Consider the following 72,089-nt stretch of genomic DNA (forward strand, 5'->3'; position numbering starts at 1 on the left):
GGAACGAAGGTGAGTGTTTGGGCATTCCAAACCAGTGTACTTAATGAACTCTGGTATCCTGAAATCTTTTGGTACCACGATGTTTGGTACCAGACATACTTCAGCTGCTCGCATAGGGTCAAACCAGTCATTACCCTCAACTGCCCTTAATCTTTCTTCCAAAGCAAACAACTTGTCTTGGTCCATCAGACTGGGAGACCTATTATCCGGGGTTCCTTCCGCTGTTAAGTCAACAGTGACTGGAGCATGAGTTGGTAGAATAGGAGTAATAGGCACAAACTGCTGCCCATTGGCCGAGTTTGCCCCCTGGTTTTGAGATGTTTGAGGAATGTGAACTGCTGGTGCTCCTTCAAGCTGTTGTGCTGATGTTCCCTCCCCATTCTTAGCTCGTAGAAGCTGCTTTAATAAGTCAGTTAGCCGAGAAACTTCATTCTTTACAGACTCCAACTCGGTCTGATAATGCGACTCTAAGTGAGCTCTCTCTTCGTTCTCCATTCTTGCTCGAGACCGGGTGTTGTGGATTTTGGATGTGGGACCTATGTTTCACGGTCTGGGATGCATGGAGAAATGTAAATGAATGTATGATAAAGAAACAATGTATGAATGCATATGTAAATATGCATATGTAAAATTTTATAAAAAAAAACGATCGATGGCCAACATTCCTCGTGTAATGGGCATGGACTCTTTTTGTCACGTTCCTTATCAGGAGTAGTTTCTGCTCAAGCTGCTGCTTTGGTAGGCTTATATATATTTTTTTCAAAAGATGGGTCAAAGCCCCTTTTCATTAATATTGGCTAATACATCTCTTAAAAAGATGGTACAAAATAATAAAAAGAAAAAAATACATCAATCTTCCTCTTCATTCATATCTCTAGCCACTGGTAGGGAAGCGAGACCTCGATTCTCAATTTTCTCTAAGAAGGCGTCCGTCTCAGCCAAGCTTCGTCGATAACGAAAGATGTCCCTTCCCACCCTTCGAGCATTGGCTCTAATAATCCGTGCGTGAATGGCAGCATCATCCATTTGCTCATCTACTTTGGCCATCTTCTCTATAAGCAACATGTTGTTACGATTCAAGGTATGGTTGTTGGTGTCGATCTGTTCTTTATGTTTTTCTGAAACTTCCAACTTTTTGGTCAACTGTTTCACCTTTTCTCGTTCTTTGTCAAACTTCACCTTCAACGTTCTAATTTCAATTTTCTTAGCTGCCAAATCTGCCTTCAAAACCTCCTCTTCATTCCCCTTTCTTCCGAACTCTTGTAATTCAGCTAGGTGACTTTCTCTCATCACGTATTTCTTGTTTAACTCATCATACTTCTCAATTCGGTCCAACAACTCCGCTTGAACATACAAGAATTTGTCCTCGACATTCTCTTGATATCCGTTGAAATCGGCTTTCAATGCTTCCAATTCAGAGCTGCTTTGCATCCAATCTAAAATCAGTTTTCCTTTTTCTTTCTCAGATTCTTCTATTACAGCCTCTCTTTTGCTCAATTGCAACTCCAACACCCCTATTTTCGCATCTTTGGATTCGAGCTGTTCGTTTAGAAACACTCTGCTTTTATCTCCTTCCATCATCATCCTTTCTAATGCTGCTTTATCTCCCTTGCTCTTTCCCAATTCTATTTGGAGCATTTCTAATTACTCCATAAGGTCTTCCTCATTACTGACCTTTTTTCTTTTCAATGACCCTTCTTCAATTCGTGAAGGCCCATCTTCTAGACATGGCTTTTTCGGAGCAGCAATCGGGGTCAAATTCCTCCACCTTTCATATCCTTCACTTGAGCTCGGGTCTCTCAAACTTTCTGACTCCTTTTGAATCATAGTCAAATGGCACCAATCTTGTTTGATGGTTTCAAGAACTTCTCTCGCGGATTGATCTTTGAAAAACCCGAAAAATTCAGCAAGTCCCACAGTTCTTGGGATGTGTTGTATGCCACCTAATTGTCTTATCACCAGAGCCGGAGCATAGCTGACATAACCTGTGATCCCAATTAAAGGTACCCAGCATTTTTGTCCACAACTTACTATGACATCAACTGATTTAACCTAGGGGGGCCTTCCAACTAAAGCTGCTACTAGGTAACTTTTGTAGTTTTTCCATCCAACCTTGATCACCCAGGATTCCCCATTCTTCTTCCTCCACCATCTTCAAGGGTTTTTGGTTAAACCACAAAAAATTATTAAAGATCGGCTTTTTGGTTTCAACATGGCTCACCATCCAAATGTATAATAACTGAGTACAACATCTTACTGCGCCTTTCCCCGTCTTTCTAAAATGGTTGAGGGTCAGCAAAGTCTCAGCTAATATGGCAGTTGTAGGGTTGACATGAGTATTTTCATATTCCACGAATGCAGCAGCAGCTTCTAGACTTATAACCCCTTTTAAGCTTGGAAACAACACAAGACCATAGATCCCCAGAGCGATTAACATGTCTCTTTCCAGCACTGAGTGGTATTGCTCTTTTTTCCTTTCTAATTCAACTTCCAAAAATTTCCACTTTAAACCGCTGCCATTCTTCTCTAAAAATCTGCTTAGATGTGGAATCTTCAATAATTTCGACAACTCAGGAATCACCTTGTCATTTCTTAAAGGAAAGTAAACCTGGTGTAGGTGTTTGGGAAACTCCATCAACATTCCATACTCCTCTATAGTGGGACACAAATCCACATTTCCAAAGGAAAAGCATCTGTAATCGGGATCCCAAAAATTAATCAAGGCTTTGATTGCTGGGTTCAATACTTCTATCCTTGCAATTTCTAACAATCGCCCATACTTCCCAAAAAATGCTGCCTCATCAATGTTCTGACTATGGCCTAATATTTTCTTCATCTCATATGCTACGCAATTCAGATCTTTGACTACTGGAAGCTTCCTTGCATCATATCTAGAGTAGTCTCCTTCTGATAGTTGTGACAATTCAGAATTCTGCCCATATTCCACAGTAGAAAATTTGGTAATGATGGCCATCTTATCGATTCAAAATACCTGAAAACCAAATGCTTTATGGTTTAGATTGTTTTATGCAAAATGTATTTTGTGGAGCATACACCCTATAGCCAGTTCTAAGTCTTTATGCTTGACAAGGGTAGGTTAGCTATTCAGTCTCTAAAAGGGTCTCTTGTTGTCCCAGTGATTGCCCTCGTGGAGGCAATATGGGGGCTTGTAGGCAATGAGATGGCACATGTACCAACTATTGCCAGTCTAAGTGCTCAGCGAAGAGTTGGGGTTTACACAAACTTAAACCTTGACTAAAAGTTGTAAGGTAAGTTGCCAGTCCCCCACTTAACTTAAAGTTTGTGTGCTCTCAAAAACAAAGTATGTGATGCATGTGACAGTTCTATAAGATGTATGAGACAGTTCTATACAAATGCATGAACAATATGTAAAAATATTTAAAGCATATAAGCAGATAACAAAAGGAAAGACATATTAACAATAAAAACATGAAAACAAAAACAAAACAGACAAATACAAAGCTTAGTCCACAAGGTCCCCAGTGGAGTCGCCATTCTGTCGCGGGGTGCGCGACGTCGCGGCGATCGTCCACCCTCAGGGTGTGTAGTGGGGTGTTGTAACCCATTTTTGGGTCCCCCACAAAATATGTATATAAAAATATATATATAGCCAAAGGAGGTTAAGAAAAATAACAGGAGGCAGAAGCGCTCAGAAAATTATCGGAAAATTGTTCAATGAGGTTAAAAATACAAAGATTGGATTTTTGACAGTATATTATTGAAGGAGGAGAGCCCTGTTGAGAAGGAAAATTTGGATTGGAGGAGAAAAGCCCAAATTTGGATGTTTTTGGATTTAATTGGATTTTTAAATGATTTTATAGGGGATTTGATTGCAAGAAAAATTGATTTTTAAGTCAATTTGGGCTTTAATTGGAAGAAATTTAAGTTCTGGGGCCAAAATATATTTTTTAGGAATTTATTAAGTCAAATCAGGGGCTTAATTGCATAAATATTGAAGTTTAAGGGCCAATTAGGGACTTAATTGAAGAAATCCGAAACCAGGGACCAAATTGGAGAAGGCGCGCAAGTAGGGGGGTTGGAATTAATTGATTCAGGGGTCTAATTGAAGAAATTGGAAGTTTATTGATCAATTAAGGGCTCAATTGCATAAATCAGAGGCCAAGGACTAAAGTGAAAAACGCGGCCAAATATAGGGACAGGGTTCGAATTCGGCAGGGATGCAATTGAAGGGACAAAAGATGATTGAGGGCTGATTTGGACTTTGGCGCGTTCTGGCGCCACATTTAAATGAAACGGCGCGTTTTCTCCAAAACGACGCCGTTTCATCCATTTAAAAAAAAAAAAAAGGAAGAGGGCAGAACAGTGTCGTTTTGAACGACACTGTTCATCTTTCTTCTTCCCCCCGAAACAGACAGCGGGAAAGAAGGAAAAGGATGCTTTTTTTTGAATTTTGCCGGCCACTCTCTCGCCTGGAGCCCACCGACCGGGCACAATGGCCGACCACCCACCGCGCACCACCCGCCGAACCTCGGCAGCCGCGCCCAATGGCCGACCGGCCGGCTGTTACCCATGAGAGCCGAAAAAAGAGCCACTCACTTGGCTCTATAAATAACACCAACACAGCTGCAACTGGGAAGACCGAGAGGGAAGAGACCCGAAAGAGTGAGAAAGAAAAAAAACAGAGGGGAAGAAGAACGGAAAAAAACAGAGGAAAGAAAAAACAGAGGAGAAGAAAAAAGGCAGAAAAAAAAGAAGCAGGAGAAGGAGAGACTGAAAGGGGAAGAGAAAAAAGGGAAGGGAAGAGAGAAGAAGAAAGAGAGAGAAGGAAGAGAGGGGCGAACCAGAAAAAAAAAAACAGAGGAGAGAAACCAAAGAGGAAGAAAAAAGGAGAGAAAACGAGAGGAAAAGGAAACGGAACAACCTCACTCTCTGCCACGGGAAACAGCCGCAGCACCGCTGTCCGTGAGCCACCGGCCTCCGCCACAGCCTTGCCAAGACGCCGCCACCAGCCTCCGCGCCAGGTAACCCTCCTTCTCCCTCATCCTTGCGTTTTTTTTTTCCTTCTCTGCATGCAGAACGAATAGCGTTCTGCATGCAGGGGTGGGGGGAAAATAATTCCCCCCGCCCGTTTTGGTCTGGGCCAGGTGGATCCTGGCCCAGTCTTGTCTTCTGGGCCGAGCCTGGCCCAGAATAGAATAATAGTTTTAGGCCGAGATCGGCCCAAACCATTTTGGGCCGACATCGGCCCAGCAACGCTTGGGGCTGAGACCGGCCCAGCCCAGTTGGTTGGGCCGGCCCAGCCCGATTTAATATTATATATATTATATTTTATATTATTTATATATATATATATATATATGAAAAAATTTGAGAAAATTCTGCAAAAATTATTAAAAAATATGTTTCTTTTTCTGTAATTTTATTATTGTATTTTGACCAACATTGTATTGTATTTCTATACTGTAAAGATACAAATCCGGTATTAAAATACCCGGTTTTCGTCAAAGCGTCAAAGATTTTCAAAAAAAAAATGTCTTTTACTTTCCAAAAATTTCCTAAATATCTTTAAAAATATTGTTGATTTTTCTACATATTTTTATCAAAAATGAATTAATATTTGGTTGTATTTTTATACCGTAAGAATATCAACCCAGTATTAAAATACCTGATTTACGTCAAAACATCAAAAAAAAAAATCTATACATAATTAAAAAATGTTTTGTTTTAAAATACGGCCTAGTCTCTCCAATATATATATATATATAAATATTACAACATCATATTTTTCATACAACAAGGAAAATTTCAAAACAATATATGTATTAGCATGCATTTTGGCTTTAATAACCAGTTTATTCAAGCCATGAGAACTAGGCCAATATTTCAAAAATTCTAAAAAATCCTTTTGTTTTATTTTATTATATGGGATTTATGAATTTATAAAGCGTATTCTCGATATTAAAAATGTTTTTTTTTTTAGACATTAGAACAGTTAGGTTTTTTGTTTACCCGATAAGATAAGGACCTCCTTATTGAGGAGGACTTTTCTTGAACCATAGATGGACCAACATACATACACGTTAGAACGGTTAGGTTTTATCCGATAAGATAAGGACCTCCTTATTGAGGAGGACTTTTCTTGAACCATAGACGGGCCAACAACTAGAAAACACAACGAGACCTTGAATTTTATCAGACAAAATAAACAATGCAGCTTACCTTAGGTAGGGCGTATTTGGGGTGCTAATACCTTCCCTTTACGCAACCAGTCCCCGTGCCCGAGCTCTGAGACCAGTTAGGGTTCCTAGTGACCAAAATACTAGGTGGCGACTCCCACACCTTTTTTCATTGATAAGAGACAACGAATTCCTTGTCTCCCTATATTTGCTTGATATATATATCCCCCATTACACACACCCCTGAGGGTGGACGATCGCCGCGACGTCGCGCACCCCGCGACAGAATGGCGACTCCACTGGGGACCTTGTGGACTAAGCTTTGTTTTTGTCTGATTTATTTTTGTTTTCGTGTGTTTATTGTTAATATGTCTTTCCTTTTGTTATCTGCTTATATGCTTTAAATATTTTTACATATTGTTCATGCATTTGTATAGAACTGTCTCATACATCTTATAGAACTGTCACATGCATCACATATTTTGATTATTGAGAGCACACACAAACTTTAAATTAAATGGGGGACTAGCAGCTTACCTTACGACTTTTAGTCAAGGTTTAAGTTTGTGTAAACCCCAACTCTTCGCTGAGTGCTTAGACTGGTAATGGTTGGTACATGTGCCATCTCATTGCCTACAAGCCCCCATATTGCCTCCACGAGGGCAATCACTGGGACAGCAAGAGACCCTTTTTAGAGACTGAATAGCCAACCTATCCTCGTCAAAGCACAAAAGATTTAGAACCGGCTATAGGGTGTATGCTCCACAAAATACATTTTGCATAAAACAATCTAAACCATAAAGCATTTGGTTTTCAAGTATTTTGAAACGATAAGATGGCCATCATTACCAAATTTTCTACTGTGGAATATGGGCAGAATTCTGAATTGTCACAACTATCAAAAGGAAACTGCTCTAGATATGATGCAAGGAAGCTTCCAGTAGTCAAAGATCTGAATTGCATAGCATATGAGATGAAGAAAATATTGGGCCATAGTCAGAACATTGATAAGGCAGCATTTTTTGGGAAGTATGGGCGATTGTTAGAAATTGCAAGGATAGAAGTATTGAACCCAGCAATCAAAGCCTTGATTAATTTTTGGGATCCCGATTACAGATGCTTTTCCTTTGGAAATGTGGATTTGTGTCCCACTATAGAGGAGTATGGAATGTTGATGGAGTTTCCCAAACACCTACACCGGGTTTACTTTCCTTTGAGAAATGACAAGGTGATTCCTGAGTTGTCGAAATTATTGAAGATTCCATATCTGAGCAGATTTTTAGAGAAGAATGGCAGCGGTTTAAAGTGGAAATTTTTGGAAGTTGAATTAGAAAGGAAAAAAGAACAATACGACTCAGTGCTGGAAAGAGACAGGTTAATCGCTCTGGGGATCTATGGTCTTGTGTTGTTTCCAAGCTTAAAGGGGGTTATAAGTCTAGAAGCTGCTGCTGCATTCGTGGAATATGAAAATACTCATGTCAACCCTACAACTGCCATATTAGCTGAGACCTTGCTGACCCTCAACCATTTTAGAAAGACGGGGAAAGGCGCAGTGAGATGTTGTACTCAGTTATTATACATCTGGATGGTAAGCCATGTTGAAACCAAGAAGCCGATCTTTAATAATTTTTGGTGGTTTAACCAAAAACCCTTGAAGATAGTGGAGGAAGAAGAATGGGGAATCCTGGGTGATCAAGGTTGGATGGAAAAGCTGCAAAAGTTACCTAGTAGCAGCTTTAGTTGGAAGGCCCCCTGGGTTAAATCAGTTGATGTCATAGTAAGTTGTGGACAAAAATGCTGGGTACCCTTAATTGGGATTACAGGTTATGTCAGCTATGCTCCGGCTCTGGTGATAAGACAGTTAGGTGGCATACAACACATCCCAAGAACTGGGGGACTTGCTGAATTTTTCGGGTTTTTCAAGGATCAATCCGCGAGAGAAGTTCTTGAAACCATCAAACAAGATTGGTGCCATTTGACTATGATTCAAAAGGAGTCAGAAAGTTTGAGAGACCCGAGCTCAAGTGAAGGATATGAAAGGTGGAGGAATTTGACCCCGATTACCGCTCCGAAAAAGCCATGTCCAGAAGATGGGCCTTCACGAATTGAAGAAGGGTCATTGAAAAGAAAAAAGGTCAGTAATGAGGAAGACCTTATGGAGCAATTAGAAAGGCTCCAAATAGAATTGGGAAAGAGCAAGGGAGATAAAGCAGCATTAGAAAGGATGATGATGGAAGGAGATAAAAGCAGAGTGTTTCTAAACGAACAGCTTGAATCCAGAGATGCGAAAATAGGGGTGTTGGAGCTGCAATTGAGCAAAGGAAAGGCTGTAATAGAAGAATCTGAGAAAGAAAGAGGAAGACTGATTTTAGATTGGATGCAAAGCAGCTCTGAATTGGAAGCATTGAAAGCCGATTTCAATGGATATCAAGAGAATGTCGAGGACAAATTCTTGCATGTTCAAGCGGAGTTATTGGACCGAATTGAGAAGTATGATGAGTTAAACAAGAAATACGTGATGAGAGAAAGTCGCCTAGCTGAATTACAAGAGTTCGAAAGAAAGGGGAATGAAGAGGAGGTTTTGAAGGCAGATTTGGCAGCTAAGAAAATTGAAATTAGAACGTTGAAGGTGAAGTTTGACAAAGAACGAGAAAAGGTGAAACAGTTGACCAAAAGGTTGGAAGTTTCAGAAAAACATAAAGAACAGATCGACACCAACAACCATACCTTGAATCGTAACAACATGTTGCTTATAGAGAAGATGGCCAAAGTAGATGAGCAAATGGATGAAGCTGCCATTCACGCACGGATTATTAGAGCCAATGCTCAAAGGGTAGGAAGGGACATTTTTCGTTATCGACGAAGTTTGGCTGAGACGGACGCCTTCTTAGAGAAAATTGAGAATCGAGGTCTCGCTTTTCTACCAGTGGCTAGAGATATGAATGAAGAGGAAGATTGATGTATTTTTCTTTTTTATTTTGTACCATCTTTTTACGAGATGTATTAGCCAATATTAGTGAAAAGGGGCTTTGACCCATCTTTTGTAAAAAAATATAAGCCTACCAAAGCAGCAGCTTGAGCAGAAACTACTCCTGATAAGGAATGCGACAAAAAGAGTCCATGCCCATTACACAAGAGGAATGTTGGCCATCGATCGTTTTTTTTTTTTGAAAAAAAAAACTCATATGCATTCATACATTGTTTCTTTATCATACATTCATTTACATTTCTTCATGCATCCCAGACCGTGAAACATAGGTCCCACATCCAAAATCCACAACACCCGGTCTCAAGCAAGAATGGAGAACGAAGAGAGAGCTCACTTAGAATCACATTATCAGACCGAGTTGGAGTCCGTAAAGAATGAAGTTTCTCGGCTAACCAACTTACTGGAGCAGCTTCTAAGAGCTAAGAATGGGGAGGGAACATCAGCACAGCAGCTTGAAGGAGCACCAGCAGTTCACATTCCTCAAACATCTCAAAACCAGGGGGCAAACTCGGCCAGTGGGCAGCAGTTTGTGCCTATTACTCCTATTCTACCAACTCATGCTCCAGTCACTGTTGACTTAACAGCAAAAGGAACCCCGGATAATAGGTCTCCCAGTCTGATGGACCAGAACAAGTTGTTTGCTTTGGAAGAAAGATTAAGGGCAGTTGAGGGTAATGATTGGTTTGACCCTATGCGAGCAGCTGAAGTGTGTCTGGTACCAAACATCGTGGTACCAAAAGATTTCAGGATACCAGAGTTCATTAAGTACACTGGTTTGGAATGTCCAAACACTCACCTTCGTTCCTACTGCAATAAAATGGCAGAAGTGATCCGCGATGATAAGCTGCTAATCTATTTCTTTCAGGATAGCCTCTTAGGGTCCGCATTGAGTTGGTACATGAGGTTAGATAGTGTCAAGATCAGAAGCTGGAGAGACTTGGTGGAGGCTTTCCTCAAACAGTACAAGTTCAACATGGAAATCGCTCCTGATCGAACAAGTCTAATGGCAATGGAGAAAAGGAGCCAGGAGTCGGTAAGGGCTTATGCGCAAAGATGGAGGGATGAGGCCATGCATGTCCAACCCCCTTTGATAGAAACAAAAATGGTGAGCTTGTTTGCCAATACCTTCAAGGCACCTTATTATGAGCACCTAATGGGTAGCTCCTCTCAACATTTCTATGATGCGGTACGCATAGCTGAGAGGATAGAACAAGGGATTAAAGCTGGGCGAATAGCAATGCCAGTAGAAAAGAAGGGTTTTATTGGAAGAAAGAGAGAAGGTGATATTAACCACTTGGAAGGCGGGTATAAGGGCAAGAAGGTAGATTCCCACAATCCACAAGTACCTACCTCTCAATTCTCACACATGAACTTTAACCAACCTTTTTCACCTAATCGAACAAATAACCAGTCAAACCACCAAAGCCAAAGACCCTATATAAGATACCTTTCAGAACAACTACCACCACTACCCATGCCTTTGAAGGACATGTACGCCAAACTATTGAGCATTGGGCACATCGCTCCTATCCCTACATTACCATTACAACCACCATTCCCAATTTGGTACAAGCCCGAGTTGACTTGTGAGTACCATGCGGGTAATCCCGGGCATGGGATTGAAACCTGTTATGCTTTCAAGAAAAGGTTGTTGGAGCTTATTAAGATAGGATGGGTATCCTTTGAAGACAAGCCCAACATTAATTCAAACCCGTTGCCTAAACATGCCTCAAGCAGTAGTGGAAGTGGAATAGGCATGATAGAGGTGGGAAATCAATGCAAGATGTTGAAGGTGTCTATGGAAAAGATGTACGACATGTTAGCACGATCAGGATTTCTGGAGGCGAATGTGGGAAGCCATCCGGCGGGAGGTGATTATTGTGAGTTCCATGGAAGAGATGGACACCATATTGAAGATTGCATCGAGTTCCGTGAAAAGATTGCAAAAATGTTAAAAATAGGGCAATTGAGAATCAAACCCATGGAAAGCAGGGGTGAGGTGAGCATGATGGAAGGTCAGGATGAGATGACAGGAGTATGCAGGATCCAACAAACGGCTAATGGGCCCCCAAGGCTAATCTTGGTCAAACCATCCTACACCAAAGGGAATCACAATGCCATGCCTTATAATTATGGTTATACCTCTAACGTTCGAGCTCCTATTCCTTTGTTCCAGACTGAGATAAGTGGTTTGACCAGGAGTGGTCGTTGCTTTACGCCTGAGGAATTGAGGAAGGCAAAGGGCAAGGAAGTGGTAGATCTGGACAAAGCACTAGAAGTTAATAAGCCGGTAACGGAAGAGGAGTCGAATGAATTCTTAAAGTTGATCAAGCATAGTGAATATTGCATAGTAGATCAACTAAAGAAGACTCCAACTAGGATCTCCCTTATGTCCTTGATACTCAGCTCTGAGCCGCATCGAAACGCCTTGCAGAAGGTACTGAATGAGGCATACGTACCCCAAGACATTGAACACAAAACCATGGAGCATCTAGTGGGGAGGATCCATGCAACTAATTACCTATACTTCACGGCTGATGAACTTGATGCTGAAGGTACCGGACATAACAAGCCCTTATACATTACGGTTAGGTGCAAGGACTGCCTCATAGGAAAAGTACTCATCGATAATGGCTCGGCCCTTAACGTGTTGCCAAAGCACATTCTGGAAGAAATGCCGGTCGATGAATCCCATATAAAGCCGAGTACTATGATGGCCAGAGCGTATGATGGCTCACCTAGGCCAATAATTGGGACTTTAGAAGTGGAGTTGTATGTGGGACCACAAATGTTCCTAGTAACACTTCAGGTTATGGATATCCACCCTTCCTATAGTATGTTGTTAGGAAGACCTTGGATTCATGCAGCAGGGGCAGTAGCTTCGTCATTGCACCAATGCCTGAAGTATATCATGAACGGGATGTTGGTAACTGTCAAGGCCGAGGAGACAGTGTCCATGATAAAGAATGTGGCTGTGACGTTTATCGAAGCAGGTGATTGCAAGGATAACAATATCCATGCCTTTGAGATTGTGAACACTGACTGGCTACCGGAGAACACAGTGTTAAGAAGGCCAAGGATCTCAGAAGCAGCAAGGATGGCAAGTCTATGCTTTTTGGACCACGGGATCCCATTTCAGTATAACCTCATTATCAGGATACCAGAAGGGGTTAGTCCGACAATGATGAAAAATACTGCTCAAAGATTTGGGTTAGGGTATCAACCCAGCCAAGAGGATTATCGGTGGGCTGCTGGTCGAAGAAGGGCAAGAAGGATGGCTAGAATTAAAGGACGAGAGCCTGAGGAAGAAAAGCTAGAAATCCCTCCCCTTAGCATGTCATTCCCAAAAGCTGCATACATAATGCAACATGATAAAGAAGCCGAAAGCTTTGATCAAGAGCTATCAAACATGAGCATAAATACCTTGGGAGAAAACAAGGTGGAAGAAGATGACATGAAGACGGTAGCAAGAAAGGGAGATGAAGCACTCCCACAACTGACGGTCTACACCATAGAAGAAGTCTCCTCCAAGACCTTTGTGCGCAAGTTGGCTCCGGACGAGAAGTTTCAGAACTGGGTTATCCAAGAAGCTCCAGTAGTTTTTAAAATGTAAACCCACTTTGGTTGTCTTAACATGCTTTTGTCATTGCTTTGTTTGGTTTTTATTTTCTCTCTAGTCGACAATCAAGGCTCAATTGTCAGCTAGATTTCGTGTTTGTCATGGAGCCCACCTTTTCTTTAAATAAATTGTGAGATCATGCACTTTTCACAAATTGCTTTCTTTGTTATGCATTTACACCAAACACTTCCCGCTTTCAGGAATCCTGAAAGCGGATCTCCTACAACATTACATACATTCAGCATCAAGAATAAATGGCCAAACTTGAACGAACATGTGATAGCTATGGAAGAAGAAGAGTTGGATGAAAGCAATATCAGTGAATTCACCAGGCTAGTAGAACAACAGGAACAGACTTGGAAACCTGCTGCAGAGGAACTCGAAACCATCAATGTAGGCAGTGATCAGGTCATGAAGGAGTTGAAAATAGGTACCCTAATTACTTCTGAACAAAGGATAAAAATGATCGCCCTATTACAAGAATATTCAGATGTCTTTGCTTGGTCCTATGAAGATATGCCTGGTTTGGATACAAATATTGTAGTACACAAGATACCGTTGGAGGAAGGTTGTAAACCAGTCAAGTAGAAGCTGAGGAGGGCCCACCCGGATGTCTGGATGAAGGTCAAGACAGAACTCGAGAAGCAATGGGATGCTGGCTTTCTAGAAGTAGTTAGGTATCCACAATGGGTATCTAACATTGTTGTGGTGCCTAAGAAAGAGGGGAAGATTAGAGTGTGCGTGGATTTTTGAAATTTGAATAAAGCTAGCCCCAAGGATGATTTTCCGCTACCACACATAGATGTTCTAGTGGACAACGCTGCCCGGAGTTCTACATATTCTTTTATGGATGGTTTTTCAGGATACAACCAGATAAAAATGGCTCCAGAGGATAAGGTGAAAACAACTTTTGTCACACCTTGGGGGACATTCTGCTACAAGGTCATGCCATTTGGATTGAAGAATGCAGGAGCGACCTATCAAAGAGCAATGGTGACTTTGTTCCACGACATGATGCACAAGGAAATTGAGGTGTATGTAGACGACATGATTGCCAAGTCTAAAAGGGGAGAAGATCATGTTGAGGTTTTGAGGAAGTTGTTTGAGAGGTTGAGGAAATATGAACTAAGGCTTAATCCTGCAAAATGTTCATTCGGAGTCAAATCGGGCAAGCTGTTAGGATTTGTGGTAAGTGATAGAGGTATAGAGATGGATCCAGATAAAGTAAGGGCCATCCAAGCCATGTCATCCCCCAAGACGGAGAAAGAAGTAAGAGGATTCTTGGGAAGGTTAAACTACATTGCTCGGTTCATAGCTCAGCTAACAACAACGTGTGAACCTATATTCCGACTACTAAGGAAAAAGAATCTCGGAACCTGGAATGAGGAGTGTGAGGAGGCATTCAATAAAATCAAGGATTATTTACAAAATCCACCTTTACTGGTTCCTCCGGTATCAGGAAAGCCTCTAGTATTATATCTCACAGTAACTGAAGCAGCCATGGGATGTGTATTAGGACAACATGACGAAACCGGAAGGAAGGAAAGAGCCATTTATTACTTAAGCAAGAAATTCACTGAATGTGAGTCTAGATACACGGAGATAGAAAGGCTTGGTTGTGCGTTGGTGTGGGCGGCAAAGAGGTTGCGACATTATATGCTATACTATACCACTTGGTTAATTTCAAAAGTGGATCCTCTGAGGTATATTTGTAACAAACCCTTTCTCTCAAGTCGAATTGCAAGGTGGCAAGTTTTATTGGCAGAATATGACATAGTATATATGACAAGGAAAGCCGTGAAAGGAAGTGCAATCGCGGACCATCTGGCCGATAATGCGGTTGAAGATTACGAACCGTTGGATTTTGACTTCCCTGATGAAGATATATTGTCAATAGAGAAAGATGAAGAGAAGACAGATTGGTGGACAATGTTTTTTGACGGTGCAGTGAATGTATATGGTAACGGGGCCGGTGCGGTAATAATCTCTCCCGATAAGAAACAGTATCCAGTTTCGGTAAAACTGCATTTCGAGTGCACCAACAATACAGCTGAGTATGAAGCTTGTATCCTCGGTTTAGAAGCGGCATTAGAGTTGAAGATAAAGAAGTTAGATGTATATGGAGATTCAATGTTGATTATTTGTCAGGTTAAAGGGGAATGGCAAACCAACGAGGAAAAGTTGAGGCCGTACCAGGAATACCTATCCATGTTAGCAAAGGAATTTGAAGAAATTAGATTCACCCATCTGGGAAGGGAAGGGAACCATTTTGCGGATGCTTTGGCCACGTTAGCTGCTATGACTACCATTGATCTCAAGTGCAAGGTACAACCGGTACATATCGACATTAGAAACGACCCAGCTCACTGTTGCTTAGTTGAAGGAGAGATGGACGGACAACCTTGGTATTATGATATCAAGAACCTTGTGCAAAATCATGAATATCCGGTGGGAGCTTCCAAAACAGATAAGAAAACCTTGAGAAGGTTGGCTATAGACTTCTATTTAGATGGAGAGATTTTGTACAAAAGATCATTTGATGGAACCCTACTAAGGTGTTTAAATGAGGCAGATGCTAGAAAGGCGTTACGGGAGGTCCATGAGGGGATTTGCTCAACCCATGCTAGCGGGCATATGATAGCGAGGAAAATCCAAAGGGCTGGTTATTTTTGGATGACACTAGAGAAAGACTGTATCGACTATGTCAGGAAATGTCATAAATGTCAAGTTTACAGTGACAAGGTCAACATGCCGCCAGCTCCGCTATTTAATCTGATATCTCCTTGGCCGTTTGCAATGTGGGGAATCGACGTGATCGGTCCTGTTAACCCAAAAGCTAGCAATGGTCATAGATTCATCCTCGTAGCTATTGACTACTTCACAAAGTGGGTGGAAGCCAGTTCATATGCCCACGTAACACAGAACGTAGTGAAGCGGTTTATAGAGAAGGATTTGATTTGTCGATATGGTCCTCCAGAAAAGATAGTGACAGATAATGCGCAGAATTTTAATGGCAAAATGATAGCAGAGTTGTGTACTAAATGGAAAATCAAGCATTCGAATTCTTCACCATACCGACCTAAGATGAATGGTGCAGTAGAAGCCGCCAACAAGAACATCAAGAAGATTATTCAGAAAATGGTAGTCACATATAGAGATTGGCATGAGATGTTGTCATTCGCCCTTCATGCATACCGCACTACAGTCAGGACCTCGACGGGGACTACCCCATATTCTCTGGTGTATGGTATGGAGGCAGTGATGCCTTTGGAAGTGGAGATCCCGTCGTTAAGAGTGTTGATAGATTCAGAATTAGAAGAGGCCGAGTGGGCCAAAGTGAGATATGAGCAACTGAACTTGATCAGCGAAAAGAGGATAGCTGCAATATGTCATCACCAACTTTACCAGAAACGAATGGCCAAGGCATATGATAAAAAGGTTAGACCGCGGTTGTTTCAAGAAGGGGATCTAGTATTGAAGAAAATATTGTCGTTACCTGGAGACGATCAAAGCAAATGGGCACCGAATTACGAGGGTCCTTACGTAGTAAAGAAGGCATTCTCCGGAGGAGCGCTGAAGTTGGCTAGAATGGATGGAGAAGACCTAGCTCGACCTGTGAATTCTGACTCTGTAAAAAGATATTATGCTTGATGTAGGCTCCTAAATCAATAAAGCAAAGTTTGGCCATTGACTTCTTTCTCTTTTGCATTGATCTCACAACAATCATTTTTGCATTAATCCCAATAGTGCATGTCTTGTTGTTATCACACCTAAAAAGTTTAGCATCGGCTGAACGAATTTCTTCTCCATACAAAAGCCTAGGCTATAATCACACCCCTACACTGGGGGCAATAAGAGATGTTTTCATGAAATTTTTCCGTGTTTAAAATGTACGGAAGCCTATAGATTTGAAAACCAAGCTAAAGCATTTGACAAAAGCATGACAAAGAGGCAATGACAAGTCATACGTTTTAAGAAAAGGACTACTTGAAGAAAGTCAGAGACAACACTAGAGATGAATCCAGCATACGACGTCAAAAGCAAGCGGCCAAGGAGAACAAGAAGAAGAGGATGGGGCCTATGTTTCAAAACCAGGTACGAATGCATGCATGACATCTAATCATAAATCATTGCATATATGCTTTCTGGATCATTACAGGAGGAGTTCTTAATACATTCCAGCAAGATTGGAGACGAAGAAAGAATCATAGTGGGCGATAGCAAAGAATCACGGTTTCGAACTATAGTGGATTCTGGGACAACAAGAAGAACAAGACAAAGAGAGAAAATGAAAAGTTTTGAACCCTGCCATCAGGAAGAACGACATCGACATCAGCTTTGGTAATAAGGAATCGCCAGACGGGATTCCAAGTTGTTTGAGATCGCCAGAAGGGATCTCGTATTTCGATATTTGTCAAAGAAGGTCGCCAGAAGGGACCTCGTATGTCAGCTTTGAATAAAAGGAATCGCCAGATGGGATTCCAAGATTGAAGGAGATCGCCAGAAGGGATCTTGTGTTTTGCTATTTGGAGGTCGCCAGATGGGACCTCGTATTTCGTTTGAATAAAAGGAATCGCCAGATGAGATTCCAAGTTAAAAGAGATCGCCAGAAGGGATCACGTGTTTCGCTATTCGGAGGTCGCCAGATAGGACCCCGTATTACATGTTGAATAAAAAGGAATCGCCAGATGGGATTCCAAGTTGAAGGAGATCGCCAGAAGGGATCTCGTGTTTCACTATTTGGAGGTCGCCAGATGGGACCTCGAAAAAAGAAAAAAAAAAGAAAGAAAAAGGGGAATCGCCATATGGGATTCCAAGTTAAGGGAGATCGCCAGAAGGGATCTCGTGTTTCACTATTTGGAGGTCGCCAGATGGGACCTCGATTTTTGAATAAAAGGAATCGCCAGATGGGATTCCAAGTTAAAAGAGATCGCCTGAAGGGATCTTGTGTTTCACTATTTTGAAGGTCGCCAGATGGGACCTCGTTTTTGAATAAAAGGAATCGCCAGATGGGATTCCAAGTTAAAGGAGATCGCCAGAAGGGATCTCGTGTTTCGCTATTTGAGGTCGCCAGATGGGACCTCGTATTACATGTTGGTTAAAAGGAATCGCCAGATGAGATTCCAAGTTGAATAAAGGAGATCGCCAGAAGGGATCTCGCATTTCACTATTTGGAGGTCGCCAGATGGGACCCCATTTTTCGTTTGAATAAAAAGGAATCGCCAGATGGGATTCCAAGTCGAAGGAGATCGCTAGAAGGGATCTCGTGTTTCATTATTTAAAGGTCGCCAGATGGGACCTCGTAAAAAGAAAAAAGAAAAAAAAAAGAGAAAAAAGGGAATCGCCAGATGGGATTCCAAGTTGATTAAAAGAGATCGCCAGAAGGGATCTCGTATTTCGATATTCATCACAGGAGGTCGCCAGATGGGACCTCATATTTCATGTTGGTTACAAGGAATCGCCAGATGGGATTCCAAGTTGATTAAAGGAGATCGCCAGAAGGGATCTCGTGTTTCGTTACTTGAGGTCGCCAGATGGGACCTCATATTACATGTTGAATAAAAGGAATCGCCAGATGGGATTCCAAGTTGATTAAAGAAGATCGCCAGAAGGGATCTCGTGTTTCACTATTTGGGGGTCGCCAGATGGGACCTCGTATTTTCATGTTGGTAAAAAAGAGAAGATAAATAAAGGAATCGTCAGATGGGATTCCAAGTTGAGATTGCTATAAAAGACAAGTATCAGATCATTCAAGCTTCGACCAGATCAGTTCCGGGAGTTCTGTTTTGGGGTTTTATCTTTATAAAACTTACTGCGCAAAATCCCTGCTCCGTAAGCATTATAAAGAGGGGGCATCTGTTGTAACCCATTTTTGGGTCCCCCACAAAATATGTATATAAAAATATATATATAGCCAAAGGAGGTTAAGAAAAATAACAGGAGGCAGAAGCGCTCAGGAAATTATCGGAAAATTGTTCAATGAGGTTAAAAATACAAAGATTGGATTTTTGACAGTATATTATTGAAGGAGGAGAGCCCTGTTGAGAAGGAAAATTTGGATTGGAGGAGAAAAGCCCAAATTTGGATGTTTTTTGATTTAATTGGATTTGTAAATGATTTTATAGGGGATTTGATTGCAAGAAAAATTGATTTTTAAGTCAATTTGGGCTTTAATTGGAAGAAATTTAAGTTCTGGGGCCAAAATATATTTTTTAGGAATTTATTAAGTCAAATCAGGGGCTTAATTGCATAAATATTGAAGTTTAAGGGCCAATTAGGGACTTAATTGAAGAAATCCGAAACCAGGGACCAAATTGGAGAAGGCGCGCAAGTAGGGGGGTTGGAATTAATTGATTAAGGGGTCTAATTGAAGAAATTGGAAGTTTATTGATCAATTAAGGGCTCAATTGCATAAATCAGAGGCCAAGGACTAAAGTGAAAAACGCGGCCAAATATAGGGACAGGGTTCGAATTCGGCAAGGATGCAATTGAAGGGACAAAAGATGATTGAGGGCTGATTTGGATTTTGGCGCGTTCTGGCGCCACATTTAAATGAAACGGCGCGTTTTCTCCAAAACGACGCCGTTTCATCCATTCATAAAAAAAAAAAAAAAGAAAGGAAAAGGGCAGAACGGTGTCGTTTTGAACGACACTGTTCATCTTTCTTCTACCCCCCGAAACAGACAGCGGGGAAGAAGGAAAAGGATGCTTTTTTTTGAATTTTGCCGGCCACTCTCTCGCCTGGAGCCCACCGACCGGGCACAATGGCCGACCACCCACCGCGCACCACCCGCCGAACCTCGGCAGCCGCGCCCAATGGCCGACCGGCCGGCTGTTACCCATGAGAGCTGAAAAAAGAGCCACTCACTTGGCTCTATAAATAACACCAACACAGCTGCAACTGGGAAGACCGAGAGGGAAGAGACCCGAAAGAGTGAGAAAGAAAAAAAACAGAGGGGAAGAAGAACGGAAAAAAACAGAGGAAAGAAAAAACAGAGGAGAAGAAAAAAGGCAGAAAAAAAAGAAGCAGGAGAAGGAGAGACCGAAAGGGGAAGAGAAAAAGGGGAAGGGAAGAGAGAAGAAGAAAGAGAGAGAAGGAAGAGAGGGGCGAACCAGAAAAAAAAAAACAGAGGAGAGAAACCAAAGAGGAAGAAAAAAGGAGAGAAAACGAGAGGAAAAGGAAACGGAACAACCTCACTCTCTGCCACGGGAAACAGCCGCAGCACCGCCGTCCGTGAGCCACCGGCCTCCGCCACAGCCTTGCCAAGACGCCGCCACCAGCCTCCGCGCCAGGTAACCCTCCTTCTCCCTCATCCTTGCGTTTTTTTTTTTCCTTCTCTGCATGCAGAACGAATAGCGTTCTGCATGCAGGGGTGGGGGGAAAATAATTCCCCCCGCCCGTTTTGGTCTGGGCCAGGTGGATCCTGGCCCAGTCTTGTCTCTGGTCCGGGCCTGGCCCAGAATAGAATAATAGTTTTGGGCCGAGATCGGCCCAAACCATTTTGGGCTGACATCGGCCCAGCAACGCTTGGGGCTGAGACCGGCCCAGCCCAGTTGGTTGGGCCGGCCCAGCCCGATTTAATATTATATATATTATATTTTATATTATTTATATATATATATATATGAAAAAATTTGAGAAAATTATGCAAAAATTATTAAAAAATATGTTTCTTTTTCTGTAATTTTATTATTGTATTTTGACCAACATTGTATTGTATTTTTATACTGTAAAGATACAAATCCGGTATTAAAATACCCGGTTTTCGTCAAAGCGTCAAAGATTTTCAAAAAAAAAATGTCTTTTACTTTCCAAAAATTTCCTAAATATCTTTAAAAATATTGTTGATTTTTCTACATATTTTTATCAAAAATGAATTAATATTTGGTTGTATTTTTATACCGTAAGAATATCAACCCAGTATTAAAATACCCGATTTACGTCAAAACATCAAAAAAAAAAATCTATACATAATTAAAAAATGTTTTGTTTTAAAATATGGCCTAGTCTCTCCAATATATATATATAAATATTACAACATCATATTTTTCATACAACAAGGAAAATTTCAAAACAATATATGTATTAGCATGCATTTTGGCTTTAATAACCAGTTTATTCAAGCCATGAGAACTAGGCCAATATTTCAAAAATTCTAAAAAATCTTTTTGTTTTATTTTATTATATAGGATTTATGAATTTATAAAGCGTATTCTCGATATTAAAAATGTTTTTTTTTTTAGACATTAGAACAGTTAGGTTTTTTGTTTACCCGATAAGATAAGGACCTCCTTATTGAGGAGGACTTTTCTTGAACCATAGATGGACCAACATACATACACGTTAGAACGGTTAGGTTTTATCCGATAAGATAAGGACCTCCTTATTGAGGAGGACTTTTCTTGAACCATAGACGGGCCAACAACTAGAAAACACAACGAGACCTTGAATTTTATCAGACAAAATAAACAATGCAGCTTACCTTAGGTAGGGCGTATTTGGGGTGCTAATACCTTCCCTTTACGCAACCAGTCCCCGTGCCCGAGCTCTGAGACCAGTTAGGGTTCCTAGTGACCAAAATACTAGGTGGCGACTCCCACACCTTTTTTCATTGATAAGAGACAACGAATTCCTTGTCTCCCTATATTTGCTTGATATATATATCCCCCATTACACACACCCCTGAGGGTGGACGATCGCCGCGACGTCGCGCACCCCGCGACAGAATGGCGACTCCACTGGGGACCTTGTGGACTAAGCTTTGTTTTTGTCTGATTTATTTTTGTTTTCGTGTGTTTATTGTTAATATGTCTTTCCTTTTGTTATCTGCTTATATGCTTTAAATATTTTTACATATTGTTCATGCATTTGTATAGAACTGTCTCATACATCTTATAGAACTGTCACATGCATCACATATTTTGATTATTGAGAGCACACACAAACTTTAAATTAAGTGGGGGACTAGCAGCTTACCTTACGACTTTTAGTCAAGGTTTAAGTTTGTGTAAACCCCAACTCTTCGCTGAGTGCTTAGACTGGTAATGGTTGGTACATGTGCCATCTCATTGCCTACAAGCCCCCATATTGCCTCCACGAGGGCAATCACTGGGACAGCAAGAGACCCTTTTTAGAGACTGAATAGCCAACCTATCCTCGTCAAAGCACAAAAGATTTAGAACCGGCTATAGGGTGTATGCTCCACAAAATACATTTTGCATAAAACAATCTAAACCATAAAGCATTTGGTTTTCAGGTATTTTGAAACGATAAGATGGCCATCATTACCAAATTTTCTACTGTGGAATATGGGCAGAATTCTGAATTGTCACAACTATCAGAAGGAAACTGCTCTAGATATGATGCAAGGAAGCTTCCAGTAGTCAAAGATCTGAATTGCATAGCATATGAGATGAAGAAAATATTGGGCCATAGTCAGAACATTGATAAGGCAGCATTTTTTGGGAAGTATGGGCGATTGTTAGAAATTGCAAGGATAGAAGTATTGAACCCAGCAATCAAAGCCTTGATTAATTTTTGGGATCCCGATTACAGATGCTTTTCCTTTGGAAATGTGGATTTGTGTCCCACTATAGAGGAGTATGGAATGTTGATGGAGTTTCCCAAACACCTACACCGGGTTTACTTTCCTTTGAGAAATGACAAGGTGATTCCTGAGTTGTCGAAATTATTGAAGATTCCATATCTGAGCAGATTTTTAGAGAAGAATGGCAGCGGTTTAAAGTGGAAATTTTTGGAAGTTGAATTAGAAAGGAAAAAAGAACAATACGACTCAGTGCTGGAAAGAGACAGGTTAATCGCTCTGGGGATCTATGGTCTTGTGTTGTTTCCAAGTTTAAAGGGGGTTATAAGTCTAGAAGCTGCTGCTGCATTCGTGGAATATGAAAATACTCATGTCAACCCTACAACTGCCATATTAGCTGAGACCTTGCTGACCCTCAACCATTTTAGAAAGACGGGGAAAGGCGCAGTGAGATGTTGTACTCAGTTATTATACATCTGGATGGTAAGCCATGTTGAAACCAAGAAGCCGATCTTTAATAATTTTTGGTGGTTTAACCAAAAACCCTTGAAGATAGTGGAGGAAAAAGAATGGGGAATCCTGGGTGATCAAGGTTGGATGGAAAAGCTGCAAAAGTTACCTAGTAGCAGCTTTAGTTGGAAGGCCCCCTGGGTTAAATCAGTTGATGTCATAGTAAGTTGTGGACAAAAATGCTGGGTACCCTTAATTGGGATTACAGGTTATGTCAGCTATGCTCCGGCTCTGGTGATAAGACAGTTAGGTGGCATACAACACATCCCAAGAACTGGGGGACTTGCTGAATTTTTCGGGTTTTTCAAGGATCAATCCGCGAGAGAAGTTCTTGAAACCATCAAACAAGATTGGTGCCATTTGACTATGATTCAAAAGGAGTCAGAAAGTTTGAGAGACCCGAGCTCAAGTGAAGGATATGAAAGGTGGAGGAATTTGACCCCGATTACCGCTCCGAAAAAGCCATGTCCAGAAGATGGGCCTTCACGAATTGAAGAAGGGTCATTGAAAAGAAAAAAGGTCAGTAATGAGGAAGACCTTATGGAGCAATTAGAAAGGCTCCAAATAGAATTGGGAAAGAGCAAGGGAGATAAAGCAGCATTAGAAAGGATGATGATGGAAGGAGATAAAAGCAGAGTGTTTCTAAACGAACATCTTGAATCCAGAGATGCGAAAATAGGGGTGTTGGAGCTGCAATTGAGCAAAGGAAAGGCTGTAATAGAAGAATCTGAGAAAGAAAGAGGAAGACTGATTTTAGATTGGATGCAAAGCAGCTCTGAATTGGAAGCATTGAAAGCCGATTTCAATGGATATCAAGAGAATGTCGAGGACAAATTCTTGCATGTTCAAGCGGAGTTATTGGACCGAATTGAGAAGTATGATGAGTTAAACAAGAAATACGTGATGAGAGAAAGTCGCCTAGCTGAATTACAAGAGTTCGAAAGAAAGGGGAATGAAGAGGAGGTTTTGAAGGCAGATTTGGCAGCTAAGAAAATTGAAATTAGAACGTTGAAGGTGAAGTTTGACAAAGAACGAGAAAAGGTGAAACAGTTGACCAAAAGGTTGGAAGTTTCAGAAAAACATAAAGAACAGATCGACACCAACAACCATACCTTGAATCGTAACAACATGTTGCTTATAGAGAAGATGGCCAAAGTAGATGAGCAAATGGATGAAGCTGCCATTCACGCACGGATTATTAGAGCCAATGCTCGAAGGGTAGGAAGGGACATTTTTCGTTATCGACGAAGTTTGGCTGAGACGGACGCCTTCTTAGAGAAAATTGAGAATCGAGGTCTCGCTTTTCTACCAGTGGCTAGAGATATGAATGAAGAGGAAGATTGATGTATTTTTCTTTTTTATTTTGTACCATCTTTTTACGAGATGTATTAGCCAATATTAGTGAAAAGGGGCTTTGACCCATCTTTTGTAAAAAAATATAAGCCTACCAAAGCAGCAGCTTGAGCAGAAACTACTCCTGATAAGGAATGCGACAAAAAGAGTCCATGCCCATTACACAAGAGGAATGTTGGCCATCGATCGTTTTTTTTTTTTGAAAAAAAAAACTCATATGCATTCATACATTGTTTCTTTATCATACATTCATTTACATTTCTTCATGCATCCCAGACCGTGAAACATAGGTCCCACATCCAAAATCCACAACACCCGGTCTCAAGCAAGAATGGAGAACGAAGAGAGAGCTCACTTAGAATCACATTATCAGACCGAGTTGGAGTCCGTAAAGAATGAAGTTTCTCGGCTAACCAACTTACTGGAGCAGCTTCTAAGAGCTAAGAATGGGGAGGGAACATCAGCACAGCAGCTTGAAGGAGCACCAGCAGTTCACATTCCTCAAACATCTCAAAACCAGGGGGCAAACTCGGCCAGTGGGCAGCAGTTTGTGCCTATTACTCCTATTCTACCAACTCATGCTCCAGTCACTGTTGACTTAACAGCAAAAGGAACCCCGGATAATAGGTCTCCCAGTCTGATGGACCAGAACAAGTTGTTTGCTTTGGAAGAAAGATTAAGGGCAGTTGAGGGTAATGATTGGTTTGACCCTATGCGAGCAGCTGAAGTGTGTCTGGTACCAAACATCGTGGTACCAAAAGATTTCAGGATACCAGAGTTCATTAAGTACACTGGTTTGGAATGTCCAAACACTCACCTTCGTTCCTACTGCAATAAAATGGCAGAAGTGATCCGCGATGATAAGCTGCTAATCTATTTCTTTCAGGATAGCCTCTTAGGGTCCGCATTGAGTTGGTACATGAGGTTAGATAGTGTCAAGATCAGAAGCTGGAGAGACTTGGTGGAGGCTTTCCTCAAACAGTACAAGTTCAACATGGAAATCGCTCCTGATCGAACAAGTCTAATGGCAATGGAGAAAAGGAGCCAGGAGTCGGTAAGGGCTTATGCGCAAAGATGGAGGGATGAGGCCATGCATGTCCAACCCCCTTTGATAGAAACAAAAATGGTGAGCTTGTTTGCCAATACCTTCAAGGCACCTTATTATGAGCACCTAATGGGTAGCTCCTCTCAACATTTCTATGATGCGGTACGCATAGCTGAGAGGATAGAACAAGGGATTAAAGCTGGGCGAATAGCAATGCCAGTAGAAAAGAAGGGTTTTATTGGAAGAAAGAGAGAAGGTGATATTAACCACTTGGAAGGCGGGTATAAGGGCAAGAAGGTAGATTCCCACAATCCACAAGTACCTACCTCTCAATTCTCACACATGAACTTTAACCAACCTTTTTCACCTAATCGAACAAATAACCAGTCAAACCACCAAAGCCAAAGACCCTATATAAGATACCTTTCAGAACAACTACCACCACTACCCATGCCTTTGAAGGACATGTACGCCAAACTATTGAGCATTGGGCACATCGCTCCTATCCCTACATTACCATTACAACCACCATTCCCAATTTGGTACAAGCCCGAGTTGACTTGTGAGTACCATGCGGGTAATCCCGGGCATGGGATTGAAACCTGTTATGCTTTCAAGAAAAGGTTGTTGGAGCTTATTAAGATAGGATGGGTATCCTTTGAAGACAAGCCCAACATTAATTCAAACCCGTTGCCTAAACATGCCTCAAGCAGTAGTGGAAGTGGAATAGGCATGATAGAGGTGGGAAATCAATGCAAGATGTTGAAGGTGTCTATGGAAAAGATGTACGACATGTTAGCACGATCAGGATTTCTGGAGGCGAATGTGGGAAGCCATCCGGCGGGAGGTGATTATTGTGAGTTCCATGGAAGAGATGGACACCATATTGAAGATTGCATTGAGTTCCGTGAAAAGATTGCAAAAATGTTAAAAATAGGGCAATTGAGAATCAAACCCATGGAAAGCAGGGGTGAGGTGAGCATGATGGAAGGTCAGGATGAGATGACAGGAGTATGCAGGATCCAACAAACGGCTAATGGGCCCCCAAGGCTAATCTTGGTCAAACCATCCTACACCAAAGGGAATCACAATGCCATGCCTTATAATTATGGTTATACCTCTAACGTTCGAGCTCCTATTCCTTTGTTCCAGACTGAGATAAGTGGTTTGACCAGGAGTGGTCGTTGCTTTACGCCTGAGGAATTGAGGAAGGCAAAGGGCAAGGAAGTGGTAGATCTGGACAAAGCACTAGAAGTTAATAAGCCGGTAACGGAAGAGGAGTCGAATGAATTCTTAAAGTTGATCAAGCATAGTGAATATTGCATAGTAGATCAACTAAAGAAGACTCCAACTAGGATCTCCCTTATGTCCTTGATACTCAGCTCTGAGCCGCATCGAAACGCCTTGCAGAAGGTACTGAATGAGGCATACGTACCCCAAGACATTGAACACAAAACCATGGAGCATCTAGTGGGGAGGATCCATGCAACTAATTACCTATACTTCACGGCTGATGAACTTGATGCTGAAGGTACCGGACATAACAAGCCCTTATACATTACGGTTAGGTGCAAGGACTGCCTCATAGGAAAAGTACTCATCGATAATGGCTCGGCCCTTAACGTGTTGCCAAAGCACATTCTGGAAGAAATGCCGGTCGATGAATCCCATATAAAGCCGAGTACTATGATGGCCAGAGCGTATGATGGCTCACCTAGGCCAATAATTGGGACTTTAGAAGTGGAGTTGTATGTGGGACCACAAATGTTCCTAGTAACACTTCAGGTTATGGATATCCACCCTTCCTATAGTATGTTGTTAGGAAGACCTTGGATTCATGCAGCAGGGGCAGTAGCTTCGTCATTGCACCAATGCCTGAAGTATATCATGAACGGGATGTTGGTAACTGTCAAGGCCGAGGAGACAGTGTCCATGATAAAGAATGTGGCTGTGACGTTTATCGAAGCAGGTGATTGCAAGGATAACAATATCCATGCCTTTGAGATTGTGAACACTGACTGGCTACCGGAGAACACAGTGTTAAGAAGGCCAAGGATCTCAGAAGCAGCAAGGATGGCAAGTCTATGCTTTTTGGACCACGGGATCCCATTTCAGTATAACCTCATTATCAGGATACCAGAAGGGGTTAGTCCGACAATGATGAAAAATACTGCTCAAAGATTTGGGTTAGGGTATCAACCCAGCCAAGAGGATTATCGGTGGGCTGCTGGTCGAAGAAGGGCAAGAAGGATGGCTAGAATTAAAGGACGAGAGCCTGAGGAAGAAAAGCTAGAAATCCCTCCCCTTAGCATGTCATTCCCAAAAGCTGCATACATAATGCAACATGATAAAGAAGCCGAAAGCCTTGATCAAGAGCTATCAAACATGAGCATAAATACCTTGGGAGAAAACAAGGTGGAAGAAGATGACATGAAGACGGTAGCAAGAAAGGGAGATGAAGCACTCCCACAACTGACGGTCTACACCATAGAAGAAGTCTCCTCCAAGACCTTTGTGCGCAAGTTGGCTCCGGACGAGAAGTTTCAGAACTGGGTTATCCAAGAAGCTCCAGTAGTTTTTAAAATGTAAACCCACTTTGGTTGTCTTAACATGCTTTTGTCATTGCTTTGTTTGGTTTTTATTTTCTCTCTAGTCGACAATCAAGGCTCAATTGTCAGCTAGATTTCGTGTTTGTCATGGAGCCCACCTTTTCTTTAAATAAATTGTGAGATCATGCACTTTTCACAAATTGCTTTCTTTGTTATGCATTTACACCAAACACTTCCCGCTTTCAGGAATCCTGAAAGCGGATCTCCTACAACATTACATACATTCAGCATCAAGAATAAATGGCCAAACTTGAACGAACATGTGATAGCTATGGAAGAAGAAGAGTTGGATGAAAGCAATATCAGTGAATTCACCAGGCTAGTAGAACAACAGGAACAGACTTGGAAACCTGCTGCAGAGGAACTCGAAACCATCAATGTAGGCAGTGATCAGGTCATGAAGGAGTTGAAAATAGGTACCCTAATTACTTCTGAACAAAGGATAAAAATGATCGCCCTATTACAAGAATATTCAGATGTCTTTGCTTGGTCCTATGAAGATATGCCTGGTTTGGATACAAATATTGTAGTACACAAGATACCGTTGGAGGAAGGTTGTAAACCAGTCAAGCAGAAGCTGAGGAGGGCCCACCCGGATGTCTGGATGAAGGTCAAGACAGAACTCGAGAAGCAATGGGATGCTGGCTTTCTAGAAGTAGTTAGGTATCCACAATGGGTATCTAACATTGTTGTGGTGCCTAAGAAAGAGGGGAAGATTAGAGTGTGCGTGGATTTTTGAAATTTGAATAAAGCTAGCCCCAAGGATGATTTTCCGCTACCACACATAGATGTTCTAGTGGACAACGCTGCCCGGAGTTCTACATATTCTTTTATGGATGGTTTTTCAGGATACAACCAGATAAAAATGGCTCCAGAGGATAAGGTGAAAACAACTTTTGTCACACCTTGGGGGACATTCTGCTACAAGGTCATGCCATTTGGATTGAAGAATGCAGGAGCGACCTATCAAAGAGCAATGGTGACTTTGTTCCACGACATGATGCACAAGGAAATTGAGGTGTATGTAGACGACATGATTGCCAAGTCTAAAAGGGGAGAAGATCATGTTGAGGTTTTGAGGAAGTTGTTTGAGAGGTTGAGGAAATATGAACTAAGGCTTAATCCTGCAAAATGTTCATTCGGAGTCAAATCGGGCAAGCTGTTAGGATTTGTGGTAAGTGATAGAGGTATAGAGATGGATCCAGATAAAGTAAGGGCCATCCAAGCCATGTCATCCCCCAAGACGGAGAAAGAAGTAAGAGGATTCTTGGGAAGGTTAAACTACATTGCTCGGTTCATAGCTCAGCTAACAACAACGTGTGAACCTATATTCCGACTACTAAGGAAAAAGAATCCCGGAACCTGGAATGAGGAGTGTGAGGAGGCATTCAATAAAATCAAGGATTATTTACAAAATCCACCTTTACTGGTTCCTCCGGTATCAGGAAAGCCTCTAGTATTATATCTCACAGTAACTGAAGCAGCCATGGGATGTGTATTAGGACAACATGACGAAACCGGAAGGAAGGAAAGAGCCATTTATTACTTAAGCAAGAAATTCACTGAATGTGAGTCTAGATACACGGAGATAGAAAGGCTTGGTTGTGCGTTGGTGTGGGCGGCAAAGAGGTTGCGACATTATATGCTATACTATACCACTTGGTTAATTTCAAAAGTGGATCCTCTGAGGTATATTTGTAACAAACCCTTTCTCTCAAGTCGAATTGCAAGGTGGCAAGTTTTATTGGCAGAATATGACATAGTATATATGACAAGGAAAGCCGTGAAAGGAAGTGCAATCGCGGACCATCTGGCCGATAATGCGGTTGAAGATTACGAACCGTTGGATTTTGACTTCCCTGATGAAGATATATTGTCAATAGAGAAAGATGAAGAGAAGACAGATTGGTGGACAATGTTTTTTGACGGTGCAGTGAATGTATATGGTAACGGGGCCGGTGCGGTAATAATCTCTCCCGATAAGAAACAGTATCCAGTTTCGGTAAAACTGCATTTCGAGTGCACCAACAATACAGCTGAGTATGAAGCTTGTATCCTCGGTTTAGAAGCGGCATTAGAGTTGAAGATAAAGAAGTTAGATGTATATGGAGATTCAATGTTGATTATTTGTCAGGTTAAAGGGGAATGGCAAACCAACGAGGAAAAGTTGAGGCCGTACCAGGAATACCTATCCATGTTAGCAAAGGAATTTGAAGAAATTAGATTCACCCATCTGGGAAGGGAAGGGAACCATTTTGCGGATGCTTTGGCCACGTTAGCTGCTATGACTACCATTGATCTCAAGTGCAAGGTACAACCGGTACATATCGACATTAGAAACGACCCAGCTCACTGTTGCTTAGTTGAAGGAGAGATGGACGGACAACCTTGGTATTATGATATCAAGAACCTTGTGCAAAATCATGAATATCCGGTGGGAGCTTCCAAAACAGATAAGAAAACCTTGAGAAGGTTGGCTATAGACTTCTATTTAGATGGAGAGATTTTGTACAAAAGATCATTTGATGGAACCCTACTAAGGTGTTTAAATGAGGCAGATGCTAGAAAGGCGTTACGGGAGGTCCATGAGGGGATTTGCTCAACCCATGCTAGCGGGCATATGATAGCGAGGAAAATCCAAAGGGCTGGTTATTTTTGGATGACACTAGAGAAAGACTGTATCGACTATGTCAGGAAATGTCATAAATGTCAAGTTTACAGTGACAAGGTCAACATGCCGCCAGCTCCGCTATTTAATATGATATCTCCTTGGCCGTTTGCAATGTGGGGAATCGACGTGATCGGTCCTGTTAACCCAAAAGCTAGCAATGGTCATAGATTCATCCTCGTAGCTATTGACTACTTCACAAAGTGGGTGGAAGCCAGTTCATATGCCCACGTAACACAGAACGTAGTGAAGCGGTTTATAAAGAAGGATTTGATTTGTCGATATGGTCCTCCAGAAAAGATAGTGACAGATAATGCGCAGAATTTTAATGGCAAAATGATAGCAGAGTTGTGTACTAAATGGAAAATCAAGCATTCGAATTCTTCACCATACCGACCTAAGATGAATGGTGCAGTAGAAGCCGCCAACAAGAACATCAAGAAGATTATTCAGAAAATGGTAGTCACATATAGAGATTGGCATGAGATGTTGTCATTCGCCCTTCATGCATACCGCACTACAGTCAGGACCTCGACGGGGACTACCCCATATTCTCTGGTGTATGGTATGGAGGCAGTGATGCCTTTGGAAGTGGAGATCCCGTCGTTAAGAGTGTTGATAGATTCAGAATTAGAAGAGGCCGAGTGGGCCAAAGTGAGATATGAGCAACTGAACTTGATCAGCGAAAAGAGGATAGCTGCAATATGTCATCACCAACTTTACCAGAAACGAATGGCCAAGGCATATGATAAAAAGGTTAGACCGCGGTTGTTTCAAGAAGGGGATCTAGTATTGAAGAAAATATTGTCGTTACCTGGAGACGATCAAAGCAAATGGGCACCGAATTACGAGGGTCCTTACGTAGTAAAGAAGGCATTCTCCGGAGGAGCGCTGAAGTTGGCTAGAATGGATGGAGAAGACCTAGCTCGACCTGTGAATTCTGACTCTGTAAAAAGATATTATGCTTGATGTAGGCTCCTAAATCAATAAAGCAAAGTTTGGCCATTGACTTCTTTCTCTTTTGCATTGATCTCACAACAATCATTTTTGCATTAATCCCAATAGTGCATGTCTTGTTGTTATCACACCTAAAAAGTTTAGCATCGGCTGAACGAATTTCTTCTCCATACAAAAGCCTAGGCTATAATCACACCCCTACACTGGGGGCAATAAGAGATGTTTTCATGAAATTTTTCCGTGTTTAAAATGTACGGAAGCCTATAGATTTGAAAACCAAGCTAAAGCATTTGACAAAAGCATGACAAAGAGGCAATGACAAGTCATACGTTTTAAGAAAAGGACTACTTGAAGAAAGTCAGAGACAACACTAGAGATGAATCCAGCATACGACGTCAAAAGCAAGCGGCCAAGGAGAACAAGAAGAAGAGGATGGGGCCTATGTTTCAAAACCAGGTACGAATGCATGCATGACATCTAATCATAAATCATTGCATATATGCTTTCTGGATCATTACAGGAGGAGTTCTTAATACATTCCAGCAAGATTGGAGACGAAGAAAGAATCATAGTGGGCGATAACAAAGAATCACGGTTTCGAACTATAGTGGATTCTGGGACAACAAGAAGAACAAGACAAAGAGAGAAAATGAAAAGTTTTGAACCCTGCCATCAGGAAGAACGACATCGACATCAGCTTTGGTAATAAGGAATCGCCAGACGGGATTCCAAGTTGTTTGAGATCGCCAGAAGGGATCTCGTATTTCGATATTTGTCAAAGGAGGTCGCCAGAAGGGACCTCGTATGTCAGCTTTGAATAAAAGGAATCGCCAGATGGGATTCCAAGATTGAAGGAGATCGCCAGAAGGGATCTTGTGTTTTGCTATTTGGAGGTCGCCAGATGGGACCTCGTATTTCGTTTGAATAAAAGGAATCGCCAGATGAGATTCCAAGTTAAAAGAGATCGCCAGAAGGGATCACATGTTTCGCTATTCGGAGGTCGCCAGATAGGACCCCGTATTACATGTTGAATAAAAAGGAATCGCCAGATGGGATTCCAAGTTGAAGGAGATCGCCAGAAGGGATCTCGTGTTTCACTATTTGGAGGTCGCCAGATGGGACCTCGAAAAAAGAAAAAAAAAGAAAGAAAAAGGGGAATCGCCATATGGGATTCCAAGTTAAGGGAGATCGCCAGAAGGGATCTCGTGTTTCACTATTTGGAGGTCGCCAGATGGGACCTCGATTTTTGAATAAAAGGAATCGCCAGATGGGATTCCAAGTTAAAAGAGATCGCCTGAAGGGATCTCGTGTTTCACTATTTTGAAGGTCGCCAGATGGGACCTCGTTTTTGAATAAAAGGAATCGCCAGATGGGATTCCAAGTTAAAGGAGATCGCCAGAAGGGATCTCGTGTTTCGCTATTTGAGGTCGCCAGATGGGACCTCGTATTACATGTTGGTTAAAAGGAATCGCCAGATGGGATTCCAAGTTGAATAAAGGAGATCGCCAGAAGGGATCTCGCATTTCACTATTTGGAGGTCGCCAGATGGGACCCCATTTTTCGTTTGAATAAAAAGGAATCGCCAGATGGGATTCCAAGTCGAAGGAGATCGCCAGAAGGGATCTCGTGTTTCATTATTTAAAGGTCGCCAGATGGGACCTCGTAAAAAGAAAAAAGAAAAAAAAAGAGAAAAAAGGGAATCGCCAGATGGGATTCCAAGTTGATTAAAAGAGATCGCCATAAGGGATCTCGTATTTTGATATTCATCACAGGAGGTCGCCAGATGGGACCTCATATTTCATGTTGGTTACAAGGAATCGCCAGATGGGATTCCAAGTTGATTAAAGGAGATCGCCAGAAGGGATCTCGTGTTTCGTTACTTGAGGTCGCCAGATGGGACCTCATATTACATGTTGAATAAAAGGAATCGCCAGATGGGATTCCAAGTTGATTAAAGAAGATCGCCAGAAGGGATCTCGTGTTTCACTATTTGGGGGTCGCCAGATGGGACCTCGTATTTTCATGTTGGTAAAAAAGAGAAGATAAATAAAGGAATCGTCAGATGGGATTCCAAGTTGAGATTGCTATAAAAGACAAGTATCAGATCATTCAAGCTTCGACCAGATCAGTTCCGGGAGTTCTGTTTTGGGGTTTTATCTTTATAAAACTTACTGCGCAAAATCCCTGCTCCGTAAGCATTATAAAGAGGGGGCATCTGTTGTAACCCATTTTTGGGTCCCCCACAAAATATGTATATAAAAATATATATATAGCCAAAGGAGGTTAAGAAAAATAACAGGAGGCAGAAGCGCTCAGGAAATTATCGGAAAATTGTTCAATGAGGTTAAAAATACAAAGATTGGATTTTTGACAGTATATTATTGAAGGAGGAGAGCCCTGTTGAGAAGGAAAATTTGGATTGGAGGAGAAAAGCCCAAATTTGGATGTTTTTGGATTTAATTGGATTTTTAAATGATTTTATAGGGGATTTGATTGCAAGAAAAATTGATTTTTAAGTCAATTTGGGCTTTAATTGGAAGAAATTTAAGTTCTGGGGCCAAAATATATTTTTTAGGAATTTATTAAGTCAAATCAGGGGCTTAATTGCATAAATATTGAAGTTTAAGGGCCAATTAGGGACTTAATTGAAGAAATCCGAAATCAGGGACCAAATTGGAGAAGGCGCGCAAGTAGGAGGGTTGGAATTAATTGATTCAGGGGTCTAATTGAAGAAATTGGAAGTTTATTGATCAATTAAGGGCTCAATTGCATAAATCAGAGGCCAAGGACTAAAGTGAAAAACGCGGCCAAATATAGGGACAGGGTTCGAATTCGGCAGGGATGCAATTGAAGGGACAAAAGATGATTGAGGGCTGATTTGGACTTTGGCGCGTTCTGGCGCCACATTTAAATGAAACGGCGCGTTTTCTCCAAAACGACGCCGTTTCATCCATTCAAAAAAAAAAAAAAGGAAAAGGGCAGAACGGTGTCGTTTTGAACGACACTGTTCATCTTTCTTCTTCCCCCCGAAACAGACAGCGGGGAAGAAGGAAAAGGATGCTTTTTTTTGAATTTTGCCGGCCACTCTCTCGCCTGGAGCCCACCGACCGGGCACAATGGCCGACCACCCACCGCGCACCACCCGCTGAACCTCGGCAGCCGCGCCCAATGGCCGACCGGCCGGCTGTTACCCATGAGAGCCGAAAAAAGAGCCACTCACTTGGCTCTATAAATAACACCAACACAGCTGCAACTGGGAAGACCGAGAGGGAAGAGACCCGAAAGAGTGAGAAAGAAAAAAAACAGAGGGGAAGAAGAACGGAAAAAAACAGAGGAAAGAAAAAACAGAGGAGAAGAAAAAAGGCAGAAAAAAAAGAAGCAGGAGAAGGAGAGACCGAAAGGGGAAGAGAAAAAGGGGAAGGGAAGAGAGAAGAAGAAAGAGAGAGAAGGAAGAGAGGGGCGAACCAGAAAAAAAAAACAGAGGAGAGAAACCAAAGAGGAAGAAAAAAGGAGAGAAAACGAGAGGAAAAGGAAACGGAACAACCTCACTCTCTGCCACGGGAAACAGCCGCAGCACCGCCGTCCGTGAGCCACCGGCCTCCGCCACAGCCTCGCCAAGACGCCGCCACCAGCCTCCGCGCCAGGTAACCCTCCTTCTCCCTCATCCTTGCGTTTTTTTTTTTTCCTTCTCTGCATGCAGAACGAATAGCGTTCTGCATGCAGGGGTGGGGGGAAAATAATTCCCCCCGCCCGTTTTGGTCTGGGCCAGGTGGATCCTGGCCCAGTCTTGTCTTCTGGGCCGGGCCTGGCCCAGAATAGAATAATAGTTTTGGGCCGAGATCGGCCCAAACCATTTTGGGCCGACATCGGCCCAGCAACGCTTGGGGCTGAGACCGGCCCAGCCCAGTTGGTTGGGCCGGCCCAACCCGATTTAATATTATATATATTATATTTTATATTATTTATATATATATATATGAAAAATTTTGAGAAAATTCTGCAAAAATTATTAAAAAATATGTTTTTTTTCTGTAATTTTATTATTGTATTTTGACCAACATTGTATTGTATTTTTATACTGTAAAGATACAAATCCGGTATTAAAATACCCGGTTTTCGTCAAAGCGTCAAAGATTTTCAACAAAAAAAATGTCTTTTACTTTCCAAAAATTTCCTAAATATCTTTAAAAATATTGTTGATTTTTCTGCATATTTTTATCAAAAATGAATTAATATTTGGTTGTATTTTTATACCGTAAGAATATCAACCCAGTATTAAAATACCCGATTTACGTCAAAACATCAAAAAAAAAATCTATACATAATTAAAAAATGTTTTGTTTTAAAATACGGCCTAGTCTCTCCAATATATATATATAAATATTACAACATCATATTTTTCATACAACAAGGAAAATTTCAAAACAATATATGTATTAGCATGCATTTTGGCTTTAATAACCAGTTTATTCAAGCCATGAGAACTAGGCCAATATTTCAAAAATTCTAAAAAATCTTTTTGTTTTATTTTATTATATGGGATTTATGAATTTATAAAGCGTATTCTCGATATTAAAAATGTTTTTTTTTTTTAGACATTAGAACAGTTAGGTTTTTTGTTTACCCGATAAGATAAGGACCTCCTTATTGAGGAGGACTTTTCTTGAACCATAGATGGACCAACATACATACACGTTAGAACGGTTAGGTTTTATCCGATAAGATAAGGACCTCCTTATTGAGGAGGACTTTTCTTGAACCATAGACGGGCCAACAACTAGAAAACACAACGAGACCTTGAATTTTATCAGACAAAATAAACAATGCAGCTTACCTTAGGTAGGGCGTATTTGGGGTGCTAATACCTTCCCTTTACGCAACCAGTCCCCGTGCCCGAGCTCTGAGACCAGTTAGGGTTCCTAGTGACCAAAATACTAGGTGGCGACTCCCACACCTTTTTTCATTGATAAGAGACAACGAATTCCTTGTCTCCCTATATTCGCTTGATATATATATCCCCCATTACACACACCCCTGAGGGTGGACGATCGCCGCGACGTCGCGCACCCCGCGACATGGGGGATATATATATCAAGTAAATATAGGGAGACAAGGAATTCTTTGTCTCTTAGCAGTAAAAAAGGTGTGGGAGTCGCCACCTAGTATTTTGGTCACTAGGAACCCTAAACTGGTCTCAGAGATCGGGCACGGGGACTGGTTGCATAAAGGGAAGGTATTAGCACCCCAAATACGCCCTACCTAAGGTAAGCTGCTTTGTTTATTTGTCTGATAAAATTAAGGTCTCGTTGTGTTTCCTAGTTGTTGGTCCGTCTATGGTTCATCTCCTTTGTCCCAAAGTCTTCTCTCCTTCTGGTCCGTTTTACTCCAGTTTCTCTCTTCTTTCTTTTCTCCTCTGTTTTTTTTTCGTTTCTCCTCCCCTTCCCTCAGCGTTCTTGGCCTCTATTTATAGAGGCCAAGGGCGCTGCCTTTTACAGCTCTCATGGGAGCAGCCGGCTGGTCGACCATTGGGCGCGACTGCCAAGGTTCGGTGGGTGGTGCGCGGTGGGTGGTCGGCCATTGTGTTCGGTCGGTGGGCTCCAGGCGAGAGAGAGGGGCCGGCCAAAAATTCAAACCGAAAGGCATCCCTTTTTGCCTTCTTCACCGCTGCATGTTCGAGGGGGAAGAAGAAAGATGAACAGTGTCGTTCAAAATGACACCGTTCTGGTCTTTCCCTTTTTTTTTTTAATATGAAACGGCGTCGTGGCGCCAGAACGCGCCAAAGTCCAAATCAGCCCTCAATCATCTTTTGTCCCTTCAATTGCATCCCTGTCGAATTCGAACCTCGTCCCTATATTTGGCCGCGTTTTTCACTTTGGTCCTTGGCCTCTAAATTATGCAATTGAGCCCTTAATTGATCAATAAACTTCCAATTTCTTCAATTAGACCCCTGATTTCGTTAATTGCAGCCCCTATACTTACGCGCCTTTTCCAATTTGGTCCTTGGTTTCGGATTTCTTCAATTAAGTCCCTAATTGGCCCTTAAACTTCAATATTTATGCAATTAAGCCCCTGATTTGACTTAATAAATTCCTAAAAAATATATTTTGGCCCCAGAACTTAAATTTCTTCTAATTAAAGCCCAAATTGACTTAAAAATCAATTTTTCTTGCAATCAAATCCCCTATAAAATCATTTAAAAATCCAATTAAATCCAAAAACATCCAAATTTGGGCTTTTCTCCTCAAATTTCAAATTTTCCTTCTCAACAGGGCTCTCCTCCTTCAAGAATATACTGTCAAAAATCCAATCTTTGTATTTTTAACCTCATTGACCAATTTTCCGACAATTTTCTGAGCGCTTCTGCCTCCTGTTATTTTTTCTTAACCTCCTTTGGCTATATATATATATTTATATATATATTTTGTGGGGACCCAAAAATGGGTTACAACAGATGCCCCCTCTTTATAATGCTTACGGAGCAGGGATTTTGCGCAGTAATTTTTATAAAGATAAACCCCAAAACAGAACTCCCGGAACTGATCTGGTTGAAGCTTGAATGATCTGATACTTGTCTTTTATAGCAATCTCAACTTGGAATCCCATCTGGCGATTCCTTTATTTATCTTCTCTTTTTTTCTTTTTTACCAACATGAAAATACGAGGTCCCATCTAGCAACCTCCAAATAGCGAAACACGAGATCCTTTCTGGCGATCTCCTTCAACTTGAAATCCCATCTGGCGATTCCTTTTAACCAACATGTAATACGAGGTCCCATCTGGCGACCTCAAATAGCGAAACACAAGATCCCTTCTGGCGATCTCCTTTAACTTGGAATCCCATCTGGCGATTCCTTTTATTAACCAACATGAAAAAACGAGGTCCCATCTGGCGACCCCAAATAGCGAAACACGAGATCCCTTCTGGCGATCTCCTTTAATCAACTTGGAATCCCATCTGGCGATTCCTTTTATTAACCAACATGAAAAAACGAGGTCCCATCTGGCGAACCCAAATAGGGAAACACGAGATCCCTTCTGGCGATCTCCTTTAATCAACTTGGAATCCCATCTGGCGATTCCTTTTATAACCAACATGAAAAAACGAGGTCCCATCTGGCGACCTCCAAACAGCGAAACACGAGATCCCTTCTGGCGATCTCCTTTAACTTGGAATCCCATCTGGCGATTCCTTTTATTAACCAACATGAAAAACGAGGTCCCATCTGGCGACCCCAAATAGCGAAACACGAGATCCCTTCTGGCGATCTCCTTTAACTTGGAATCCCATCTGGCGATTCCTTTTATTCAAACGAAATACGAGGTCCCATCTGGCGACCTCCAAATAGCAAAACATGAGATCCCTTCTGGCGATCTCCTTCAATCTTGGAATCCCATCTGGCGATTCCTTTTATTCAAACGGAATATGAAATATGAGGTCCCATCTGGCGACCTCCCAATAGCGAAATACGAGATCCCTTCTGGCGATCTCCTTCAATCTGGGAATCCCATCTGGCGATTCCTTTTATTCAAAGCTGAAATACAATGTCGTTCTTCCTGATGGCAGGGTTCAAAACTTTTCATTTTCTCTCTTTGTCTTGTTCTTCTTGTTGTCCCAGAATCCACTATGGTTCGAAACCGTGATTCTTTGCTATCGCCCACTATGATTCTTTCTTCGTCTCCAATCTTGCTGGAATGTATTAAGAACTCCTTCTGCAATGATTTAGAAAGTATATATGCAATGATTTATGATTAGATGTCATGCATGCATTCGTACCTGATTTTGAAACATAGGCCCCATCCTCTTCTTCTAGTTCATGAGACTCCCTCTTAACATGAGCTTGTTTTTGAAGTCGTATGCTGGATTCATCTCTTGTGTTGTCTCTGACTTTCTTCAAGTAGTCCTTTTCCCAAAATGTATGAGTTGTTATTGTCTTTTTGTCATGCTTTTGTCAAATGCTTTAGCTTGGTTTTTAAATCTATAAGCCTTTGTACATTTTAAACCCGTAAAACTTTTCATGAAAACATCTCTTATTGCCCCCAGTGTAGGGGTGTGATTCTAGTCTAGGCTTTTGTATAGAGAAGAAATTCGTTCAGCCGATGCTAAACGTTTTAGGTGCGATAACAAGATATGCACTGCTAGGATTAATGTAAAAATGATTGTTGTGAGATCAATGCAAAAGAGAAAGAAGTCAATGGCCAAACTTTGCTTTATTGATTTAGAAGCCTACATCAAGCATAATATCTTTTTACACAGTCAGAATTCACAGGTCGCGCTAGGTCTTCTCCATCCATTCTAGTCAACGTCATTCCATCCTTCAAAACCGTTATCTCTTGCATTTCTTTTTGCTTTTTTTGTGTGTCATACCAAAAATCACGCAGCCTACTTCCATAGTAACAAATTAGAATTTAGAACATTAAATTATAAAACAAAAATAAATATTATTTTCGATGTTACCTAGTTGTCGTGTGATTCTCCCATACCCTCCTCACAATATTGTTGTTCGCGTTATCCCACTCAAATTTATGTTGTGTATATAAATAATTCATTTAAAATAAAAATAGTACAAGATATAAATTTATAAAACTAATTTATTAAAAATTTAAAACTTAACACCTACCTGAAATCGTTGAAACCATGCATCGACATTCGGTCTCCACTCAGGATGTCTGGAAACCTGACTCCATTGAAATAATGGAATCTCCATCGACGATTTAAATGCCGATGTTATTGTCCGGGCAGCCTCAATGTTTGTGAACTTGAAATTAAATAAAATTAATAAAATATTAATTAGTTGTTCATAAATTATGTTATAAGTATATAAAAAAACTAAAACCTAAACAAACTGACATTGAAAGGTCATCCTTCCATTATGCCTGGTACTTGCGGGTGAATTGACCCCGTTGTGAAGGCACACTGCCTCTACGCTGTGAAACTGCGCTAGAAAATACAGCATCATAAGTTGGCGCATATGCCTCACCGTGATCGCACCTAAGGATAAGTCCTCCTCGCTGCTAGAAGAACTAGTTGCAACTGTCTGCTAACGTGCTGTAGATTTCATTCTACACATCTACACAAATTTAAACAATTAATTACATAATTAACTTTGATTATTTAAAAACATTTGGCAGCACCTCCCCTATACTGGAGACTACCCACAGTTTTCAAACCTACAAATCTTTACAATAACCACAAATCAATTGTCTCCATTGGAAAATCTTATATACAACCTAACATCTAACAAAATTCAGCATCTATATATTTTCAACTAACATCTATAGAAATTCAACATCTATAGAAATGAATAAATAACAATTAAAATTAATGAAAATAATAAAAAACATAATAATCAATAATAGAATAAAATTAAGATAAAACAATGAAATTTAATTCTTCATTTCCAATTACCATGTCCATGGAAAATTGAACAATGACAATTAAAAGAGACTAAATTATCAAATAATTATTACAATACAAACAATAAAATAAATAAATTTTCATTCAACACATCTACACAAATTTATATGAATAATTAAATAATTGAATTCAATTATTTAAAAAAATTCATCAGCACCTCCCCTATATTAGAGACTACCCATAGTTTTTCATACCTACAAATATTGATAATTACACAAATATTGCAAAATCACCTTTATACAACCTAACATCTATAGAAATTCAACATCTATATATTTTCAATTAACATCTATACAAATTCATAAATAACAATTAAAATTAATCGAAATAATAAAAAACATAACAAGCAATAATATAATAAAATTTAAGATAAACTAATTAAATTTGATTATATATTTCAATTAACATTTTAAAGGTAAATTCAACAATAACAATTCAAATTTAACAAAATTTTCAATTATTATGGCAATACAAACAATAAAATAAATAGAACAAATAAAAAGAAAAAACTAAAAACTTTAAGAATGAAAAATGTTTACCGTAATAAGTGTGTTGATTTCAAGATTTTCTCTACAAATAATACATAAAACAAACAACACCACAAAAATAATCATAATTAAAAAAAAAAACACAAAGATAAAGAAAGGAGAATCATACCTTTTAATATGTTGAGGTAAAACAATGAAAACAATAAAACTACAATAAAAAAACACAAACTGAGAGGAGAAGAGAAGAAATTAGAGGAGTCGTGAAAAAATAAACTACGGAGGGGAGGCCGGTTTTATACTGTACTTTTTTCAATGACATTATCGACGGAACATAAAATAATATTTTTTTGGGCGGTGGAATTAAATTTCGTTGGTAATTTTCGTCGGTATTTTTTTAAATTCGCACTAAAATTTTGAAAATCCCTCCAGATTTTTCGAGGTCTGATTAGTACTTAAAAGTGCATTTTTATCAAGGTTTTATATCATCATTTTGCACTTGAAGTATCAATAACTCCTTAACTAAAGCGTGTTTTATAATAACATATCTAATTATATAAGATACCTTTAATTTATGGTAAATGTTCATCTTAAATGCAGGCCTATCACATAAATGAAAGAATTGATTGATGAGTTGAAGTACTGAAATTGAAAGGACAAAAAGATGGCCAAAGAGATGCTGGTGCAGTCCAAACTGGAACACAGTTCGGTAATTGGGTCATATCTGGAGCTGTAGATCTTGGATTTAGGTCCATTTTATATGGATGGAAAGATAAGACATAGGCCTACAACTTTCATTTGGAGCCCAAGATTTAACAAGGCCGTTTTCAAGTCCAAATTGTAGCAACAAAGAAGAAGTCTGAATCTGTCCTGCAGCCCAGACACTGTTCAGTGTTCAGCCCATATCTCGAGTTCTAGAAGTCCAAATGATCTCAAATTTTTACCCTGGAAAGATGAGACAATTTCCTAGAACTTTCATGATTCAAGTTTGTTCAAATTATGACGTCATCAATGACGTTTTTGGCAGACAAGAAGATAAGAATTGTCACCAAGTCAAGATGTGGCCACCCACTCATCAATTAGTCAACAAATCAATAGTTCCGAATTTTGGCCTATAAAAGGAGGCATTTGCCATGTATTTAGGCATCTTGGTTTCCAGATCAAGATCATGCTCTTGCTCTCTCTTTATATTTTGTAATGCTTAAGTTTTGCTTATATTAATCTTTTGCTTATGCTTTTCATTTCCTTTCCTTGTTTATTTATGTTTCTTTCTTTCATTATGTCTAGCTAAGTTAATTATGTCAAGGTGAAAAGGGTACACTAATGGTGTAAGAATAAGTATAATATAAACTTAACATGGACGTTAATGTTGGATACTAACATGCTTTATATTTGTTATCTTGTTCACTTTTAATACTTTGCTTGTTAAATGGTTAATCTAGATTTATGTTGTATAACACTTGGTACAACAAATACTTGGCACTTTCATAGCCCATACTGTATGGTATAACCGACACCTGAGCTATGAAAGGAACTTGATTTGTTGTTAACATAAGTTATAATCATGAATGCCTGACAACATTTACAAGTATTAGCATTATTCGAATAAGATAGCTAATGTAATCATGTTAACAATTTATAATCTGATTGGAACCTCCTTGTGTGTGGTTTCCAATTGAATAATAAGGGTTTATACTATACTTGTTTGAAATACCATTAGTGGATCCTCTAACCTTGACATTTGTTGTTATCATTGTTTAATCCTTACGTTAATCTTTCATCTCAAAGTTCTCATCAACTTCTTCCTCTTCTTCTTCACTATTATTATTATTATTATTGTTGTTGTTGTTGTTGTTACTATTGTTGTAGTGTTATTGTTGCTTATAATTTATACAAGTAACCTCCCTGTGGTTCGACCCCGGTCTTACCAGGTTATTTATTACTTCGACACTCCTGCACTTGGGAGAAGACATCAATCTTTTGGTCGTGTCAAGTTTTTGGTGCCGTTGCCGGGGAGGTAAATTCTTGTACAAATTATAGTATTTATTCTCTTTTCTCTTTTCTCTTTTTCTTGTATCTAACTTTGTTTCTTTTGTTTTGTTTCTCTTTCTTTTATTTTCTTCTTTTTATTCTCTTCTTACACGTGCATGAGAGTGTGGTCACGTACATTAAGTGGTAGACTTTGTAGGGTATCCTCATCATTTTCAGAAAATATGGCTGAAGAAGATAACCAATCACTTCATAATGAGAATAATGAGAATATTCGGGTTAGAACTCTTAGAGACCACATGAATCCCACAAGAACAAGTGCACCCTCATGCATAGTTTTTCCTCCTGATGCATCTCATTTTAATTTTAAGACAGGCATTATTCAACTTTTACCATCTTTTCATGGCTTAGATTTAGAAAATCCATACTTGCATTTAAGGGAATTTGAGGAGGTTTGCAACACGTATAATGACTCAAATTGTAGCATGAACACCATTAGATTGAAGCTTTTTCCTTTTTCATTAAAAGATAAAGCTAAAACATGGCTACAAAATTTGAGACCTGGATCCATTCGTGCTTGGGATGAAATGCAACAACAATTTTTAAAGAAGTTTTTTCCATCCCACAGAACAAACTCTTTCAAAAGACAAATCATTACTTTCTCTCAAAAACCAGGAGAAACATTTTATCAATGTTGGGATAGGTATCGAGACTTACTTAATACTTGCCCCCATCATGGTTTTGAAACATGGAGATTAGTTTCACATTTTTATGAAGGGTTAACTCCTAGAGATAGGCAAATGGTTGAATTAATGTGCAATGGAACTTTTGAGGATAAAGACCCTAATGAAGCAATGGAATACCTAGACTTGCTAGCTGAAAATGCGCAAAATTGGGACACCACAGGTACTTATGAGGCACCAAGTAAAACCCAACCTCATACATCTAGTGGAGGTATGTACAACCTTAGGGAAGATCATGACCTCCAAGCCAATTTTTCATCTTTAGCTAGAAAGGTTGAGGCACTAGAATTAAAAAAGAGTGGTCAACTAAAATCTGTTCAAGACATTGCATGTCAAATCTGTGAAACCAACGAACATTCAACCAATGACTGTCCAACCTTGCCTTCTTTTAAAGAATGTCTCCATGAACAAGCCTATGCATTAAACAATTTTCAAAGGCCCAATCATAACCCATATTCGCAAACATATAACCCTGGTTGGAGAAATCATCCAAATTTCAGTTGGAAGAGTGAGAACAATAATGCTCAAACTTCACAGCCATCGTTTCAAGCACATCATAATTTCCAAAATTCTCATGGTTATGCACCTCCTTATGCTCCCCCTCCTAGAAGAAATCTTGAGGAAACATTGCATGCATTTATGGAAAAGCAAGAGGCAATTAACACTCAACTTGCTCAAAGCATGACAGATTTTAAAAATACTCTTGCAAAATTGACATCTGTTCTCAGTTTCCAAGAGAAAGGTAAGTTTCCTTCTCAACCACAACAAAATCCAAAGGGGCAATACAATGTAAATGCAAGTAGTTCTGGAAGCCAACACATGGATCAAGCCAAATCAGTCATCACTCTTCGTAGTGGTAAGGTTATTAAAAAACCCATTCTTGAACCTTGTGAGAATGATGATGAGTCAATCTCTGAGGGTAAGGAAGGGGTTGAATCTGATCATTGCAAAGAAAAGACTGATTCTCCGCCAGCACTTCCATTTCCTCATGCCATGACCAAACAAAGGAAAGTCAATCACAACTCTGAAATTTTTGAAACCTTCAAACAGGTAAGGATCAATATACCTTTGCTGGATGCTATCAAACAGGTTCCTTCTTATGCTAAATTTTTGAAAGATCTGTGCACTGTGAAGAGAAAACTGAATGTGAAAAAGAAAGCCTTTTTAGCCGAACAAGTAAGTGCCATTCTTCATAACAATAATGCTTTGAAATATAAAGACCCTGGTTGTCCTACAATTTCTTGCTTTATTGGACAACATAAAATTGAAAGAGCATTACTTGATCTTGGAGCTAGTGTGAATTTACTTCCATATTCAGTTTTTCAAAGTCTCAATCTAGGTGAGTTAAAACCAACTTCTGTGACTCTTTTACTTGCCGATAGATCTGTAAAAGTGCCTAGAGGAATAGTTGAAGATGTGTTAGTACAAGTCGATAAGTTCATTTATCCTGTGGATTTTATTGTCTTGGATACACAACCTGTTGAAGCATGTAATTCATTTCCTGTTATTTTAGGACGTCCATTTCTTGCAACTTCTAATGCATTGATTAATTGTAGGAATGGACTAATGAAGCTATCTTTTGGAAACATGACATTGGAGATGAATATTTTCAACATTTGCAAGCAACCTGGGGATGATAATGATTTACAGGAAGTGGACTTTACTGAAAAATTAGTTCATGATCAATTTCAAACCACTTCCAATGAAATTGAGATTGATGAATCTGATGATTTGCAAATGGTTTATTTTCAGGAAGAATTAAAGGCAAGTAATTGGAGACCACAAATTGAGGAATTGCCGCCACGATCAATTGAGCCAATACCTTCAAGTGTTCAACCACCAAAACCTGATTTGAAGCCGTTACCCCTCAATCTCAAATACTCATTTTTGGGAGAAAATGAAACTTTTTCGGTAATAATCTCTTCCAAACTTAATGCACAGCAAGAAGGTAAGTTATTACAAACTCTGAAAATGCACAAAAATGCATTAGGATGGACCATAGCTGACATAAAAGGAATTAGTCCTTTGATTTGCACTCACAGGATTTATTTGGAGGAAAATGCTAAACCCTCTAGAGAAATGCAACGAAGGCTTAATCCTAATATGAAAGAAGTAGTGAAAAATGAAGTCATTAAGCTTCTAGATAATGGAATCATTTATCCTATTTCTGACAGCAAATGGGTAAGTCCTACTCAAGTGGTACCTAAGAAGTCTGGAGTTACTGTGATAACAAATGAAAAAAATGAGTTAATTCCAACTAGGACTATTACTGGTTGGCGCATGTGCATTGATTATAGGAAACTTAATTCAATGACTAGAAAAGATCATTTTCCTTTACCTTTCATGGATCAAATTCTAGAAAGAGTTGCAGGTCATGAATTTTATTGTTTCCTAGATGGCTATTCAGGCTACAACCAAATTGAAATTGCATTAGAAGATCAAGAGAAAACTACTTTCACATGTCCATTTGGTACCTTTGCATATCGAAGAATGCCTTTCGGATTATGTAATGCACCAGCCACGTTTCAAAGATGCATGCTTAGTATATTCAGTGATATGGTTGAACGTTTTCTTGAGATTTTTATGGATGATTTTTCTGTTTTTGGTGATTCATTTGATGATTGTTTGACTAACTTAGAAAAGGTTTTGAGCAGGTGTGAAGAGAAGAATCTTGTACTGAATTGGGAAAAATGTCACTTTATGGTAACAGACGGCATTGTACTTGGTCACATTGTTTCATCAAAAGGAATTGAGGTTGATAAATCTAAAATCGAGTTAATTGCTAACTTGCCAACACCAAAATCTATTAAAGATGTTAGATCATTCTTAGGACATGCTGGTTTTTATAGAAGGTTCATCAAGGATTTTAGCGTAATATCTAAGCCCTTGAGTAACCTTCTAACAAAGGATAATATCTTTGAATGGACTGAACATTGTGAAGAAGCCTTTGTTAAACTTAAAAACCAGCTTACTTCTACTCCAGTCATTCAACCTCCTGATTGGTCTTTACCTTTTGAAATAATGTGTGACGCTAGTGACTATGCCGTGGGTGCTGTCTTAGGACAAAGAAAAGATAAGAAACCCTATGTGATTTACTATGCAAGTAAAACTTTGAATAGTGCTCAAATGAATTACACCACCACTGAAAAAGAGTTACTTGCAGTAGTATTTGCATGTGAAAAATTCAGGTCTTATCTTGTTGGCTCACCTGTTGTTGTTTTTAGTGATCATGCAGCGTTGAAATATCTTCTTTCTAAGAAAGATTCTAAGGCTAGATTGGTTCGGTGGATTTTGTTACTTCAAGAATTTGATATCACAATCAAAGACAAGAAAGGCACCGAAAATGTTGTCGCCGATCATTTGTCAAGATTGACAACATATTCAAAATCTGACATCACACCAATCGATGACTACTTTCCTGATGAATCTTTATTTTCTGTCTCTACGATGCCTTGGTTTGCTAATATTGTTAATTTTCTTGTTTCAGGACAATTTTCAGCTCATTGGAGTACCCAAGACAAAAGGAAGTTCTTGAACGAAGTAAAGAACTTTTATTGGGATGACCCTTATTTATTCAAATATTGTCCTGATCAAATATTTCGAAGATGCATTCCTGACAATGAGGTAAGTAGTGTCATTAAATTTTGTCATTCTGAGGCATGTGGGGGCCATTTCTCATCAAGAAAGACAACTGCAAAAATCTTACAATGCGGATTTTACTGGCCCACCATGTTCAAGGACTCACATGCATTCTGTAAGATTTGTGAAAATTGTCAAAAGTTGGGATCTATTTCAAAACGTCACATGATGCCTTTAAATCCTATTCTTGTCATTGAGATCTTTGACTGTTGGGGTATAGATTTCATGGGTCCATTTCCTTCATCATTTGGTTTCGTGTACATATTAGTCGCAGTAGATTATGTTTCAAAATGGATAGAGGCAATTCCAAGTCGAAACAATGATCACAAAACAGTGATAAAATTCTTGAAAGAAAATATCTTAAGTCGATTTGGAATCCCTCGAGCCATGATAAGTGATGGTGGAACACATTTCTGCAATAAGCCATTTGAGTCTTTAATGAAGAAATATGGAATCACTCACAAAGTTGCCACCCCTTATCACCCTCAGACTAGTGGACAGGTAGAGCTTGCTAATAGGGAGATCAAACAAATCTTGGAGAAAACAGTAAACCCTAATAGGAAAGACTGGTCTTTAAGACTTAATGATGCACTTTGGGCTTATCGAACTGCTTATAAAACATCATTAGGTATGTCACCTTATAGACTAGTCTATGGAAAACCTTGTCACTTGCCTGTGGAACTCGAACATAAAGCTTATTGGGCTATTAAAGCTTTTAATTCAAACCTTGATGATGCTGGTCAACTGCGAAAATTACAAATAAATGAGCTTGAGGAAATAAGAAATGATGCATATGAAAATTCAAGAATTCATAAAGCAAGAATCAAAGAGTTGCATGACAAGAAAATATTGAGAAAAACATTCAATGTTGGTCAAAAAGTCTTGCTTTATAATTCTCGACTCCATTTATTTCCTGGAAAACTAAGATCAAGATGGAGTGGTCCTTTCATTGTGAAACATGTGTATCCATATGGGGCCTGTGATATCGAGAATCCAAAGAATGGCAATGTTTTCAAGGTAAATGGACATCGTTTGAAAGTCTACTTTGACAATTTTTCAGTTGAAAATGACTCTATTGAATTGAGTGATCCTGTATATAAAGATTGATTCGTTTTCTCACATTGTTTTGTGTTTTGAAAAAGTATTTTCCCGCTCTACCTCAGAATGCGATTACAAAAATTTACCGTGCTAGGTGTGCAAGATTGAAGTTGTTGATGAATCATGGAATTCCTGAAGATATTCGCTGGCTGATTGAAGCAAAGGTCCGATTATTAGGTGAGTCCTCCGATTCTTTCATTTCACACATGCCTGGAACAGGTAAAAGCACTTTTGCAAAGAAACGTCGTGCAAAACGACTGAAAGTCTATCACCGATGTGCCAGATGGACTTGTAATGCAACATGTCGTTCTTTAGGAATGGTATCTATAAACCGTGAAGATAAAATACAATTCATTAAGGATGGCCTGAGTAAGGGGTCTTTAGATAATCTTTTGTTGACCCTTGAGACGCATCCTAGTGGAGATGTGCATCGTGCAATTCATGATTTATGGCCCCATTTTCATAAAGAACATGATAGACTTAGTCTTGGGAATCTGACTAAAAAAGACCTTGTTTGCCAGTTTTTAAGAAAACTGGATGGGAAGCCTATCCCCGACCCATAGAGGGCATTTAAGCCGTTCTTGGACGTAAAACCAAGGGAAGATGTGAGCCACAATCACAACTACCTGTACATACACATGCTTTTTCAAAATAAATAAATCAATAAATAAAGAGAGAGAAAGAGTGTGAGACTCCAGCTGGCCTACATATAGGTGGTATGATTGCATCTTCAATTTCTCATCTATAAAATCTTCTCTTCCTTCCCCTCATTTCTACTTATCCCTTACATTAGACAGATATAGAAGTGTGTAGAAATGGCAGGTCCCTCAAGTTATCACATCAAAAATATTTGTGTTTTCGGTGGATCCAGTCCTGGGAAGGAAATAGCTTTTTTAGAAGCAGCAAATCATCTTGGTCAGGTACTAGCTGAGAAAAAGATTCATTTAGTGTATGGGGGAGGCAGCCTTGGGTTAATGGGGGGTGTGGCAATAGCTGCATTTTTAGGAGGTAGTCAAGTTTTGGGGGTCGTCCCCGAAGCTTTAACAAAAGGGGACATCATTGGAAGAACAATTGGAGAGGAACTACAGGTCTCCACAATGTTTGATCGAATGAATACAATGTTTAACCATGCTGATGCCTTCATTGCCTTACCAGGTGGTCTGGGCACATTGGAAGAGATCTTTCATATTTCCTCTTGGGCCCAACTTCACATTCACCATAAACCTATAGGTTTGCTCAATGTTAATGGTTTTTATGATACTTTGTTGTCTTTTCTTGATCAAGCTGTGGAACAGGAATTTCTAACATCTTCGGCACGACAAATCATAATCTCTGCTGCTACGGCTGAACAATTGATCGACAAACTACAATCTTTCACCCCTGTAATTGATCCTTCCATGAGTCGCATCAATTGGTCAACTACAGAAAGCCGTAAAAAGCTTAGATTGGATTTGAGCCTTCGTTTGTGAATCCTTGTGTCTTTTGGTTTTATTTCTAACATAGTATTTTGTTCTGTTATTTTTTATATTTGTTTAAGTGTGTTTCAGGTTTGTCAGTGTTCGTTGTTTCAGGTGATGTCTTCTATACTCTATCTTTCTACCTTAGAACATTGAGGACAATGTCTCGTTTTGGTTGGGGGGAGAGGGTAGTAGTAATTAAAAAAAAAAAAAAAACTAACCAACTAACTGTTTTTGTTTAAAAACCATTGGGCAAAACTGTTATTATTAGGATGGTAGAGTAAGGGGGAATGACTCTTGAGACGCATCTTAGTAAACATTTTCTAATGGTTATTTGCAATATTCATAACAAGGCCTATTAGAATACTTCTTGAAATATTCAGGTTTACAAACTCTCGCATTGCTATCACTTAATTCTGCTCATATACTCATTTAACAAGTATTCGTAAACCTTCATTTTCACACACACACTTTAACATATGATTGTGGGTTGCACATTGGATTATTACATTATTTATGTTCTTTTGTTAAAGGTAACAACTAAGGGATAGGGATAGTCTATAATTTGCAAAAAAAAAAAAAAAAAGAAGAAAAAAAAAAGAAAAAAAAAAGAAAATGATGATAATAAAAACGTAGATAAGTTTGATTTCGTAGCCTCCCTAACCTAAGCAATTAAGCCCGAAGGGGTGTTTTAACACCTAATACCCTAAAGTCAACTGACTTGGGAGCTATTGGCCCAAAGCTTGTTACATGGGTTAAGGAGAAAAGCTTAAGGGAATCAAACATTGCACTATCTACGTATCAGTATCTGCAACCCGAGTTACTAAGCTCGTAGGGGTGTCTCAACACCTAATGCCCTAAGATCAACTGGTCTGGGAGTCATTAGCCGAAAGCTCGTTACATGGGTTAAAGATGCATTGTGTTTTATGTTATATGTATAGATATTAAAAAAAAAAAGAGTAAAATAAAATAAAATAATCCCAACCCAAGGAAGTTAACCTTAAACATTAGAACAAAATATTGTTTTCTTCCAACAAAAGCCCCATCATCTATGTTTCATACATTGAGCACATAACAAGGAAGGTTTATTAATATTTTGTTTAAGAGGTATTGAGCAGATATATAAAATTTAATGAGAGTTTGTTTATCTGGATAGATTAATGGAAGTTGAATGATGAATGCCTTGCTTTGTGGATTTTGCAAATTGTTTTTCTATTTTAACGCTTTAATTACTAGGGACTAGTAATAAGCTGGTTGGGGGGTGTGATTAGTACTTAAAAGTGCATTTTTATCAAGGTTTTATATCATCATTTTGCACTTGAAGTATCAATAACTCCTTAACTAAAGCGTGTTTTATAATAACATATCTAATTATATAAGATACCTTTAATTTATGGTAAATGTTCATCTTAAATGCAGGCCTATCACATAAATGAAAGAATTGATTGATGAGTTGAAGTACTGAAATTGAAAGGACAAAAAGATGGCCAAAGAGATGCTGGTGCAGTCCAAACTGGAACACAGTTCGGTAATTGGGTCATATCTGGAGCTGTAGATCTTGGATTTAGGTCCATTTTATATGGATTGAAAGATAAGACATAGGCCTACAACTTTCATTTGGAGTCCAAGATTTAACAAGGCCGTTTTCAAGTCCAAATTGTAGCAACAAAGAAGAAGTCCGAATCTGTCCTGCAGCCCAGACACTGTTCAGTGTTCAGCCCATATCTCGAGTTCTAGAAGTCCAAATGATCTCAAATTTTTACCCTGGAAAGATGAGACAATTTCCTAGAACTTTCATGATTCAAGTTTGTTCAAATTATGACGTCATCAATGACGTTTTTGGCAGACAAGAAGATAAGAATTGTCACCAAGTCAAGATGTGGCCACCCACTCATCAATTAGTCAACAAATCAATAGTTCCGAATTTTGGCCTATAAAAGGAGGCATTTGCCATGTATTTAGGCATCTTGGTTTCCAGATCAAGATCATGCTCTTGCTCTCTCTTTATATTTTGTAATGCTTAAGTTTTGCTTATATTAATCTCTTGCTTATGCTTTTCATTTCCTTTCCTTGTTTATTTATGTTTCTTTCTTTCATTATGTCTAGCTAAGTTAATTATGTCAAGGTGAAAAGGGTACACTAATGGTGTAAGAATAAGTATAATATAAACTTAACATGGACGTTAATGTTGGATACTAACATGCTTTATATTTGTTATCTTGTTCACTTTTAATACTTTGCTTGTTAAATGGTTAATCTAGATTTATGTTGTATAACACTTGGTACAACAAATACTTGGCACTTTCATAGCCCATACTGTATGGTATAACCGACACCTGAGCTATGAAAGGAACTTGATTTGTTGTTAACATAAGTTATAATCATGAATGCCTGACAACATTTACAAGTATTAGCATTATTCGAATAAGATAGCTAATGTAATCATGTTAACAATTTATAATCTGATTGGAACCTCCTTGTGTGTGGTTTCCAATTGAATAATAAGGGTTTATACTATACTTGTTTGAAATACCATTAGTGGATCCTCTAACCTTGACATTTGTTGTTATCATTGTTTAATCCTTACGTTAATCTTTCATCTCAAAGTTCTCATCAACTTCTTCCTCTTCTTCTTCACTATTATTATTATTATTGTTGTTGTTGTTGTTGTTGTTACTATTGTTGTAGTGTTATTGTTGCTTATAATTTATACAAGTAACCTCCCTGTGGTTCGACCCCGGTCTTACCGGGTTATTTATTACTTCGACACTCCTGCACTTGGGAGAAGACATCAATCTTTTGGTCGTGTCAAGGTCTGTCGGCAAATCCGTCGATAATGGTGTGTCAGAACACGCGCATAATGGATTTGCCGCGTCCATTGGTGATTCTATCGGTAAATGTGTCGACCGACCAGGCAGTCTGATAGTGACACGCATTGGAATGTGCACCATCCGTCAGTGATGCCGTCGGTAAACGGGTCGGTGATTGTGGCAGGGGCTGTAATTTTTTTGCAACTCTTGGTAAAATATCGACGGGCACATGTCGTCGGTATAGCTGTCGGTGAATGTGGCAAAATGTTGTAATTTTTTTCAACTACCTATGAAATACCGACGGGTAACAATCCGTCGGTGGTGTGTCAAGCTTTTGCATGTTTTTTTTTTATCGCCTGTCTATCCTCCTGCACAAAAGCTTGAATTGCAAACTTACAGCACACGCACAACACAATAACAAGAGTAAACAATTATAAAATAAATATTTCATGTTCCAAAACATCATCCATAATATTACATCATAAAAAAAAAAGGCTTTACAACATATTTAGTTAGAATTTTCATCTTCGTCATCAATTGAATTGTTATCAGTTTCATCACACTCTTCAATGTGGTTATCATCTTCTTCATCAACATTCTTTAGCCCACTAGAGCTCAAAACAGCATTCAACTCCTCGAACCTAGACACAACCCCTGGGTTTGGTTTTTAAAACGGATAACCAATCAACTCTTGATCAGTCATTTCCAAAGGAAGGGATGTATGTGTAATAAACTTGTTGGCATTACTTTGAGAAAACAAATACATCGTTAACGTTTCGGTGTCTAGCTTTTGAGTTGATTTTAAGGAGACCATAGTGAGGATCTACTCTAATTCCTCTGTCAGTTGTGTCATACCAATAGCATTTGAATAAAAACACTCTATTCTGCTTGCTATGATATTACAGTTCGATGATCTCTTCCAATCTACCATAGTAGTCAACTTCAAACTCACTATAAGTCGATTCCTTAATACAAACACCGTTGTTGTATATCTTTCTTTCATGCCTGTATTCTTCAGTACGAAAGACATATCCATTGACAAAATACATGTTATAGCACTTGACTTTTTTTTCAGAACCCGGGCTTAGTAAAGACAGTGAAATAAAAGCACTACCTCCCATTTGATAATCCTTGTATATCAAATACAACAATAATGAATAAACATATATTCTGTAATATTGACGTACAGTTAATTACCTTGCAAGAGATAATGAGTTTGTGATATGACTTACATGTGTTCTAAACCGTGTGGCAAATTATTCATCTTGTAATTGAAAGATCTGGGATTCGATCAGCTGTGAGTTATTTGACAGTAAGTATCGTCGATGTTGCCTGCAAAGTTGTTCCAAATTATATGAGTTTATGATATCACAATATATAAATAGTACACTCTTGACAAAGTTTAAGTCGAATATTTACTTACTTAGTAAAAGGTCTCAGCTTATCACAGTTAAATAGGACATAATTGTGTGCTTGTTTGAACTCTATTTCAGACAAATATCTTCCCCTAACGACATTTTTAGGTGTGGGTCGTTCAGGATTGGAGAATATTGACAAGTTCCCACTTGAAGGCACTTCACCACCATCATCATGTCGTGGAACATGGTTGATCCTCGTTCTCAAATAAGGTTTGAAATAGTATAAGATAAAAACACTCACATATTGACACCTCAACATACGCGTTGTTCTTAACCTTTTTTTTTAATTGAACAAGTACTTGCATATATAGAATTAATCAAAAATTATCAATTTTAAAAGAATAAAAAAATGTTTAATTATGAATTACATAGCAAATGTAATATCTAACCTCTCGAATGGATACATCCATCTATATTGGATCGGTCCTCCAACTTTTACCTCAAACGGTAAATGTACGGATAGATGCTCCATTAAATCAAAAAATGATGGAGGGAATATCATCTCAAGTTTGCGTATTGTCTCGATAATATTCGTTTTAAGCCTTTCAATGTGATCAATATTCAACTTGTTGGAGCATATATCTCTGAAGAAATGACTGATCTCCGTGAGTGCATCCCATATCCCCTTTAGTAACAAATCACGAAAATCTAATGGGATGAGTGTTTGCATAAACACATGGCAGTCATGACTCTTCATTCCATATAATATGCCTTCCTCCGTATTAACCAGCCTTGATATGCTCGAGGCATGTCCATCGGGAAAATGCAGACTCTTAAGCCATTTGTAGACTAGTAGTTGTGTATTTTTCTCTAACACGAAACTTGCTCTTAGTTTTGCGACCCGTGACCCATCCCAAACCAACTTCATATTTTTACGGTTACAGAACAACGCTAAATCCAATCTAAACTTGATCTTGTCCAATCTAATCCAATCCAATAAATGACGGTGACAGTAAAAAAAAGAAGCTTTACCCCTGTTTGTTAGCGTGAATGCCTTGTTGTTCTCCATACAGTATGGACATGCTAGTTTTCCATACGTGCTCCAACCAGAAACCATTCCATAAGCTGGGAAATCATTGATAGTCCACATTAAAGCCGCTCTCATAACAAAATTTTGTTTCCTTGAGATATCATAAGTCAAAGCTCCAGAGGACCACAACTGCGTAAACTCATCAATTAATGGTCGAAGACAAACATCTATATTCTGCCCCGGACTGCTCGGACCTTGTATGACCATAGATAAAAACATGAACTACGGCCTCATACACATCCCCGGTGGCAAGTTATAAACCGTCAGTATGACCGACCAACAAGAATAAGGAGCAGCAAATGACCCGAATTGGTTGAATCCGTCTGTACACAATCTAAGATGCACGTTCCTTGATTCATCTAAAAAGTGAGGATGCACATTGTTAAAGTGTTTCCATGCTTTGCCATCAGAAGGATGCATCATCACTCCATAACTGCATGATGTGATTGGTGCCATGTCATGTGCTCAGCAGTCCTTGGTGATATAAATAACCTTTGCAATATAGGTGTGATTGGGAAGTATCTAAGTTTTTTATATATCACGAGAGTTTTTTCCCTGCCAGTTCTGGGTTTATAACGGGAAAGCCCACATGTCATGCACTTGGTCAACTCAGCATTTTCAAGGCAGTATACTATACAAAAGTTGGGGCACATGTCAATTTTCTGGCATCCCAAACCGAGGGGTTTCATCATGGACTTTGCAGCATAGAAGTTCTCTTTCAACCTGTTCTCTTCAGGTAAAATGCTTCTCTCCCATTCAATAATCTTGTCATAACCGACCTCACTCAACCCGTGATCTGACTTGATGGTGAACACCTGTGCTACGACCGATAATTTACTGTGGTTCATGCAGTCATCCTATAATGGTTCGTCAGAATCTTTCAACAGATCAAAAAACTTTGTTGCATCTACATTAGATTCTTCTTTTATGATTGGACATTCACTGACATTACCTTCACTCATTCTCATTGCATATATAACCATATTCTTGTAAGGATTACTATTGTCATTTCCAACTTCATGCACGTTGCTAGCACTAGAAGTTGACCCAACCACCCTTTCTACCATGCTCTCATTAGGAACAAATAGTTCTCCATATGTATAACAACACAAGTAATCCTCCATGAACCCTTTGGTTAGAAGATGCATTGTTACAACATCTTGATGCAGAAACATTTTATTTTTACACTTCCTGCATGGACACCTAATACCGCCATCAGTAAAATTCCTCAGAATAGATGTTGCGAAATTAATAAAACCTTGAACCCCGTTACAATAATCCATCATCCGCAATCCTTGGGGTGAGTCCCGATACATCCATGAACGATCATCCATGACTTCTATCGAACCTCTATAAAATTATGACGATAACATGTATTAATTAACTATGTTACGTAAATAAATTTGCAAAAATATTGGTTTGCCCCCACATCATCCAGCAAACTAAAAAAACACTTATATTAAATATTCATTATCAATTATCAACGTCCATAAAAATTTATACATATATCAATTTATGTAAATCACAACTTCGCAATAGAATTGATAAAAATTAAAACGGACCCGTTAAACAAGCTATTATTTATTTCATCACAACACATCTAATTCGGTATAATTCAAACAAAGTTTCAACAATTTACAAAAAAATAAAATTTGACAAAATCTAAAACAAACTATAACAACTTTAAATTATACATTCATACTACAAAAATAACAATCAAATAAGTGCATACGTTAACAAAATACATATACTAAAAAAACAATAAAAAATAATAAAATTGACATTTAAATGTTAAAACTAAAAATGATAGATTTACTTATAAAAAATGATAAAATCCAAAATAAATTGCTCAGAGAACAGATGTTGTGACCACGTACAAAAAAATAAGAAACTTAAGTGTTTGTGTTGAGAAGAGGGGGAGAGTTGCGATGGGTGTTTGATTGCAGTTTGGAAGGGGAGAGTTAGGATGGGAAAGAAGAAAGGGAAGAAGAAGGAAAACTAGAGGAAGAGAGTGTCGGCAGAGTGGGTATATATTGGCTTTTACCGATGGAATCACCAACGAAATGTTTTCGTCGATGATTCCATCGGTACATCCGCCGGTGATTGTGCCACGTCATTGTACGGAGATCCTGGTTTAAATCCCTCGGTCATTCCGTCGGTAAAATCATCTGAAAAAAATCCACATCATCACATCGTTGCAACTTTTCAAAAATCTATATAATCCATCAGCAATACGGTTGGTATATACCGATAAACGTATTTCGTAGGTATATACCGACCGTATCGCCGACAGATATTTTCTATCGGTATATGCCGACCGAAGTAGAGATGGAATTATTTACGTCGGTAAAAATTACCGACAAAAAAATTTCATCGATAATTTTGTTGGTTTTCACCAAATTCTGGTAGTGATTTGACTAAGCGCAAATACATTGTTGATTTGCTTAAAAGAAGCAAGATGGATAATGACAAGCCCTGCACCAGTCTAATGGCCTCAAACTGTCATCTTACTTCTACGGATAGCACTCTTTTTGTAGATATCAGTCTTTACCGCAGTATAGTTGGTAGCATGTAGTATATGGCCTTTACGAGACGTAATTTGACATTTATTGTTCACAAAGTTAGCAAATTTATGCACAATCCCCTTGACACTCATTAGTTTGTTGTCAAGTGTATATTGAGCTACCTCAAGCACTCGATTTAGATAGGTTTGTTCATCGCCAGAAATGTTGATTTTAAACTGCAGGCATACTCGAATTCCGATTGGACCACTGATAGAGATGACCGCAGATCAGTTGGTGATTACTGCATTTATATGGGCTCCAGCTTGATTTCTTAGAGTTGCAAGCAACAACCTACAATGGCTAGAAGCAGTACAGAAGCTGAATATAAAGCCATTGCAAATGTCACCGCAGAACTCACTTGGTTCAAATCAATATTCCATGAACTTGTTTTGCCACCGCAGCATAGCCCAATTTTATGGTGTGATAATATTGGCGCTACCTATATCACATCCAATCCTATCTTTCATATAATAACCAAACACATCAAAATCGATTTCCATTTGTTCTCGATCAAGTTTGCAACAAAGAACTCGTGGTTCAATTTATCTCAAGCAAAGAAAAGTTAGTCGATGCACTTACAAAACCATTGCTGCCAGTCAAATTCAAACAAGTTCAACTCAATTTGAATGTTTGTGATCTACCCTCTAGATTGAGGGGGAGTGTACAGAATCAAGTTATGGTTACTGAAATCAAGAATGAAGATCAGGAACTTGATCAACCCGTGAATGCAGCAACTGAAGTCCTAAAAGATCCCAACAAGCAATCGTGATAATGAGGTCCTCCTAGAATGCAGTAACAGAAGAATTTTAACAGATCACAGTAACATGTCTGGAGACTAAATTAAGGAAGATACGATCCCGTGATCCTATCATATTAAATTATGCAGCTGTTACCACCTTGAAGTTATATTTCCGTTAGAATTCCTTTGTAATTGTAATACTATATAAGCAGTATGTACACAGAACATTTTGAAGGAGAAATAAGCATTATTCTTATATCTCTTGTTTTGGTTATTTTCCTATAAAGACAAAGATAACTGTTTCAGAAGAAGAATATATGTATCTTCCTTAAGCAGTATAACACCAAACAGGTCACAATCATCTAACTAACATAATGAACTACACAGTATTTGATATCTCCTAGAATATTTAGAAGCATGCAAGCAAGAAAAGGAACCTGAGCACTGAGTTTTTTAGGAGTTAACTTTAAAATAGATAAGCACAAGGGTTTCACATCCCCTAGCTGGGGTGTAAAACCAGTAGGCGAGGCATGGTTATAATAATGTGATTTTCAACTAGCTAACCTCTTGATTTTCATATATTAAAAAATATCTTATATGTCTATATTATATGAGTGGGTGTGGTTGCAACGTCGGATCTATTAGACTTGAGTCGGGATGTTGAACCCATTTTTCTTGGGTCCAGATGCTTGACCGAAGTATCTTGGGCTAGGCAGTGTCTTGGGACTTAGGTTTGTGCTCTTGCCACTCTCAAGCAACTTGGGTCAGATGCACCTTCCCAACCCTAAGTTCATTAAGTCTGAAAGGGGGTGTCAGACCCAAGTTAATAAGTGGGTATAACTGCAACACCAGGTCCAAGAGCTTTGGACTCATCTTAAAAGTCTTAGAAAGAGCCCTTGGTCTGGCTGTATTGCCGGACCAATTAGACGTGGGTCAGGATGTCAGACCCATTTGCCTTGGGTTAGGTGGTGCTGCAATACCCAATGGACTTGAATTTGCGCTCTTGCCACTCCCAAGCAACTTAGACCAGGTGCACCTTTCCAGCCCCAAGTTTCTTGGGTCTGGAAGGGGATGCTAGACCGAAGTTAATAATAATAATAATAATTGATTTTATCCTTAAAATCAAAATCTATGTTTTTTTAAGATAGTAATAATATTTATTGTAAATTTAATAATATTAATGAATTTGATAATATTTATAACATTAATAATAATATTTAACTTGTTTGCCAAAGTTCTTATATTTTTTAATCTTTTTTTAAAAAAATATATGGTTTTTATTCTATGGTAATAATATTTTTTTCATTGTACCAATGATAGAAATAAATAAATAATATTGGGTCTGCGCCAGGTGTCTGGGGTCTGCAACCTCACCATACCCCACTAAACAGTGTAATCTACAGTGAAATCATTTACAGTCTACGGTAATCTATACTACAGTACCAAACAGTACAATCCAATGTAATTCACTCTACAATAAAATACCGATCTCTTTTAGTTATAGTTAAGTAATTTTTTATTTCTAAAAAAAGCTTACCATCTCACCAATTAAGAACGCATTTGGAAAGATAATTTTGGAAATTTCAGCTACTATTTATTGACAACTCGGTTAAATTATTATGATTTTTAATATTTCAAGGACTAAAAAATTAAAATTGTTTAGTTCAAAAATTGAAGAGTCTCAAAAAAAAATGGGGAAAATTTTGTTAGCGAAAAGGGGAAATTTGGTGAAAAATTATAGTAATGCAAATTCTTTTTGGATTTTTATCAATGGCATCAACCAAACAAGAGCAGATGGGATTCCTCCCAAGACTTTGAGTTAATGTTGACCATTTGCTTACTTCTACTTTAATATTTTAGAGATTAATAAAATTACAACTCTCAATAATTGGACTTTACAATTATGCCAAAGGGCGGCAGCTGATTCATAACTAGCTTTGCAGTTTAAGTGCTTAAAACAAAAAATTTCTGTCCACATTATAAACAGATGAATTTGAGTAAAAATATTGTAATTGAAATTTAATTTAAAAAGAATTTAGTTTTAATAGACAAAAAATTATCAAAAAACAACAACAACACACCCACGTGTAGTTGCTTAAAGAATAGACTACTTTATATAGTCAAGTTATTTTCGCATGCTATAAAATGTCTTTATATAAACAATTAAAACTTGAAATTTTGTCTCGAAGGGCAGTGTCGTTCATTAAACCTGACAAGGATGGGGCAGGAGACTCGGAGACTAGTGGAGGGTCACCTCCTTAAAAGAAAAAAGAAAAATCTAATATTGATTTGGTATTAATACTTTTACGTTTATAATTTGAAAAGGTAACTTTTTTTGTTTTCAAAACCTAGAAATTTTTTTTATAATCAAGATTTAAAGATAGTTTTTATTACGTAGCATCCATGAAAAATCATGATATGTATTAATTAATCAAGTACCATTACCAGAAATTTGGCAAATACAAATAGAAACATTGATAGAATTTTTCAATTAATAAATTGTGGTGAATTTTACTGACAGACTTTTCCATTGCTATATTCGTCGGTATATACTAAGGAAATTGCAGTGGGAAAAAAAAAATAAAAAAGTATGAAAAGTACGATGACATGTAACTTTTACCAACAGATTTACTGATGAAATTAACCTCGCAGTAAAGTTCATCTGTAAATATATCGATGGAAATAATCCCTCGGTATATACCGGAGAAATTACAGACGATATTATACTTAGATTCAAAAAGACAAATTGTAGGGTGAGGTAACACTTTTACCTATAGAATGACCGATGAAATAATTTCATCAGTAAATCAATCAATAATATTTAATTTTATGACCTGTTGATTGACCCTCCTCTCCCCTCCTCCATTTCTTCTTCTTCCTTATGCATTTTTTTCTACAACAAACAGTCACCCCCTCCCCCCTAATCTTAACACAATTCAACCTCCTACAATAAATATAGTCACCACAACACTTTGTTTGTCAACATTCATATTCTGATTCAAATTTTATTGAGAATTTTCTACCTTAAGTAAACAAATATACCCTTTTTTTATTTGAACATAATTTTTAAATGTTAATTTTTTTTTTGTATATTTTTGTAGTATATGTATTTTGTCTTAGTGTTTACTTGTTTTATAGTTTTTTCTTATACAATTTTGTTATATGGATTTATGATTTATACATGTTATGGTTTATTTTAAATTTTGTAAAATTATATTTGTTTGTAAATTGATGAAACTTATGTCGAATTTTTGACTTCGATGTTTTGTGATGAAATAAATAATGACTTATTTAACAGGTTCGTTTTATATTTTGTCAATTTTATTGTCGAATAATAATTTTAGGTAAATGTGTAGAAATTTAAATTTATATAGACATATAATTGATAATGAATTAAGTGATCTATTAATATAGATTGAATAAGATTGAGCTAAACCAATATTTTTGTAAATTTATTTAGTTAATGTGGTTAATTAATACATGTTGTCATCATTATTTAAATAGATTTGATATAAGTAATGGATTATCATTCAAATATGTATCGAGATTCACCCCAGAGGTTGCGGATGACAGATTATTATAATGAGGTTCAGGGTTTTATTACACTACAACATTTAGTAGTTTTACAAAAGGAAATATTCCATCAGTGTAAGATTACCATTTCATCGGTAAAACTTTTACCGACTAATTCCTTAACAGAAACCATCTGTCGACATAGTGTTCGTCGGTAATTCCATATTCTGTCGCTAATTATGTCAGTAAAAAAAATCAAAAACCGATGGTTTCATAGACGAAAAATGTGTGTAAAAAAAAAACCATTCCCGCTGGAAATATACCGACAGAATAATTTTTTCTGTATTTCCAGCGGTAAACCACGGACTGAATAATTCCATCGATGATTGTGGCATATGCAGTAAATATTTTGCAACTCTCGGTAAAATACCAACAGATTATGTTCGTCGGTATAAATGTCGGTAATAGTGGCATATGCAGTAAATAGTTTTGAACTCTTTGTAAAATACCAACAGACTAAGTCCGTCTGGAAATGCATCAGTTGTGATTTAAAAAAAAATTAAAAATTATTTAGAATAAATAATATAAAATTAATATTAATTAATATTAAAAAAAACCAATTATGCAAATAAAATTGTATGAAACATTAAAAATATAAAAATAAAGTTAAATAATATTCATCCAAATATTCATTACAAATTTAATGTGTTTCCAAAAAAAAAATTAAACTAGAACAATGGCGAAGCTAGAGGAGGAGGAGGAGGAGGCTAGTCGTTCTCGGGACCAAACGGCCAAAAAGAAGACGCACATGTATCACCCATATAAGGTCTAATGTCCATGACCATTCAGCGAAGTTGTTCATAATCCGTTAAGAGTCGCTCGTTTTGTTGTTTCAAGGCTATAAACTCCTCAGACTAGGTGCTTGATACTGATTGGAAGCTCCTAACGGTTGAGACACTACGAGTCGCTCGCAAGTTCTCAGCCGTAGTATTAGAGAGCTCGTACACCTGATTTTTATCGAGTCCACTAGACGATCCTACCTCCATCAAAATCTGGATGGATCGAAGGATTGTCCCTATATCTCTCCCTCAAACGACTATTATAGGTCTCCTAAAAATTAAAAAAGAAATCATCATATTCAATTCAATAAAATAATAACTTACAAAATAAAATGGTTAAACAAACATATCATGAATTATTGAGCATGGTTGACTACAAACAGTTGCACCTTCTTGTAGTGGTCTTCACTCCGCATGTGCATCTCTACAAACAGCTTCATTGGGCTCGACTCACGTCCAAGAGACGTAGCTTGTAAGAAAAAAAATGTTGTAAGTTAAATATATTTATAAATAACAACAAATTAATTAACAATATATTTCATTTAAATTAATCTTACCATCCGTTTAGCAAGTGCCGCAAACGGAACTAAGCTGCCGGTGTGCGTGGTCACCAAACCATGAATTTGTCAGTTCCGGTTATCGGCACTGGACTATGAGAGTCGTGTGAACCGCTCAAATGTCACGTGCTGAATATATTGCGGCCATATATCCCCCGGGATGTATGGCGGTTTGAAATCCCTCCAAACCACCACGTCATTCCAGCCTTGGAGATCGTTATCTCTCGCGTATTTTCTTGGCTTTTTTTGTAATTAATACCAAAAATCACGCAACCTACTTCTATAGTGATAAATTAGATTTTAAAACATATTTTTTAAAAAAACAATATCATATTGCAACAAAATATGTTACCTAGTTGCCGCGTGATTTTTCCATACCCTCCTCGCAACATTGTCATGCACGTAGTCCCACTCAAATTTGTGCCGTGTATTTAAAATAAAAATAATAATTTATTTACAATTATAATAATAATTTATTAAAAATAAGCTAGAAATTAGAACTTACATCGATATAAGGTCTCCATTCAAGATCTCTAGAAACCTGACTCCATTGAAATAATGGAATCTCCATCGTTGATTTAAATGTCGATATTATTACTCGGGCGGCCTCAATGTTTGTAAACCTGAAAAAATATTAAATTAATGAAATATTAATTAGTTATTCATAAATTATTTTATAATTAAAAAAAAAACTAAAACCAAAACAAACTTATATTGAAAGGTCATCCTTCCAATGTGCCTGGTACTTGCAGGTGAATTGATTTCACTGTGAACGCACACCGCTTCTACGCTGTGAAACCACGCTCTAAGAGGCAGTATCGCAAGTCGACGCAGATGCCTCTTCTTGATCGACACCTAAGGACAAGTCATCCTCGCTACTACAAGAACTAGTTGCAACCATATGCTTACGACGTGCTGTTGATTTTATTCTACGCATCTACACAAATTTATACGAATAATAACATAATTAAATTTGATTATTAAAAAACAATTCGGCAGCACCTCCCATATACTAGAGACTACCCAAAGTTTTCAAACCTGTAAATATTGACAATAGCCACAAACCAATTAACTCCATTGAAAAATCTTATATATAACTTAACATCAATACAAATTTAACAATAAAATAAAGGAAACAAATAACATTTAATTTTATATATTCAACTAACATCTATAGAAATTCATCAATAACAATTAAAATTAATGGAAATAATTAAACACATATCATGCAATAATATAGTAAAATTGAGATAAAATAATTAAATTTAATCCTATATATTCAATTACCATTTACAAGGTAACTTCAACAATAACAATTAAAATTCAACAAAGTATTCAATTATTATGGCAATACAAACAATAAAATATATTGAACAAATTAAAAAAAAAACTACAGACTTTAGGAATGAAAAATGCTTACCTTAATAGTGTGTTTATTTCAGGACTTTATCTACATACAATACAAAAAAAAAACAAAAACACAACAAAAATATATTATTAATAAAACAAAGAAAAAATGAGAACAATAAAATCATTAACTATATTAATGAAAATACATACCTTTTAATTTGTTGAAGATTCCAAGAAGCTAAAGATTACAAGAAAATAACCTAAATTTTCATAATAGATGGGAGAAAAAAAGATGAGATGAAACGAAAGAGGAGAGAAATGAACTAAAGGGGTGGTGGCTGGGATTTATACTGCAGTTTTACCGACAGAATCACCGATAGACTATTTAAATATACTATTTTTAATTATTCCGTCGGTGAAGTTTCAAAAGTTCGTCGGTCAATTTTGAATTTCACACTAAAAGTTTTAAATGACCCTCCAGAATTTTTGCAATCCATCGCCATATACACACAGTCAGAGATGCATTAATAATCGTGCTTTGGAATTTGCACAATCCATCGATAATTGTGTTGACAAATGCCGATGAACTGTATCCGTCTGTAGAGATGTCAATGATTATGGCTTGTGCAATAAATATTTTGCAACTCTCAGTAAAATGCTGATGGAATATAGTCGTCGGTATCAACGTCAGTGATATTGATATAATTACAAAATATTTTTCAACTATCTGTAAAATACTGACGATCTATGTCTGTTTGGATATCCGTCAGTGATTATGCACTATTCATGACATATTGTTTTTGTATTGCCTACTTATCCTCTTCTAAACACTTAAATTACAAACTGGCCGCAAAGAACAATAACAATAGTGAACAATTACAAAATAAATATTTCATGTTATAAAATATCATCCATAATATTACATTATAAAAAAAATATTTTACACTTTTGTGTTCTGATAGTTAGTCAGAATTTTATTCTTCTTCTTCGTTGTCAATTAAATCATCATTAGCTCCATCGCAATCTTCAATGTGGATATCATCATCATCTTCATCGATATTTGTTTATCCGTTAGTGCTCAGAACAAAATTCAACTCCTCTGCGTCAACATCAGCAAGACTATCATTGAAACATGAAAATTTGAATTTTGTTCTAAGTCAATCGAAGGAACAACTCGATATGGTTCAACCAACACACTAACTTGAAAGATTTCATCTCACACATTTGTGTCTTCATTCTCATCCTGAACAACCTCGACACGACCCTTGGATTTTATTTTTAAAATGGATAACCAATCAACTCTTGATCGGTCCTTTCTAGAGAAAGGGGTGTATGTGTAATAAACTTGTTGACACTGCTTTATGAAAATAAAGACATGGTTTACATTGCGGAGTCTAGCTTTTGAGTTGATTTCAACTAGACCATAATGAGGATCTACTCTCTTTCCTCTATCAGTTGTGTGATACCAATAGCATTTGAATAAAAACACTCTATTCTGCTCGCTATGATATTGCAGTTCGATGATCTCTTCTAATCTACCATAGTAGTCAACTTCAAACTCAATATGAGCAGTCAACAAGAATAAGGAGCAACAAATGACCTGAATGGGTTGAATCCTTCTATACACAACCCAAGATGCACGTTCCTTGATTTAGCTGAAAAGTAAGGATGCACATTGTTAAAGTGTTTCCATGCTTCGCCATCAGAAGGATGCACCATCACTTCATCAACTGCATCATGTGATTGGTGTCATATCATGTACTTAGAAGTCCTTGGTGACATGAATAACATCTGCATTCTAGGTGTGATTGAGAAGTATCTAAGTTTTTTATATGTCACGAGAGTATTTCCCCTACTAGTTCTGGGTTTGTAACGGGAATGTCCATATGCCATGCACTCGGTCAGCTCAGCATTTTCAAGGTAGTATAACATGCAAAAGTTAGGGCACATGTCTATTTTCTGGTATCCTAAATCAAGGGGTTTCATCATGGACTATGTAGCATAGAAGTTCTTTTTCAGCTTGTTCCCTTCAAGTAAAATGCTTCTCGCCCATTCAATAATTTTATCATAATCGGCCTCACTCAACCTATGATCTGACTTAATAGTGAACACTTGTGCTACGACTGATAATTTATTGTGGTTCATGAAGCCATCCCGTAATGGTTCATCAGAATCTTTCAACAAATCAAAAAACCTTGTTGCATCTGCATTAGGTTCTTCTTCTATTATTGGGCATTGACTGACATTACCTTGATTTATTCTCATTGCATCCATAACCATATTCTTGTAAGGATTACTGTTGTCATTTGCAACTCCATGTATGTTGTTAGCACTAGAAGTTGAACCAACCAGCCTTTCTACCATGCTCTCATTATGAACAAATAGTTCTCCTTGTGCATACCAACACAGATAATCCTTCATGAACCCTTTGTGTAGAAGATGCATCATTACAACATCTAGATACAAATACTTTTTTAGTTTTACACTTCCTGTATGGACACCTAATACCGCCTCCAGTAAAATTTCTGGAAATAGATGTTGCAAAATTAATAAAACCCTAAACTCCATTACAATAATCCATGAATGATCATCCATCACTTTTATCGAACCTCTATAAAATTATGATGAAAATAAGTATTAATTAACTATGTTAAGTAAATAAATTTGCTATAATATTGGTTTACCTCGAGATTATCCAACAAACTAATTAAAACTTCTCATAAATATTCATTATCAATTATCAACGTCCATACAAATTTATACATATAAATTTATAAAAATTGCAACTTTGCAATAACATTGATAAAAATTAAAACGAACTCATTAAACAAGCTATTAATTATTTCATCACAACACATCTAATTTGGTAATTCAACAAAGTTTCAACAATTTACAAATAAATATAATTTTGCAAAATCTAAAACAAACCATAACAAGTACAAAATTATAAATTCATACTACAAGTTTGTTTGAGAAATAACAATAAAACATGTACATACACTAACAAAATACATATACTAAAAAAAAATAAAAAATAATAAAATTGACATTTAAATGTTAAAATTAAAAAAGATAGATTTACTTACAAAAAGTGATAAAATCCATAATAAATCAGAACACGGATGTTATGACCATAAAAGTTAAAGAAAGATGACTTGTGTTGAGAAGAGGGGGATAGTTTTAGGGGGGGTGGTTGTTTGCAGTTTGGGAGGGCAGAGTTGGGATGGGGAAGAAGAAGGAGAAATAGGGGAGGAAAGGGTCGGTGGAGTGGTGATATATTAACTTTTACCGATGGAATCATCGATGGAATACTTATGTCAATGATTCCATCGGTAATTCGAACGGTGAATTGGTCACGTCATTATACATAGATCCTTGTTTGAATCCTTTAGTCATTCCGTCGGTAAAATTGCTCGTAAAACCTTCCACGTCATCGAACTGCTTTTTTTAATTTTATATATTTAATTTGTAATTCAATCAGTATATACCAACAACATTAGTTCGTCGGTAACTATCCCCATAATTTACAGATAGGATTATTTCATAAGTAATTCCGTTGGTTTTAGATGAATTTCTGGTAGTGTTAATTACACATAATTTAATTCGAGAAATATTAAGGGAGGCGCTATTAAATGTTCATGCAAGACGTGTAAGAATAAAAAATTTATCGATCTAGATATTGTAACGGTTCAGCTTCTACAAAAAGAGTTCATGAAAAAATACCTATGTTGGTTTGCACATGGAAAACCATATATTCCTTACGATACCATGGTAGAGAGGATGGTTGGGTCAACTTCTAGTGCTAGCAACGTGCATGGAATTGTAGATGACAATATTAATCTTTATAGGAATATAGGTATGGATGCGTTGAGAATAAAACAAGGTCATACCAATCAATGTTTAATCCTAAATGAAGAACCTAATGTAGATGCGGTCAGGCTTTCTAATATTTTGAAAGATTCCGATGAACCATTATAGGATGATTGCACAAATCACAGTAAATTATCAACTATTGCACAGGTGTTCACCATCAAGTTAGATCATGGGTTGAGTGAGGCTGGTTATGATAGAATTGTCGAATGAGCGATGAGCATTTTATATCAGGGGAATAGGCTGAAAGAAAACTTCTATTCTGCTAAGTCCATGATGAAACCTCTAGGCCTAGGATACTAGAAAGTTGACATGTGTTCAAAATTTTGTATATTGTACTACCTTGAAAATGTAGAGTTCAACCAAGTCCAGAACATGTAGGCATCCTCATTATAAACCCAGAACTGGTAGGGGAAGGACTCTTGTCATACACAGAAAACTTAGATATACTTCTTAATCATACCTAGAATGTAGAAGTCATTCATGTCACCAAAGATTACGATGTTTTAAGCTTCAACGGACATACACAAGTCGATGCAGATGATGATAATGATGAAATCAACGTAGAAGATTGTAATGGAGATGAGGATGAGTCAATTGACGTAGAAGATGACAATTCTGATTAATTTGCACAACACAAATTTATAATGCCATAAATTATAATGTAATATTTATGAATGAAACTCACTTCAATGTAATGACAATGATATAAATATATTATTGAATGACAAGGGAATATTTCTTTTGTTATTGTGATGTGAATTGGTGTTATTGTGTTGTACATGCAGCTATGAATTTAAATATTTGAAGGATGAATAGATAAGAAATATAGATACAATCTGGCATCAGATATTATTTTACACCGATGAAAATACTGGCAGAATGTGTCTGTTGGTATATTCTAGTGGCGATGAGAATTGTTTTCCTTTTCTCTAACACTATTCATGGTGTTAATTACACAATAATATACCGACAAAATATTTCCATCAGTATATTTTAGTGGTGATGGGAACTGTTCAATTCTCAATGAGTGATAATTAATGCTTTTTTTACCAACAGAATCATAAACAAAATGAGAATTTCCACACGTTGATGATTAATGCTTTTTTTTTACTGTGGTACATATTCCCCAAAGAAATCACCGACGGAATAAGAATTTCAAGGTGCTGGTAATTAATGTTTTTTTTACTATTGACTATTTACTCTTTTACTAATAAAATCATCGACATAATGAAAGGTTATCGATAATAATAGCCTTCAAATTAATTTTATATTTTTTTGTTATTTCAATAATAATGATAACAATAATAATAGTAATGATACTAATAATACTACTAATAGTGGTATTAATGGTAACAATAATAGTTTGTAATAATAATAATGATAATATTAATAATGGTGGTGGTGGTGGTGGTGGTGGTGATGGTTATAATGATGATAATAGTGGTGGTGGTAATAATAATGATAATAATAATAATAATATGCTAAAAATGGTTATAATGATGATAATGGTTATATGTTATTTCATCTAAAATCAATTAAATATACTCTAAACATTGTTCTAATTTTTTTGATACTTACTTTATTACATGTTGTTTTGTAAGATTATGCTGAAAATAATTCTACAATTTTGTTTTTATCTAATATATTGCGTCCAAGATCCGGTCAATTCGGCTAATTTCTCCACGAGATTACTGTGGGCTTCCATGAAATATTGTCCAATTACTTGTGCGATGGAATTGGCATAAATGCTCCATGAAATCCATATGGGACTCGACATGGCAACGTAATTTTGGCAACGGGCGCACTCGTGAAATTCTTTGTGTCAATTATATAAACCTGAAAAAAAAAATAACAACAGGATTTAATGATTGGGAAACAAATTATTAGAATTGCGATTGGTTTACATCTATAAAATCAACTTACTTTGGAGGTATCGGTGTCTTCATCATGAACAAAAGTGATGATCCAGCCATCATCTTCTTCAAGCCCACCTTCTTTCGGGACAAAGGCAGCTCCAGTGCAGAAGGTGTTTCCCTCGAATTCATGGTATTCCACCTTTATATGCCCTTCAGATTCCTCCCATTCCTAGATCAGAGAACAATAATATAGATCAGCACGAATTCATTTGTGAGAATAAAGAAATAGTAATGCGATAATCTGACTATTCAGCAGTTTAATTACCCTATTGGCAGTCTCTTCAAAGTACAACTTGGCTAGACCTCCAAATTTTGGCATGCCTGGAACAACCAAATGGAAAGCTTAATATGAAATGGTAAGCAAGGTTATAGTTAAATCTTATATGCTGAGATCGATGAATTCGGAATGTAGAACTGACCTGAAGTAGCACTTGCCAAGCCATGAACAGTTTGGGCGTAGCCAAATTTGTTCTTTACACCATTAAAATTTGGATTGATCATTGGAAACTCGATAGATAATTGAGTTCCAGTTAGGTTTCTCTCTTTAACCTCTCCGGTTTCCATGTTTAGTCTCCATTCATAAGATCGGCAGAACAACAGTTCATCGTTTTTGAAATGTTTAGCATCTTGTTCAACGGGTCCTTTGCTCCTAAGTCTTCCGGAGACCCACTCAAACTTGTCCAAATCCACATCGCAAGATTCTGATATGATTGATTCAAGGGACCTGCATCCCCTCACTACAACCTGCCCCAGCAAAAAAAAAAAAAACAAGAGGAAGAAGAAGAAGAAGAAGAAGATTAGATACATTGCAGGCAATGAATTGAACAAAAAAAAAAGTGATGTTTTCATTACTAACCTCATCTCCTTCCTCGAAACAGTTAAGAATGTGAAATGTGCAATTTGGTACGACCTCGAACCAACGGATTGAGTCGGCATTGCCATAGCGGGGCATAATCCCGATTCTTGCATATTCTTCTTTTTCAAACTTTATCAACCTGTTAAGTGGCAGAAACCAAATTACTTCTCCTTGCCGTAATAACACTTTGATAAGAACTAAATGATTGACACTTGAGAGTTATGGTTAGTGTAATGGCACTCACGGGCCTCCCTTGATGAGTCTCTGTATATCTATTGTTAGTGGAAAATCCATGATCACATTATACCTACAAAATAAATAAAGAACGAAGATTAGATTTTGTTG

General features: G+C 38.1%; 1 protein-coding gene across 1 annotated transcript in view; it reads right to left on the minus strand.

The window, feature by feature from the left end:
- Positions 1–70,469: 70,469 nt before the first annotated feature.
- Positions 70,470–72,089, minus strand: part of LOC133674891 (carotenoid 9,10(9',10')-cleavage dioxygenase-like) — a 4,041-nt gene continuing 2,421 nt past the window's right edge. The window contains exons 8-13 of the mRNA XM_062096186.1: positions 71,989–72,051; positions 71,745–71,883; positions 71,308–71,632; positions 71,154–71,209; positions 70,896–71,057; positions 70,470–70,808 (exon numbers count right to left, since the gene is read on the minus strand). Coding sequence (XP_061952170.1) covers positions 70,692–70,808; positions 70,896–71,057; positions 71,154–71,209; positions 71,308–71,632; positions 71,745–71,883; positions 71,989–72,051 — 862 coding nt within the window. The 3' untranslated portion in view covers positions 70,470–70,691. The remainder of the gene's footprint in view (positions 70,809–70,895; positions 71,058–71,153; positions 71,210–71,307; positions 71,633–71,744; positions 71,884–71,988; positions 72,052–72,089) is intronic.

This window comes from Populus nigra, chromosome 15 (genome assembly GCF_951802175.1).
Source record: "Populus nigra chromosome 15, ddPopNigr1.1, whole genome shotgun sequence".
In the NCBI taxonomy this organism is placed as follows: domain Eukaryota; kingdom Viridiplantae; phylum Streptophyta; class Magnoliopsida; order Malpighiales; family Salicaceae; genus Populus; species Populus nigra.